This window comes from Oculina patagonica, chromosome 9 (assembly GCF_052425735.1).
Source record: "Oculina patagonica isolate OP01 chromosome 9, crgOcupat, whole genome shotgun sequence".
Classification (NCBI taxonomy): domain Eukaryota; kingdom Metazoa; phylum Cnidaria; class Anthozoa; order Scleractinia; family Oculinidae; genus Oculina; species Oculina patagonica.
The window spans coordinates 12,596,156-12,661,854 of NC_135766.1; the positions used below are offsets into that span (position 1 = coordinate 12,596,156).

At 39.3% G+C, this 65,699-nt stretch overlaps 4 protein-coding genes and 1 pseudogene across 6 annotated transcripts; 2 read left to right on the forward strand and 3 right to left on the reverse strand.

The window, feature by feature from the left end:
• Positions 1-9,769: 9,769 nt before the first annotated feature.
• LOC144666237 (protein PHTF2-like) lies at positions 9,770-34,286 on the reverse strand. Of its 2 annotated transcripts, none has more exons than XM_078527640.1 (21): positions 33,971-34,286; positions 31,460-31,519; positions 31,135-31,204; positions 30,325-30,421; positions 29,144-29,252; positions 28,118-28,153; positions 26,923-27,017; positions 25,780-25,904; positions 24,348-24,538; positions 23,420-23,477; positions 21,483-21,568; positions 20,362-20,460; positions 19,421-19,491; positions 18,110-18,206; positions 17,248-17,379; positions 16,122-16,208; positions 15,616-15,680; positions 14,560-14,656; positions 13,417-13,512; positions 12,766-12,891; positions 9,770-11,815 (listed from the first exon to the last, which is right to left on the reverse strand). In XM_078527640.1, exons 1-21 carry the CDS (start codon positions 34,007-34,009, stop codon positions 11,795-11,797), a joined length of 1,857 nt encoding a protein of 618 aa, XP_078383766.1. In that variant the 5' UTR covers positions 34,010-34,286; the 3' UTR covers positions 9,770-11,794. The 2 variants fall into 2 exon arrangements, with proteins under 2 accessions (XP_078383766.1, XP_078383765.1); XM_078527639.1 differs by having other exon boundaries at positions 25,780-25,910.
• Positions 34,287-35,653: 1,367 nt separating this feature from the next.
• On the reverse strand, positions 35,654-42,611 carry LOC144666754 (extended synaptotagmin-3-like). The gene is made up of 3 exons (XM_078528133.1): positions 40,589-42,611; positions 37,515-37,775; positions 35,654-36,929 (listed from the first exon to the last, which is right to left on the reverse strand). Exons 1-3 carry the CDS (start codon positions 42,301-42,303, stop codon positions 36,551-36,553), a joined length of 2,355 nt encoding a protein of 784 aa, XP_078384259.1. The 5' UTR covers positions 42,304-42,611; the 3' UTR covers positions 35,654-36,550.
• Positions 42,612-45,494: 2,883 nt separating this feature from the next.
• On the forward strand, positions 45,495-50,058 carry LOC144665862 (extended synaptotagmin-3-like). Its single transcript, XM_078527141.1, has 2 exons — positions 45,495-45,650; positions 45,835-50,058. Exon 2 carries the CDS (start codon positions 45,859-45,861, stop codon positions 48,154-48,156), a length of 2,298 nt encoding a protein of 765 aa, XP_078383267.1. The 5' UTR covers positions 45,495-45,650; positions 45,835-45,858; the 3' UTR covers positions 48,157-50,058.
• A 1,359-nt stretch (positions 50,059-51,417) lies between these two features.
• LOC144666748 (pantetheinase-like) lies at positions 51,418-55,110 on the forward strand. Its single transcript, XM_078528129.1, has one exon. The coding sequence runs from the start codon at positions 51,719-51,721 to the stop codon at positions 53,222-53,224; it is 1,506 nt and encodes a 501-aa protein (XP_078384255.1). The 5' UTR covers positions 51,418-51,718; the 3' UTR covers positions 53,225-55,110.
• LOC144666749 (N-acetyltransferase 8B-like) lies at positions 55,104-58,777 on the reverse strand (annotated as a pseudogene). Its single transcript, XR_013573225.1, has 2 exons — positions 58,538-58,777; positions 55,104-56,840 (listed from the first exon to the last, which is right to left on the reverse strand). The product of XR_013573225.1 is annotated as an N-acetyltransferase 8B-like (transcript).
• Positions 58,778-65,699: the final 6,922 nt, after the last annotated feature.

A 65,699-nucleotide genomic window follows, 5' to 3' on the forward strand; every position in this document is an offset into this window, starting at 1 on the left:
AAAAACGAGACGGACGTTATTTTGGACGTGCAAGTTGTCTGAATTTGTCCGTCGATTTGTCCGTCTAGGAAGACGATTTTTCGAGGGCGACTTGGTAGTCTAGACTGACAAGTCGTTAATAAGCCGTCTTTAATTCACATTAGACGAACGAAGACGATTTGTCCGTCTCCTAGTTTGAAAACGGCCATTGCTTCGTTTGAAACAGAAACTCCAGGTATGTCCTTTTGGAACTTTAGGGACTGGAAAAATATTGCGTTTCATATTCGATTTTGTTGAAAGGGATACAATAAAAATAAAACCAGGAACAAGTAATTAAAAATAAGCTTGTATTAAGTTCTGGTACAAAGGGAATTTGTATTAATGTGATTTAGAGTGAAGTGGCGAGAAAAATGTCTTATGCAAAAGAAAAGTTGCCTTGCTGAATGTATATATGCATTGATAAACTATCGTGAAACTGTAAAGAAAAAAGGAATCATTGCATTGCTTTAAACAGAAAACCTGGAGGAATGTCCTTTTAGAAGTTTGGGAGCCAGGGAGAAGATGATTTCCAGTCCGTACTGCGCAGACTCAGAGTTTGTTTTCATTTTTGTTTTGAATTCGTTGAAACGTTACACTTCGGTGATAGCGTACATGATTTTTTTTAGTTCGCCATTACGGATCGTTTCGTTCAAGAATTCACGATGAGCTAAAACGTCCGTTTGAAATACCGTCGAGCTTCTTTTACTCGTTATTATTGTTTTGCAAGGATATCTGGCGTTAATAATGAAGAAAAAGGTAAGTTTTGTCCCGGAATTTTTATTTTTGCTAGTAAACATTTTTCTGTTTGTGAGACTCACAAACATTGCAGGCGGAGATTGCGCAGTACGGACTGGAAAACATCTTTAAAAGTACTAGATTAATTGTTTCGAGTCACTTAATATGTGAGTAAAGTTTGAAGCAAAACGTTTTAACGAATACCTGGTTGGGTGATATTTGGCACCTTTCTCATAAATGGACTGTATTTAGAAACAGAAGCCGTTATCGGAGTAAGCTGATGTCTTGACCCATTCAGAGCAGTATCCTGTATAGAATGAGAGCTTTGGTGCATTTTAACCGGCCATGATGACACTTGGGAAATGTTCTTGTGAGTTGATGAGTCTGTCTCGTGGTGAGTGCTTAACTTCGCTGCAGAAACTGAAAAAGAAAACATTGGTCAACGTAAAAGCGATAGGGCAGTTTGCACTGAATCAAGTGTCGAAAAACCAAAACCCTAACCAACGTTATTACTCTGGCCAATCGATCGTGAAGGGCACAGACAATCCAGTGAACCAATCAAAGCTCGAACTCCTCGAAGCAAATACAAGTAGCTGGCACAAAGCGCGGAAAAACGTGCGTGAGCGAATCACGATTGGTTTTGGTTTTACTTCTGATTGGTTGAGAAAGTGGCGCGAGCCAAAGCAAACGCGAATAACTTTCGACGCTCAAGTGAAAACCGCTTTTAGGAAAAACTAAGCGATGAACAGACAATAAGTTTGTTTACTTTTCTCCACCTAGCTTACTGAAAAAGAAATCTTGAAATGTTTGGTGTTCCGTCAGAGGAAACATCTAATGTTGCCTGTCTAAGTGAAACTGAATTACATGTTTAGCTCTATCGAAAGTGGAGAACAAAGGGAAACTATCAGTCGCACATTAAAAAATAGCGAAACAGTGTTCCGCAACTTTTAATTTTTCCTTTCTAACCTTGCGGCATGAAAAATATTAAAGGAACTGTGTTGCGGCTGAGTAAGTTTATTTTATTTTGTTCTGTCAAATACTTGCCATAAATTTTAATGTTTGCAAAGAAATTACTTAGATGGATCTAAATGACAGAACCATACGGCTTCATTATAACCGGGGGGGGGAAGGGGGGGGGGGGGAGAAAGTCGGCACTTTTTTTTGAAGACAGAGCAGTGCCTGGAAACGGTGCGAGTCTATATCAATCAAGCCGTTGCTAAGAAAGACGTCACCCGAAGTTTCGTTTTCTCAGAAAGATTTAAATATCAATAACTGCATGCGTGTAAAATGCGAATAGTGGCGGTGTTTGCGTTTGATGTTTCACGCCATTGATTTCTCACGTGATGTTACACGTCACTGAGAATGTTTTGGCGGCGTGGAATACCAAAGAAAAATTGGTCACGGTTGACATTTATAACAACCAAAAAATGGTAAATCATTTCAGAATCATTGGAGTTATTTTTAATTGGTATAATTCGCAAGCGCTACTTTTGCCAGACTGGACACCGTTATCACTGTTTGTTGTTGTGATGTCCGGCAAACTTCAAAAGACCAAACAAAATGCAAATAGCTATTGTGTTTTGTGCACGGTCAAGACCAAGACATGCGAACTAAACAATGACTTTGTCAAGCTATTCGCTATTCTCTTAGCAACCATTCGATAGCTACTGCGCACATTTGGTTGCCCGGCACCGCTATGACCACTTTTTCAGTCGTGTAACAAAGGGAGTTTCTTCCCTCCTCCTACCCCCCCCCCCCCCCCGCCCTGATTATAACCAAATATGTCTCCCGGGCGTTACAATTTAAGGTTACTAGTCAACGGGATCAATTTGAAAACTGTTTAGCCCAACAATATCGCAATCCATTTCAATCTTCGTCACTTTTGGCCATCCGTACCTTCTTTTGTATTTGGTGTGTCATTGAAACTTTTCTCCCCTGTTTTAAGAGGTTATTTTTATATTTCAACGATTTTGATAAACATTTCCTATGCGAAAATTTAGCCCAAATTCGTGACACAAGCCCTTTAATTTAAGCTTATCTAAAATAAAATTTCATGAGTGCAGCTATCAGCCAAGCTTACCTATTCCAACAAGGACACCAACAACGACAACCGTGATTCGCATCGCTCTGTAACAAAGTTCATTTGGTAAGCGATTAGACTGATTTCAGTAACGTAGTAAATGGTTTGAAGCCAGGAGTATCAGTAGGTAGTATAGTGTGATCGTCCGGGTGAGAGTAGTTCTGAGAAGAATTGTTGTTGGTGTGGTCACACACAGTCTCCCTAATCTCAATTCTGCGAATTTTCCTCAATCTTTCCTTCCAACTTAAACCTTTTGAATGGCTACTTTGATACAATTTGTACCTTGAGTTCAGCAGCGACAAAAGATTTCGGACGACCTAACAGACTGTATACAAAGCAAGGCTAAGGCGGGAAATAGCCCACCAAGTCAATAAAAGTAGGCATGACGAAAAAAAAAAGCTAGCCATTGTTATACTCTAAGTAAATTACATGTACTTACACAATACATGACAAGCCCGTGGGTCACAATAACTTACAATTGGACCTTTTCAAAATGTAGTACCTATTTACAGTAAGTTAATATACCTTTTGCCGTTTTAGAAGCGATAAAAGAATCTTCATTAACAGACTGTATACAAAACAAAGGAAGGGGAAAAAGAAATCAACCAAACCAACAAAAGTAGCGGTGCAACAATTACACCCTCAGTTCAAAGCTCCCGGGGGGAGGGCACTCAAGAAAGTTTTATACGGGGAGGCTCCGCCCCGAGGTCGAACCCTTACCCTTTTATATGCCATTTTGACAGAAAAAGCATCCCTTTCCTATACCTTTTATAGAAAAAAAGGAACCCCTTTCTATAACTACATGACACGACATATACTTAATTAAATCAGGACGTTTTCTTGATATATTTATGTAGCGCTTAATAAATTAAGACGAACAGCCATAAGTTACGTCTGTTCGAAAATTTTAATTTAAAAGCTTTTTTAAATATCTTAATAACAGAATATTCCTTCCCTTTCATATACCTAAACTTGTGACCCTTTTATACTAAAGCCTGAAAAAGGTACCCCTTTTGGGTGGAGCCTCCCCGGGTAAAAGCTACACTGGAAAGCGAGATTTTTTGAACGGAACAATTCAAGAAAGTCCTCACCTTCTCAGAAGGGACTTAAAGTTGTTGCTCTAGTCACAACTGATCATATGATGAGACAATGCACGCCACTAACAATATATATTTTACAACCAGTTCTTTTGAGAAATGATATGAAAAGACACACTTGCTCCGCCATTGAAAGGTTAGTTGGTGGTACCATACATTACCGTCAAAGAATATAAATCAAGGTAACATGTGGTTTTGTCTAATTTGTGAGCTTAGCTTCAGGAGACCCGAGCAGAATCGTAGTGTGAGCAAGAAAGGTCACTATTTTTAGCGGCCACTAATTTTAGCGATTTCTTCCGAGCAAGATTTGGAAACTATTTTATTTAATGATTTTTCCGAAAATGATAAAATAAACTAGTTTTTAATAAAATGTTCAGTAAAAGAAGAAACTTACTTGAAATTAAACGAACATTTGCATCGCCAGAAAGAACGAAGTTCGCGGTATCCCTTATTTAAAGACTTTTTCAAGTCGACTATATTTAATTTTGTTTTTCTTTGGGGTGCAAATGGGGCGGGGTATTTAAATTTAGCCACTAGTCCTATTCCTATACTTATTTCTATCTCTTATTTCGTGATACGGTAAACATATGCTGCGTTTTATTTTCGTTGCAGTGGAAATGTGTAAATGTCGTTTTTTGGGTACAGGCAAATGCCCGCTACGATTTTCGGAATGGTAACTAGACCTAACTACCTTATTGCTATTTATTTTCGCGGGAACTTAATTTCGCGAAAATGGAACGGGAATATTTCGCAAGACTTAATTTTCGCGATTTGGCCAAAAATACGTTATTAGCATAAAAAATACAATAGAAATCGTTTAAAATTAATTTTCGCGGGTCTTTAATTTCACGATTTTTTGAAAATCAGGAAAATCGCGAAAATTAAGTCCCGCGAAAATAAGTAGCAATAAGGTAACAGCTCACAAATTCGGAAAATAGACAGAAAAGCCCTAACAATTCGAGCAAGCTTAAGTTATCCTAGAATGACCGAACAGATAACGATTTTATAGGACAGCTAAATATTAATCTCCAGAGTTTTAAAACTTCCAATAGCCTTACAGCGGGAGATAACCGTCGTTGGGTACCCCTAAAAAGACGGACATTACTTTAAATGCTTGTGTTGTCAACAACGGAGATAAATTTTTAATAATGAAAACGCTTTGAGTGAGTGTCATTAAAAATGGGGATATAAAATTGATATGAACCAAGCTTTGAAAACGCTATACAGTAGAATCCCACTTTCAAAAAAAACTTAATTTCTCGAAACTTCCAATTTCTCGAACGAATTTTCGTTTTCCTTGGATAGTACTCCTTTGTAGTTTTACCCCCGGTTTCTCGAAGCAATTTTCGTTTCCCCTAGCTGGAGATTCGAAAAATCAGGATTCTACTGTTAATAATTATATGTTTATACGCGGTTAGATTTTCCCAGCCTTAACACTTAAATATATGGCACAAGGGATCAAGTCACAAGGGATTAAGTCAAAAAAGTAGCGAGGAAAAAGTTGTAAAACATGTTCAAAACTTTTTTAACGCAATAATCAGAGTAAGTTTTTACCTTTTCAGAGGAGATAGAACGTTCCTGTAGGCTCGACTGATCAGAAATGAGACAAAGCCCGCTCCTAATAATACATTCAAATTAAAAGCTAAAACGTATTCCTTTGAGAAATGTTATGAATGTCTACACCTGTTTTCTTGGTGCGATAAACGGTGGTGGGAAGAATTATAACCGTTGAAAAAGATTAATATGCAACCAGCGAGCTTTTTGTCAAACAATTGTTTGCTCTTTCGCTGCGAAATTCCTCAGCTTCATTTTGCTTCAAAAACACCCCCCCCCCCCCCACCCTCCCCCAAACCCCCGGAGCGGCATTCCCATTATAGGATGGGTTTGTGCCCCAAAGGTTTTTGAATACTGGCCAGGATATAAAATCGAAAATTAATAGCCTTTTTAATGCCATAGACAAGAAACACAAGAGGTTAAAAACACTTGAAAATAGTGTAATTGTAGTCAGGGGATGACATAGTTTGTTGAAGGTTTGTCGCTGACTGTGTTTTTGATGTTATTTTCCAAGACGTTTCGGCTATTGCTTAAGCCTTTATCAGTTAAAAAATCAAAGCTTTCACACGCGATTTAAAATAGCAGCACGTTAGCGCACGCTTTAAAACTAACGTGTAAAAGTTTGAAATCCGCACTCTGAGATCCGCACTCTGGGAACGACCATGCTGTCATCCCAGAGGTTTACAAGTCCTTGTCACGCGCATGAGTTTCGCGTCACGTTTTCTTTTGTTTCAAACTTTTACACGTTATGTTTTAAAGCGCGCGCTAACGTGCTGCTATTTTAAATCGCGTGTGAAAGCTTTGTTTTTTTAACTGATGAAGGCTTAAGCAATAGCCGAAACGTCTTGGAAAATAACATCAAAAACACAGTCAGCGACAAACCTTCAACAAACTAGGTTAAAAACACTCCTCGCGTTTTATTAATACTTCGACCGGGCAATAAGTTTTAATGAACAATGATGTTTTCCATTTAACTGGACGCTTTACGCACTCAATTTTTAGCTAAATTACAATTTAAAGGAACCCTTTTTGAGAATCACCTTGGGAAGAAAACGCCAAAAGGGGCAGAAAGGATACTGAAAACCTCAATAACCATACCCTATCTCGCAGAGTATACTTATATAGCTCATCTATGGGAGTAAACGCTCCCCACTGTTCGGGATTTCACAACTTTACGAGGCAATACATGCGGGAAATGTTATGTCTTACAACTCAGAGCGCCATTGAGAAGTGTTATGAATAGCCCTACCTGTCCCCCCTCTCCCACCCACTTGGGAGGAGTAGCTGGTAGTGGTATACATTGCCGTTCCAAAAGATTAACAGGTAAAAAGGGTTTTGTCCAACTCTTGCGATACGTCAATTCTTTGGATTTAAATTCGTCAAAATATATAGGAAACGACAGCCAGTATCCAACAAGTTTCTATTTTTTCATGTTTCATGCTTTGATAAACGACACCGCGAGCAAAGTTCAAAGCATAATCCAAAACCTGGACTACCTTAGTTAAGTCAAAGTCACTTTTCTTGTTTATTGGAAATCTCGGTCTTTACCAACTGAAAATAAATAATTTACAAGTAAATTCTATGGTCACAGTGATTATAGCGTCTTCAATTTGGGTCTTTAAGAAAGGAATTCTAATGGCAATGGGTTACTATTAATTGTTGTTTTAAATGCCCTTCTTGGTGCTGACAAACATGTTCAATGTTCAACAGTATTCGCAACTAACATACAATCCAATACGACAGCTGGTTTGAAAGAAACTGACAGCTAAGGGAAATGGTCAAAACTATTGTACTCAGACAGGACCCACCAATCCTCAAAAACAGGTGGTCTCTTCATGTACTCCCGCCCCCTTTCCCCACCTTAAAAGCTGGTGTCTTGTTTTTATAGCCCCCACTCTATCAGGAGTAGAAACTAGGAAAAAGGTTCAAACCTCCTTGTGTCATTTCCTCAGCAATGCAAGCTTCGTGCACACCTAAAAAATTCAGCCTCAACTCAAATTTTGAGGCCAATAAATTTTGTCTATTTGGCTAATCAAACAGGTGGTATCTTGCATATCCTGCTACCCCTACACAAGATAAGTGTCCCCGTCGAGTACACTTGTTATGTCCACTTACCTAATTAAGATTACGGAAGATTTAATTCTAAGTAAAGCTTTTCAAAGCTTGATGTATATTAAAACTGAGAAGGATAAAATTTTGCATGACTATTGTTTTTTTTAAAACAAATATAGAAAATGCAGCGGTATTCATAATGAATATAAAGGGCAGATCAATCAGTAACCGATTTTACTAAAGAATCGGTCTGCAAGTAGGTATTATGACAGGAGATTTAAAAGAGGTAAACTTAACGTCTGAGGGAGGTGCCCTGTTACCTTTCAGGGCCAGTGTTTAGTCTGTTTATCAACTCAGTCGGACTTTTCTAACTTAAACAAAAGCCTGGAGCTCATTTCTTATTCAAAGGCTTTGCACTAAGAGCAGGTGTAAAACAACCAGCTTTACGATTTCAGAATACTGTGTGTTTCAGATATTTATTGAATCTTTAACCGAAAAATGTTCCGATGTACACGAGTTTTTGAAAGCCGTTATTTTAGTTAGCCTTTGCCTTTTGGGAAGAGTAAACACGTAACTGATCAATAGGGCGACGATTTTTGCGACAATTCAGGTAGATCTGAATAGTTTGCAACAGGGGGGGGGGGGGGGGGGAAGCAACTTCCCATACATTCTCTTATATGAAATCTGAGCGATGCTCTCACAACTTGCAAAGCAATCATCGGGGCGGTAGTCAGCGGATGTCTCTAAGGCGCATGAGCAGCTCCTTTCTTTGTGAACTTGCCAAAACAAAAACATGGGACCAGTGAGAGAGTTCGATTTTTTTATATATGTAGTAATAAAAAAGACTTTCTAAGTTTTGACTTTAAAGCAGCGAAAATTTCTCCGAAAAGGTTCTTGGTGTCAATATGTGGTGTTTGTTATGAAATAAAACCATCATGGGAATGGTAATGAAAACGTGGCGATCGAATATTCCCGCGCTGGTCGGAGCTATTGTTCTTGCTCTATTGTTTGAGGTTGTTTGTTGAGTTGGTCTTTCTTTGTTTTACTTCATTTACAATCCCCATGTGGGCCAGTTGAAAATCGTGGTACAAACATGTCAAACATTTGCATTTCAGCACTGAAAAGTAGCACGGCATCACAAAATTCTGCGTTCTTAAAACTACACGACGATGACGAAATTTTCGGATTTAAACACGCTGCTTTTAGATTTTTAGTTAAGAGAATTGAACCCCTTTATAATAAGTGATTCCACGACATAGCAGCTTCCATTTCGCGGGAAAAGATTGCCTGTTGCATCATCGTCCAAAAACCGCTGACTACATCGTGAATTGATCGCTTTGCAAGTTGTGAGAGCATCGCTACTCGGTCCCAGACCTCGTTTCTTCCCCCCCCCCCCCCTGGTTTGCAACCATCGAAAAATGTTTTGAATCTCCACACCTGTCACACCTATAGCTGGTGGTAGTGGTGGTGAAAGATAAATTTCCGGTTCACGATTTTTCTAGAAAAAGGCCGATATTTTCCCAAAAAATGAAATAGGGCTTAAAGAAAGAACCAAAACAAAGTAAGAACTTTAAAATAATGCTCTTTTAAAATAATACGCGTTTTAGCTATCAATTCGTAGCATCATTACAACTTAGATCTTTTAAATTTCTTGTGCGCTCCTTGCCATGGTATTCCAGAGTACGTACCAGGGAATGACGTCACACACTTCGCCACTCGTGAAATAAATGTACTTTATTCGATGGTTTGAAACATAATAAGCGCGGATATTTTGCGAGTTGCTTAGTATCTAACCTAGACCCGTAGCGGCGAGGAAAAATACGAGCAATAAGCAAAATATCCGCGCTTAATATATCTTCAAACATGGAGTAAGGAATTTATTATTCCACTATTATTTTAAGCCTAAACAAGTCAAAGTTTGATTAGCTAAGTTGCTCCGCTTTCCGTCCGTTTTTTGCCCTATTCTACAGTGTATTTCTGGCTCATTTGTTTTGCGTTCTCATGACATAATATGGGCGACTATTTCATTTTGGGAACCCAAGAGAGGGGGCTTAATGGGGACACACTTTGGTCAGGTCCCATTTGGAAGCCGGCGATTAAAGTACTTCAGCTTGAATCTGATTGGCCGACAAATAAATATGAATTGAACCTGGCCAGAGTCCGCGTTTCTGGTCCTGACCAAAATAAGAGCAGGGTCTGGGGACGAAATTGAATTTTAACAAAGACAAACAAAAACGGCAACAGTGTTTTTAATCATTTATCTCAAGTGAAAATCATAATTGCTCATAATCATCATAATTGCTTGCCTTTTTGGAAGTTTCTAATAGTTTACAGCTTGTGTTAAAGACAACAATCAGATAACAACGAAAGAGTGTAAAAGCGAGAACAGAAAACAGCTAAACTTACTATTAAATATTCAGGCGCGAAAGAGAGAGACACTACCTTCATTCTTCGCCGCCGCTCTGTTCAAAATCAACAACTTATTACTAACGCTTTTTTTGGTTTTGCTTTAAAGAACTTGTACAGTCACTGTTCTTTGCAGTAATTATCAGTTTGCTACCACCCTCGAAACAAAGAAAAAAATGAGAGAAAGCGTTGATCGAGGTTTTGTCTTTAGTAATTATCCAGATACGCTGTTACTAAGCAACAAGCCGTGGCAATATCTCCCTTGCGCTTTTGAAATCATATTTTTAATCAGAGGGAAATAGTTATGAAGCCCGGTCAACTTCAAATGACCAAAGATGTCAAGATTTATGTTTAGATGGTCTACCACCGTGCACAATTTTATGATCTGCACTCAAAGTTTGTACTCACAAACTTTGGTTAAATTGCGTAACCGAAACGTTTCTATTGGTTAGTCGGTCGTACGCTGAAAAATTGTATTATGTTTGTGCACGGTCAAAGGGAACAAAAACACAAAACAACACTTTTACCAGGCTTAATAACAATTACCTTCAAATAACTTAGTTGGAACTGAGACAGACAGCTGTATTAGAAGGTTATAGTTGAAATAACGAGCTTAGGAATTATAGCAAGTTATATTTTACTCAAACAGTCCCCACTGCCTAACCCCACCCCCATTTAATTAATGACACCATTGAGTTCACAGGCTCAACATCCCTCGTCAAAGAGGCTTTGTCACGGATTTTAACAGATTTTTGCCCATCCAAAATGTATATTTGTTTCAAAGGAAACGTAAAAAATAATGGTCCATTTTTATTACCAATTATTTTATTAAAGCACTGAACTGTTGAACAAGCCTATTTGGTTGAGGATGGCTAGGATGGAAATGGATTGCAACTTGAAAAATTAAGGCTTAACTTTTCAAGTTGTTCTCGAGCGTCTGGAACCACTAATTTTCAGAACAGTTCAGACCAAAAATCCTCAAAATCCCCGTGGCGTAGCTCCTTTAATGGGCAACACATTCAAATAAGAATACGTGTAAAAATACAATAATTTAGTGGCGAAGTATCCTGGCCTACTAAGTATAAAACGAAGAGAACTCTTTGCAAATACAGCTACTGCATGTGCGGCATTTTGTCCTTTTATATAGCGTGATCTATTATTTATACGTGTAACGCAATTCACGCTTAAATCGCGTCACGCAAAAGTATACTTGGTTCAAAATACTCACATTGAAAAATAAAATGTTTGTTGATTTTTTTTTAATTTATAACCAATCAAAACCATTCAAATGAAAGCTACTGGGCAGTACTATTGTGTGGTACTGTTTATTATGCTGGGGCCCTTTAAGAGAGTTATCCTGTCCTTCAATTTTGATATAATCATAATATCGATATGATTAAACAGCAGTAGGAGTTCATGTCTTACAATTTAGTGGTAACCATGCTTAATTAAACTGACCCTGCACTCAACAATAAACCGATTGTAGACATTACTTATCAATAGATCCTTGAATTTTAGCCACACTCGGTCCTATCATGCGCATTGCTTATAACAAAACACTTTCAAATACAGTTCAAATTACGCACCGTGCAAAGCCAGTGCAAAAACACCGTATTCTCCCCTGACCGTGAGGAGTGAAAAACAAGGTTCGAAGGCTAGCTGGTATAGATTTTTTTCCAACAGAAGTGGCATATCACCGTTCGGTATGACACAACTTTCGGCTGAACAAGCCGGCTCTATACAATCGCCACTTACAAGTGGTCCTTATATAAAATTTACAACTTCCTTTAAACGGAAAAATAAAACGTGTGATAATTTAAACATAAATAATTTGCCTTTGCATCAATTACTGCTACGTCTTGATCTTCCACACCTGAAAGTGAAAATTAATAGTAGCGCTTAGATCAGGCAAAGTTCATTTAAGTCTGTCCATCAGTCAGTGAGTCAGTGAGTCAGTGAGTCAGTGAGTCAGTGAGTCAGTGAGTCAGTCAGTCAGTCAGTCAATCCAGCGCATCGAATAAAAATAACTAAACTAAGATTAGGGGTACATTCCCTACGCATACAGACTGGAAAATATGAAAATGCAGGAGCATCCATACCAGTTGAAGAAAGAAAGTGCTTGGTATGTAAGGAAAACCACATAGAGGACGAACAGCATTTTTTAATGTATTGCAAAGGGTATAATGATATTAGAAAAGAGCTTCATTCAATCGTGTCACAAACTGATCCTCGCTTTGTAGATTTAACTGATCATGAAAAAATAAAGTACCTTCTTAACCTAGATAATTATGCTACCTCTAGAATCATAGCTAAATATATCTTCCTAATGTTTCAAAAAAGAAAAGAAGTTTTAAATTGAAAGTTATATCAATAAATAGTTGTATAAGTAATAGTCCAATAATTACCGTAAACGTTTGCATTGTAATTTCATTGTTTGTTATTAAGTAATTTGTTAGCATTGTTGCTATAACACCTTTATTGTAACTAGACCAATACCTCCCTTTGGAGTGTAAGGCACAATAAAGATTTACTGTTACTGTTACTGTCAGTCAGTCAGTCAGTCAGTCAGTCAGTCAGTCAGTCAGTCAGTCAGTCAGTCAGTCAGTCAGTCAGTCAGTCAGTCAGTCAGTCAGTCAGTCTTACGCGTCAGTAAAAAACAAAACTTAGCAATGTTCATCAGTTGTAATGAAAAAAGTTTCGCATTACATTTTTGGTTTCGGAGAGTCTAAAAATAAAATTGTGCGAGGAACCGCGCGAGACAGCCGCGCGAGGCAACACGAGGCACGCTAGGTCCATGGCTAATAAAGTATCAATAACACTGACCTTGAGTCTGAATCCCAGCAGATCAGACATGACTCCAGAGAACAGAGACAAAACAACCACACGAGTGATGTTATACAGCAGAGGGTTCATAGATAATCCTGACATCTTGAACGGACTCTCGATTTCCTGACAAGACAAACAACCGTTAATACTGCAGACACAGCCAGAAGACAGAACGCGGTTATCATCGGCTCTGCTCCGAGATCCAAATTCTTGCCCCTTTTACAGTGGAACCCCGTCTTACAGCCACCTCGTTATTACGGCCACTTTTCTTGTTCCGGTGAGACACCCATACATTTTCTTATAATAAAACACCGTTAAAACGACCAACAGTCACAAGTTTCCCCCATGTTATGCGATTGAACAAGGCACTTGACTCCACAGGTTGTCTCATAGCCTTTCAAAGGGGGTAACCTACCGGCGATGGACTAACATCCACCCAAGGGGGGAATAATACTTGAAGTCCGTTCGTGCTACAGAGATAGGAGTTGTTAGCCAAAAGGGTCACAAAGACTTCACCTTTACATTATCACAATTTCCTAGACTTATCACTAGACGTTCTTGGTGGCCTCCTCGTTCCATTGTCGTCATGTATGTCTTAGAAAACGTTTACAGCACTAGATGCAAAGAACAATAATTAGTGACTGTTACCTTTAGAAGTTTGGAGGCTAGCTTGAGCACGTGGTTAGCAATTGTCAAATCTTCTTTCTTGTGAGGAGCTTTTTCCATCTGAAGGTAAAGATTGATCTACAGGACAGAAAGAACAGAGTCCAGATACTTGAGTTTCTAAAGAATTAACCTAACGCAACAATTATTAGGCAAGTGAGACAAAACTGGTCTGATATCAAGATTTATCCCACACCATGAAGGATTAAGCCAATCGGAAGGCTGGAGGCTGTTAATTATTTGGCAATATCTCACGTGTTTGTTTTCCTACTTAAATGCACCGAGCTCATCAGTTTTTCCCCGAAAACTTTGATCAGATATACAATGGTTTCTCGTGAAATACCGCCAAATATCTCCAGAGTGACCTGATTTTTTTTGTATAAGTCCTCGAATCAATGCCTGTGAAGGATTTCTTCACGGTATATGATAATAATTTATTGAAGCACTAGTACATAATTTTGGGTGGTACACAGTGGGCAAGCTGGCTAATTCATAATCATATGTCAGACAGTAATGTGAAAACTTCATTTGATATAAAAACAATTATTGGATGAGGTTTTTTGTGATATGCGGAATAATCAAGGTCGAGGTAAGCGTTATCAGCCGAAGCCGAAGCCTGAGGCTGATAACACTTACCGAGACCTTGATTATTCCGGATATCACAAAAACCTCATCTAATAATCGTTTTTTTTTACAATGTACAGTGTTTTAAAGAAAATTACGGCAAACGATTTCAACACTTGCACAAATTTCTTTTTGTCGTTCGGCTCTTGAATGTTTTCCTTCTCAAGGTATTCATGGAATAGGTCCTTCAAAGCTTTTGTCGATCTTTTTGTGTTTATCGAGTCTTTATCGTCCAGCAATTTTTCAATTTCTTGCTCGGTTGAAGAAGCGAATCGAAGAGCCATGTTTTTTAATTTGCTGTGGGCAAGATGCCACTCACCACTCCTGAGCTTGCCATTGCTCTCGGAAATCATGCGCGCGTGACCTACAGGCTACTGCTAACAGATTAGTGAATAATATGGTAAAGCTGATTCCCAGAATTGACTGTAGGCTCTTAGCCAATGAAAAGACAGATAGTAACTACAATGTATGATAAATGCAATGATTGTTTTGTTTTTAACTGACCTGCTCTGTGAGCAGTCCTGAAGTATTTGTGAATTTACTGTTGATCTTCGATCCTAAGGTCATGAACCGTAGAACATAAACTGACAATACAAGGCACCTGCAACGAAAAAAAAAAAACAATAAACACGTAAACAACAACAGATTTGTACGCAACAACGTAAGGCTAATATCTTATAATAATAATAATAATAATAATAATAATAATAATAATAATAATAATAATAATAATAATAACTTTATTATTTCTATAGCGCAAAAATCCATGCATATATGATCTAATGCGCTTTACAACAAAAATGTACTTATAAAATTATTCATATCTATGTTAATCTATGTTAAAAACACTAAGAACACAAATTATATGCTAATTTTAAAAAAATGAGTTTTTAGCTGTGACTTAAAACTTTTTAAATTGTCCAAAGCTCTCAGATCATCTGGGAGGGCGTTCCACAAAGTTGGTGCAGCGGCAAGGAAGGCCCTGTCTCCTGTTGTCTTCTTCATTTTGCATGGCTGATCGAGCAGAAAGTGCTTTGTATTTGAACGAAGCATATAAGTTGACTTTGGCTTGAGATATCTTAATCAAGTTTGCATAGAGATTATGTTAGACAGACAGACAGACAGACAGACAGTTGATAATCAACTGAGACAGACAGATAGACTGACGGACTGACTGTTTTCCTTAGTATGGTATATCTTTATTGCGCCGTACTCTACAAAGGGAAGTATTGGTCTGTTTACAATAAAGAATCTAACAGTAACTAAATTTAAAATACAAATGAAATACCAGTAAGAGCAGGGTATACAAATTTCAAGTAAATCACGTTTCTATCAATTCTTTCCTCTTTTTAAACATTAAATGAGTATAATTTTACTATATTTTTACATGTTTTGTCGTTATCTGCAGCTAACAAGTATCTTCTTATGTTCATCAAGACTCGCAAACGAGAGAGTCAGTTCTTGGTCAAGACATTCACTGATTTACAGATTTATCGATAAAGTAACCCCTAAATTATCACACTTGCAACATTAATTCCCAAAGCACAACTTTTCACTCACCATATGGACACTTCCCAGTTAAATAATATTGACAAAAATCTCTCCTTTTCAGTTCCTTTTATAAGCTGCAAAGTAACAGGAACGCAAATAAGTCAACACCTCAAGGGGTTCAACAGCAATAAACAAATTTATGACAAAAGGAACTTAATGCATTCTGAAAGTGCGTACAACAGAATCTGGCCGAGCCAGTGATTTTGATTCCTGTTTGAGGGTAGGTTTGGGGAGGCAAGATGGCCTAATGGTTAGTGTGCTGGACTCCGGATCGAGAGGTCCGCGGTCAAACTCTGGCTGGGGTCATTGTGTTGTGTTCTTGGACAAGACACTTCACTCTCATAGTGCCTCTATGCACCCAGGTGTATAAATGAGTACCGGCGAATTTAATGCTGGGGGTAACCCCCTGCGATGGACTAAGTCGCTTAATGCTACCGAAACCCAAAAAAGCTCCGGCCAGATGAGGTTAGGTTTTGGTTACAGTGAAGATTTGACCTGCAGAGGGATTTACTAACCTGTACACACATCAGAATCACTAGAATCATGCCGAGTATGAAGGAAGATGATACAATCATATCCACTGATCTCTGAGGACCTCGCCTCTGAAATTCAAACAAAATTTAACGTAAACTGGATTGTTTTAAGGGACTATGTCACGGATTTACCAGATTTTTGAACAGCCAAAAGATATATTTATGTCGCAGGAAACCTAAAATAATAGTCCATAATTATAAAAAATTACTATATTAGAGCACTGGAACTGTTAACGAGCAACTTTGGCTGCGGACGGCTCGGATGGAAACGGATTGCAACTTGAAAAAGTCAGGCTAACGTTTTAAAGTTGTTTCGGCCCGTCATCATAAAAGTCGTTATTTATAGCCGTAGGTTGATTTCTATCCGCAAATTAAGGTTATATATTCCCTTAGATGTTCAAAGATGACGTTTTTTAAGGATTTAATTTCCTACCACTAATTTCAGAACAGTTTAGATAAAAAATATGCGAAATCCCCGTGACATAGTTCCTTTAAGGCTCTCAGATAATTACGGGAAGGGAAAGACGGAGTGGGCCTCTTAATTGGTTCCCCTTTTTAGCCACGACCGAGGGTGACATTCGAAAAGTACGATCCTGAGTTAGGGAGAGTTAATAAGAAGTTTATGATATGCCTCACTTTGCGACGATGTTGCCAACGTTTTCCAAGCCAGCCATGCATTAACATCACTCATAAAAGACGAAATAGGCTAACGTGTTTACATCTTTGTTGTCGCCCAATTCAGATCATGTGATAATTCCTTTGGGAGGTTACAATTGTTCTGTTCGTACATACTCCCATACACTCAGTTACGTGCGACAAATTGCACAATTGTAACCTCCCAAAGGAATCATCACATGATCTGAATTGGGTGGCAACAACGATGTAAACACGTTAGCTGACTCCGTATATACCCGTGGGCAGCACGGGAAAATCCGGTCCCAACTATTACCCAGTGCGCGTTATATCTTAACAAACTCTTGCTGGGATAAACATTACTCTGACTAATGTCTCGACGTTGGCAAAAGAAGCGTTTTTACTGTAAAGTATTATTTTTACAATTCATTATACTGAATCTAGGACTGTGATTGACTTTGATGTGAGAACCCACCTTCAACAGAGATCTCAGTGACAGCCAAGTCTTAATATTCCGTACTTTGTGAAGACGAAAATGAGGGAGTCCCGCTCTGCGAGATTTCCTTGACGACGTTAGCCACCCAAATAATTTAGCATACAGGCAACGCTGAAATGGCGTAAGATAGCGAAAGAGTGAGAAGAGAAAAGAAAAAGTACATTAACATAAGCAGCAACAAAACAATAACAACAACAACGACAGCAGTAGCAACAACACCTTAGAGCACATTTGAAAGAAATGAAGTGATCCCTCAGCAATGTTAGCAGTAATGGTTAAAACAAGTAATTGAATCCAACTATTTTCAAGCAAATGAAGAAATGATTTTATACGATCATAAATATGATTATGAAAAATTTGAAAAAAAAAAAAATGATTTGAAATAATTTAAACTAATTACATGTAATTTAAACGCATCAACGAAAATGCACTTGTGTGGACATAAAAACGCTCTGAAACAAAGGACGTTGAAATTTTAGCTTTGTGTTTGCTAAGATAACTATGCTAAGATTGGATAAAGAAAAATTCATGAAACGTGCGTCAACCAATCACAGCCAAGATGTTGTCTTTTCAACCAATCAGCTGAAAGACCAATCCCACCATCGTTTGTCTTGCAGAGACTTTCCCGCGCTCCTCGACAGTGATTAATCACTAAATTCTTTTAACCATTTCGTATCGAATTCAAAGACAACGAAATGAGAATAAACGACTTGATCATCTTAGGAAGAACGTCGTGACAAAATAAAACAAATTCTGCCAAGGAAACGCACTGAAAATGTATGTGAACAAATAAAAAGGATTTTTTTGCTGTCAATTTTACACTCAAGGCACATCTACTAACCTCTCTGTAAGATTTTTCTGCAACGCAAAGCAGAAAGAAAAACGAGAAACAAAGAAAGAACCTCTCCAGCATGCTAATGACTATAATAACACGTGACCTGCAAACAGAGAAGGTATCAGGTCAGTAGAGAAGAAAACTGGGGCGAGTCTTATCTCTTAGTCGCTTGTGGGATTAATACTGGTGACAAAATGGCTTTTCATCACTCGTTTTGTCTTCGGTAATGGTCCCACAAGCAACTGCGAGATGAGACTGAGTAACTATTAAATTAAAATAAAAAAATTAAATATAATTATGTTTATAGTGGTCATGCACTTAGCTTCATATCTTAAATAGCTAGTTTACAGGCATGCCACTGAAACAGAGGAAACAAATAATTTTAAATGAACATAACAAGGTTAAAAATCCCAACTGGCAGGAGGCAAATCAGTTGGCTATATACAAAGCGTGGTCGAGGATTTGAACTCGGGACAACCGAGAAACAAATCCAGCTAGTGGCAAGGGCAGGTCTTGAACCGGGGACCTCTGGATTACAACACAAGCGCCTTAAACCATTCGGCCACGCTTGCCTCCTTTTCTCTGTGTTCTTACAGACAACTCAAGCTCCATAATGCAGAAACTTCACTAAGACACTGAGACACCAGATTTCAAAAATTCCCTTCCTAAATAATATGGGCACATCCAAAAATTAGACCTGGTCCTTCGGTGTCTGCATTCAAGAGCTCATTGTATCCAGTAGAAGAATTTAAAGGAGGTAGTGGGAGAAGGTGTAGCGTGATACACTGTAGTCAGATACAATTTCTTCACATAGCCTCCGTAGAATTTGTCTTTAGAAGTTGTCTTCACTTTGAGTGCAAGAGTTCTAAGCGAAACTCTCACTCCTCTGGTTTTTCCAAATTGCTCCCCGAGTTTTCACATGTTATTGTGCGAGTGGGGGGGGGGGGGGGGAGGGGAAAGGCACTGAAGAGCTTGTCTATTCCATAAAACCGAACAAAATACCTTACTAGTTACAGCTAGCCATGCTTAAGTTAGCTTATCATATGGTGGGTCGTAATGGGCAAACTACAGTGTTATAAGCAATTGTAAGACCTCCAAGCACGTTGAAGGCCGTGCTAGAATATGACAGTTCATGAGATACTGTAGAACAGAAGTACTTGTCATCTTGGTGAGAATTAGCCTCCCACACAGTCGTTATTAGAGGCAATCGTGTTTCCTAAGAACGACTGCATGGGAAGCTAGGTGAGAATGACCTGCTATATAAATATTGTACAAGGCATAAGGTCAGACAAAAGCACACGAACAAATCATACGTACCACATTGAATATCCAAACATTTTACACAAGAGATCCTCTGTATTATTGGTCAAGAGGTTTCCAATATTTCCCTTAAAATATGAGAAGCAAATATAATAAATTTCAATTGCTTTCAATCAATTATAGATTACTAAAAAGCATTCATGTAGACTGAGACAAATTAAGATGTAATATATTTTTTTTTATTAGTAGAAACTAAGTCGTGCTGCCAATCTGGGAATCTGATTGGTTCCCCCTATTGTCCTCTATTTAACAATTAGACGGCAAGCTCGAGGTTTCTACCGGCTGATAGTTGGCGAGGGGCAAAGCCCCGAACCAACTATCAAAAGCCGGTAGAAACCGAGAGCGAGCCATCTAATTGTGTTAGCATAACCCACTGACCGATCTATTAAACTCAGAATGTCGCTAGAATTGATTTATTGAAGGTTTTGATTGATAAAATTCAGCGAAGACTACGCGCGCGCTCCGAGAGCCTTCTACGGATCAATAGTAGGCACCTGTGTAGCCAATCAGATTGCGCGATTACCAATAGTAGGTCAGTGTGGTTATGCTAATGGCTGATAGAACCGATCGCGTGTGGGCTGCTCTTTTAAGGGACAATTATTCTTGATATTTTTTTTTTTTTAAGTTTGGGACTGTAACCCTTTAGAGAACCTTTTAGAGCTTCTATTTAAAATGATTAGACTACTACTCTCGTTTTCTATGAGCGATAGTCATGTCGGCTGCACTTCGTTTATTGTTTTGCTCTCAATTAGTTTTACACTACTCGAACTAATAGTAATTGTTAAATAGTGATTGGTGAATTGACAGACAGACAGACAGACTGACTGACCGACAATGAACAGTTCACATCAATTTTTGATATACTGACTTGAAATTCCAGTCATAAAACTATGTACAGTATAAATAATGTACAGAATGGCAGAGATAGAGCTACTCACCGTTGTATTGTAGAGGCGAAAAAGTAATGGGATAAATGCCAGCAACACAGAGACCACTACAGAAAACTGCACATAACCTGTGTGGCTTTTATGAGTATCCTAAGGCAGAGAAAAGAAAGGCAAGTTTGCCTTCAGTTGGCCATCTAGTTATTTTTACCAAGACTACCAGGACCTTTTGAACAAAGGGCCTGCTACAAACGGGTTGAAAAGAGACGTCCTCATACATAAGGGGTTGTAGAGGGTTTGAAATGGTAAGCAGGGGTATGAGGGCTTGAAAAGATAAAGGCTTATCACAGGGGAGAGGAAGAGCTTTATGTTCACATAAATTTAAATTCACTTACCGTACATTATAAACCTAGAGCAATAGTATTCTAATGTGCAGTTCTTTCAATAAGAATCTTTATGGAGATTGTTAACCCTTTGAATGCCAACCCAGATACAGTTGTGACCGGCGGCCATATTGGATTTTTCACACAAATTAGTTTCTCGCAATTTAAGCACCTAGGTACTTTATTTCTCTTTTTAGTTTTCATTTTTGGACTAGAAAAGGCACTACAGCAAGTATATTATATGAATTGGCTAGGCAGTTACAACTGCTATGGCAGCCTGTTTGTATTCACAACAAAACACTGATGTTGTTCGATACCTTCGATTTCTTCTCCGCTTTCATGGTCGTCCTCTGAACCTGAACTAATTTCATTGCACTCTAAAACATCGTCACTCTATCCCTTTCTTTCGTTGCTAAAATCAGAGTCTCTATCTGCTTAAACTTTGGCTAAAACTTCCGTGGTTTTCATCCGACGTGACCTTGCTGCCGACGGGGCCGCCATGTTGGATTTACCATATGTTGTGCCAACAATGCAAAATTATTTGGTCAGCGGATTCTTAAATGCTTCCCAGATCCTTTGAAACGGCCACTACACGGAAAAAATCTTCGAACGACCAAGAAAACCAAAACAAGGCTTTACAGAGGACGTATATATACGTCCTGGGTATCTGAGGCTCATATTTCAGGACGTATATATACGTCCTTGGCATAAAATTCATACCACAGGATAAAACATACTTTTACCTGTTAATGGGAATTCTTCATTGTTTGTACATGTATGTAATTGACTTACCACTTTATTTGCAATAGCAGCACTGATCTCCATCAGAGTTAACTGAGCTTTTTTACATTGATTTCCTTCCCAAATGGAGACCATAACTAAAGAGAAGAATAACATTATAACGGTAAGAGAAAACTAAAAGACAATTTTCAAGCTTTTATGGAGTTATCCAATACAATCATGTAGGTAGAAAATAACTTCTAGGAACCTTAAAGAAAACTATTTAAGGGACCCTTTACAAAAGGCACCTTGAACTATTACATGTAGATTACTGTAGATCACATGGATTGTAAACTAGTACTGTACATGTATAACAGTTGAACTTTTCCACAACTGTCACTGCCCAGAAGGCATTGATTAAAGGTGGTCATAACAGCAGCTATGTAGTGAAGGCTTGATAAATTTAAGGTAAATGTCACACTGGTCAAGGAAAGAAACTTCATTTTGACTGCTGTTTGACATAGTTGGGCATAAACTACAGTAAAAACCCGCGTATAAGAACAAGTGGATTAAGAACACCCAGGCCTGATTTTAGGAAATAAAGAACCATTTATATAAGAACACATTCAGCCTGAAAAATAAAAGTTGTTCTTATATGAAAAAATATCAAAGATCAACACTACTTTTCATTGCACACATAATAGTTCCACCCCAATTACAGTACAGTATTGCCTTGATTTATCAATTTTATTAAAATTACATGTAAAATACAATTGTGTGCATATATAATTATTGATTTCATCTATTGGTACCTTATTCTCACTATTTCGCGAGTACTAATCGCGAAAAATCAGACCAACGATACTAATTCGCGATGAGGAGGTACAGTGAGTTATTAAATTTCGCGATTTTTATCTATTCTTCAATATGAAGCTTTGACCCGAAACTGTAACACAATAATTTATATGAAAGTCACGTAGAAACAGCAAACAAAATAATATACACATGACAAAACGTAAGGTATTTAACAGTCTAAATCCCTAATAGGTTCATCTACGACTGCAAAAGGAGATTGAGGCGGGGAGAGAACGAGTGCGAGATAGACTGAGAGATGACTAATGGACAAAATTAAACATAAAACTCTTAAACATGAAGCTCAGACATGTTAGAATAATATGATAAAACACATCGAGTTTCATTATTTTTTATATTATCAGTACGATATTAAATTTCGCGATTTTAAACTTCGCATGTCCTATATTCCGCGAGTATTAAATTTCGCGATTTTTTCAAAATCGCGAAAATCGCGAAATTTAGTACTCGCGAAATTAAGTGAGAATAAGGTAGCCTACTATGTTCCTTATTTTAAGAAACTTATTTTAAGAACACTTACAGGCTGATTTTGCAGATTATAACCCTTTATATAAGAACCAAATCAGCCTGAACCGCCAAAATAGGTGTTCTTATACGCGGGTTTTTACTGTAGTAAGTGGAAGTTGCTACAACAATGTACACAGATTCTTTTCTGCATTGTAAAAAGCAAACATTAAAAAGATGGAGTGAAAACTCCAAATGCTGCTATGACGGCTCAAAAAAAGCACTTGAATTCAAGCTCTACAAGACAAGCAGCTGTAAAACTTTGCTTGCCTGGGGCTGTTGCATGCTAGTCTTAGTTTAATTCTTAGTATGATTTACTTGGCAGATGACTCAGTACCTGGGCCCTTGCCCATCAGGAAAGAGAGCACGGTTTTCATTAAGAATTTTATTAGGAGGGGAAAAATATTAAAAAAAGGAAAATATTTTTAAAGTCCCATCTTAAAAAAAAAATTATAAGTTTTGGGGAAAAGAGGAGAAAAACCCACCCCAAAACAGAGAGCATGAATAGTTACTTACCCGGCAAGAAAATCTACTTATCCCAGACTTTTTTCAAGCCCTGCATTATACATTATTGAGCCATCCAAGAAGTTAAGTGTGGATATAGCAGCAAAAAATAATTAGGAGCTTGTTACCTTTCTCTGCAGTGGGTGGAGGAGTAGGACTGGTGTCCAGTCCTGGAGATCCATTGGTCTACAAAACATTTATTTCAATAAAATAAAATTATTTTCAGTTTTAAAATAACTGTAATTTCACTGAAAATTAATGTCACTAGCACATAGAGGTCAAATTTCTCTTGAATTTCCTTATGATTTTATTTTAAAAATAAAAAGCTACAGAGCATTATTTTCAAACTGAAGAGGGTGGTGTAACACAGTGTCTGGTATGGGAGGAGCGGTTTTCAATGTGAGTGTCGTAAAACCACAACCAAAGTAATCAGTCTGGCCGAATCACTTGTGTTGTGTTCTTGGAAAAGACACAGACAATCCAGTGAACCAATCAAAACTCGAAGCAAATACATGTAGTTGGCACCGAAGCACGAGAAAACGTGCGGGAGGGAGTCGCGACTTGGTTTTGGTTTTACTCCTGATTGGCCGAGAAAGTGGCGCGAAATTTTTAAACCAATCACTAAGTGTAGTGAACGCAAAACCGGGAAAGCAAACGCAAATTGGGCACTTTCGACACTCAAGTGAAAACCGCTCTAAGTACAATGTCTTGGTTTGGTAATTGTGTGGGACACATTATCAGAAAGGAATTTTCTTCCACAAAACTGGTAAATTTTATGTGTGTGTACCACATAACTGAAAATAGTCAAAAGAGAAGTTCAGACTCTTACATTTTTTGTTGAAAGAAAATAATTTCATGAACATGATCTCTTAGTAGTACATGTAGGTCTCCACACAATTTGTATCACCCATGTCAGTACAAAAAAATAGCAAAGTCTATGTTTTTATGTGAAATTTCAGCCGGATTTAAAGTTCTCTTTCAGCCGGTGAAATTAGCCGGCAGCCCGCCCTTAGCAACATCCCTGTATGTATTAAAAATTTCACATGAATGATTAACCTGTTTATCCCAGGCAAATGGATCTTCATTATTACTGTCCATTTCTACATCAGACACTTCGCTCTCTGTGGTGGATGAAGTGGTCTCTCCACTCTCACTCAGCTCCTCTTCTGTTTTATCATTGTCATTATCCTTTGCATTATATTGATCCATGTTTTCCACACCTTCTACAGTATCCTTATTATTGGAATCTGGGAAGAAACATGAAAAATTTCACTTTCATGATTAGGTTCAACAAACTAGAACACTCACTTTTCAGTAGACCTTTACTCTTACATGTACACAACCCTCCAAGTTTATTTTTTTCCTTAGTGGCCATTTGGCCACCAACTACTCAAGTTTTGGTCGCCAGTGAAAAATTTTAGTCACCAAATTAAGCTGATGCTTTCAATCCTTCCTCTCAATTTTAGTCGCCAGGCTGGCGACCTTGGTTCAAATTTAGTCACTAGCTCCAAAATTTAAGTCGCCATGGCGACTAAAATGGTCTTAACTTGGAGGGTTGGTACACTAGAAAAAAATTCATTTGGTCATTGTGCTGAGTTCAATGACACAATGTTAACCCTTTACTCTCATAGTTCAGGACTCTCTCCACCCAGGGCCCAGTTAATAAACTAAGATAAATTGCCATCCAGTGGATAAATGCCAACAAAACAAACTACTGTAAGCTATTCAGTAGATTAAGTGATTTATCTGCTCGCCCCACAGTGGATAGCGTTATCCAGGCTTTGGACAACTCAAAGGGCCCAGGTGTATAAATGGGTATTAGCAAATTAACTGCTGCATGGGGTCAACCCTGCTATGGACTACCATCCTATCCACGGAGGGAAGAATAGTTGCTTCATGCTACAGTTCAGGCACAGTCTTAACCTACATGTACCTACTTACTATCAAAACAGTAGAATGTTTCTTTTGACAGAGGAACTATGGGCTGACACTGTTGTCACATGGAAATTTGATGTTTTAGCCAAGAAGCAAAGCTTCGCAGACTAATAATTATGCAATGTAAGTTGTAGTTTTAAGAACATCAATTTTCCAAAGGACAACTATCTGACCGATATTTCTGAGGCAAAAAACACTCTAACTATCCTCTTGATTGTTCACCACTAAATTTTCTTCCATGCCCCCGTTTAAAAACTTAAGCATCTTGAATTATTTTTTACTTTAAAATAAGACTCAAAAGCCAAATTGTCACAGCGAAAAAGAACCTTGAACAAGAAACCCACTAAATGCAGTGACTTACATGTATTTATTAGACAGTAAAGTGTTTTTCTGTCTGTAGGCTCAAGCTTATATTTCTGTTAAAGTCATGGAAGAGAGCTTTCATAAAACAATGGTGAATAGGAAAGTAGTACACTGTAGTGGTCGCAGCCCTGGAAAGTCATTTAAATAAATAAATAGGGTACAGAATACAAACTGATAAAAAAATATGTACCAGGTCCTGAGTTGGTTTGTTGCTGTGGTTTTCTTTGTCTTATTCCATTTGTAAGTGTATCATGCTGTACTGTCCCTCCATTCTCTTGTCCACTGCTTTTCCTCTTTTGTCTCACAGCTCTTCTTCTGAGTTTAAACATGAATTGAATACAATTACCTTATTACATGAAATTTTCGAGGCACGTTAATTTTGCGATTTTCAGGTGCACATATTTGCGACACTTAAATTTCGCGAGCGAAAATATATTGTATTTTGAATCACTTATTTCGCGTTTTTGAGTGAGACACAAATTACATTTTCTTAGCAATATATTTTGACAGGCCTTTGAATTATATAAACTGACGACTTCATCGAAGGAACAATAACGTCAAAATTAACAAAAACGCAGGAGGGGACTTAAATCACAATAGAGCAGTTCCAGAATGTCTACAAGTAAGTCAATTGACGACAACATCCATTTACATTGATTACTGACATATGCGAGTCACTTAATATCGCGTCATGTTATGTTCGCGACACTTATTGTTCGCGCACTTTAATTTCGCGATTTTTTAGAATCGCGAAATTCGCGAAATTAAAGTGTCGCGAAAATTTCATGTAAGGTAATTAGCCTCTTTATAGGAATTGAAATGCCTGACCAGGTTCCACAGTCAAAGGATTCTCGAGTTTTAATGTTACACGGACATTTTTTCTAAAGAAAATGTATGATATAATGATAACGATAATGATAATCAATTTATATAGCGCATTTTCATATGTAATGTTCAAATGCGCTGTACACATACTGTAATTTACTACACAAAGGCCAGACCACAACACCAGGAACTTTGTGCCCTACTCTTTGCGAATAGTGTGTGGGTTCTTTAACGTCCCCTGTTATAAGACTGAAGATACAGGAGACGGGACCTACGGTTTATCGTCCTTCCGAGAAGACTAGAATGTCTAACCATTTGCAGATGTAATTACAAGGAAGCACATTCTCCTCAGTTATTTTAAGACCCTGAGTGTTGGTCCGGTCTGGTGTTCGAACCCACGACCTCCCGCACAGCAGTCCTGCGCTCTACCAACTGAGCTAGCCAGAAGAAGTTTACTAACTTATTTTATTTCTGTGCAGTATCAAATCAAACTTTCACATTTTAGTACCTTCTGTTGATAGTTTTGGCTTTTCTTCTTTGAGATGAACTAGAGTAATCTGTAGACACCATGTACATGTACAACACTCCCAGCAACAACATGATCTGCAAATTAAGGAAACACACCTCCATACCAAGCAGTTATAGCACAACTGTGTGTAAATAAAAAGTGTATCAATCTTGATTAACGCATTTCACATAAGCCTGAGTGTTTATAATGAGGCTAAATGCAATTAAGGCAAAGTTAATCTCGAGCCAATGCAGTCAGCAGTCTTCTCCCTTTTGTGTATGTGACCTTGGGGGGGGGGGAGGGTTACCTCAGGAGCTTGCTGCATGATCGACTCATGACCTGCTTACATGTACTTTCTGGGTCTTGTGGATTCTTGCTCCCACCCCTCCCAACCTCTTGGTCTGGGACACCAGTTCCCAAGCATATCTATTGGTGAATGAGTTTTTATTGAGAATTACAATTTGACAAAGCTCCGTTAAGTTGGAACTGGGCTTATATCTTTTCACAGCCATTTTCACAGAAGGGGAGGTGGGTGGGGTGGTGCTAAAATAGAGAATGTGGCTATCTGTTAGAGATTGTATGTGAATTGTGAAGTATACACAAAAAGATGCAGAAGACTGTTTACTGTAGTGTTAATAATTCTCCATGTCTGAAAATGTGCACTACAAAATCTTATAATGTTTGCCTTGACACTTCTGTAAATGAGAATTTGACATGCTTTCTTATTATTAATTTGTGTACATTTACGTTAGGTCCAAAATTAAATGCCAGGTCTAAAAGGTGGAGCCCCTTATGTAGAGATATTATGTACAGTGTATTTTATTACTAAAGATATGCCTGTGCACAACTGTGACTTTATTAGTATTTAAGGTGATTCCACTGAAATAGAAGGAGTATTAAAAAATTTCTGAAACTTGGTCCAGGTTACAATTATGTTACGAGCATTAGAAAAATGAAATAAAAAATGGGGGTCACCGCGCTAGTGTAAAATCTAGTAGTGTTCTGTGTGCGCGCATGCTCGTGTGCACGCTAAATGACGCGAAAACGTATGCGCAGCAAGGATGCGCAAAGCAATTCAGTGGAATCACCGGTATACAGTTGTTATAAGGACTTAACCGGTATGTTGTATTTGCAAGAAATAATGAGCTAATAACATTGTGGATATTTTAATTAGTTCAAGATAAACATTTCCTACCAGAGCAGGTCCACAAGCCTCTGACCACGTCACAACCTAAAAAAGATGTCAGTCAGTTTCACAAATGGACCACAAAATGGACCACATTTTTCCACAGTCTACATAGTCAATAACATAGACCAGAAATGACATCGTAAAATTGATGTCCAAACTGAAGTGGAACCATGTGTCAAGTTAAAGACGAGTACTTTCACTACAAAGTTTTGAAGGTCTCGTGGCATCTTTTCTATAATCGTGGTCTATAAGTTAGATAGCCCATAGAAAAATGTGGGTTGATTTATTCTTTACACAACATTGAAACTTACCAGTGAATTTCAGTAAAGATTAAGTGTGAAAAATATTTTTGCAAGCATGCAAGCATAACAACTGGAAAGATTTATCTTTTTTGGAAAGTTTTATCTGCTTGAAGACAGCATTATATATTTTTAGTCAGAATTTGTCATAAAATGTCCCAATTGACTTTTTACAACTTTCCAGTTTCTAGAAATCTGACATGCACTCAACTAAAGGGTATCATTTTTTAACAAATGCATGCGATGCAGGACTTCTTCGTTTCCCAGTGGTGTCTATTAATTTTAGAGAGAGTTGACATTTTGGGATGCAGACATGCTGTACTTGACAATACAATAAATTAATTTTACGGTCTTCAGGGCTGTCATTACGTTTTTAAGTAGCCGTAACATTTAAGTTATATAGCATTTTGCTCTGTATGCAAGTGTAACATAACACCAATCAACATTTTCACCCCTAACATTGAGTGAACTCAGCCGTTACAGATGTTACGGGTCATCAGGGCTGCAAATAATTTTTTTCACTTGAAAGGACATATGTTCTACTAAGACACCATCTTGGTCGGACAAACAAAATTGTGGTCGGACATCACCAAAAACAAAAGGTAGAATTTTATTCATTGTTGCCGTAAAATGATTTACGATAAAAAAAATGCCGGGTGACCGACTGTTATTTGCAGCCCTGGGTTATGGCCCTTAACAACAGTCCTGGTCTTCATGAAAAACCAGTTAGTACCTTCCAATGTTTCTCCCATTCTCTCAAATAAATAACAAGTACCAGGACTTCACATAAATATAGAAACAAAAACAGGAACCATAACTTGGGTGACAACTGCTGTGACCACCTGAAAGAATATTAAATAAATAAATATTACACATACACTGTAAATATGCTGAGCCTCCCGTGAGATGATACCCTAAAAGCGGAACAAGTGCCTGCATACAGGGTCTCCTATACCTCTTTGCAAAATGGCATCACATAAAAATAATTTATTTGGTTTCTCATGTGTCATGAATGATTCTAAAAATGTTTTCACGTTCATGTAAACATCATGGCGATCCCTGTTTAGACTGTTACGCTCAGAAGGTGTAAGACTGGATATTGTGTCTGTCAAGATCATGCACATGGCAAAAAAGCTTGAAAAAATAATAATAAAAACAACCTTATTTAAGTGTGTGGTCTTCTAGCTGGCCATAGGGCCTACTAATCCAGGACAAAAGTTTCATCTGTTTAAAACCCAACCACAGAGCTAAAACAAAGACGTACGTTTACTAGAAAATCAGAATAAAGTCATGAAAAAGAAGATGATTCATGATTCATGCCTAATTCAACTCTACGTTCACGGGTCTGTGCATAAGAGGGGCTGCTACTAATCATCATTAATTAGTAAACAAATGTTGTGTGGACTGGTGTACAGGTACCATGCACAATAATATTAATGGGGCACGATCCAAAGGCAGCATCCAATTGGTCAGCAGTAAACTTCAAAAAACATACAAACTCAATAAGTTCTACACCTGAGCCTCCAATATGGTCATGCAAAACTGGTAAGCTGATACCTTGTTCTGAGAGCTGTCAGGTTCTTTGGGGGATTGACCATAACATGGATGTCCAACATCAAGATTAACCTTTTTTTTGTATGCCTGGCAGTATTCCTATAACTGGTCAGTGTATGGCTGCCATGTTGCATGACGGTGTACGTACGTACAGTATGCGCCCATGAGCCATGCAGCTTGCTATGATAACCATGAAATATCAAATGCATGGTTTTCCTATTATTCTACATGCATAAAATTTTGTCCTTTTTCCATGGTCATGGGGCTCTACTCTGCAGCCCTTCAGGCCGCCGGGGAGCTGGGCTAATAAACATGTATTAATAAAATTAAATTAATTTTTAGTTGATGTGGATTTCTTACCATGATCGAAAGAAAGGAAATAGAAGAACTCTGATTAGTCCTTTCTGTGTAACAGCAAACCAGGTGTGCACTGGCTTTGTCTTGGGAAATGTTGAACCTACAACAACATGGCAGCAATTTATTAATTAAAAGTAAGTTACATTATAGACCCAAATTTATGCAAATATGGCAGCTAATTTTTGCTCCCAGAAGAACCATTTGTCAAAAATTAATTGCCCTAACTTAAAGATAAAGTAAAGTATATATGTATGAAGTTTTAGGCTATACTTTAATCTATGGGAATTACAGGACATTTATATGCAACCATGAAAATGAGGCTAGGCAGGCCAGTGTGACTTTTTCCATACAAATCTCTTAAATTGATACAATTTGCAGCCATTTAACCCAAAACACTGATTATGAAACTTTTCAGAATAGCATGATATTTCATATAATTATATTTAAATGCCACCATCATTGACCAAACAATCGAAATGAATGACATTTTTTGCATAAGGTCTATAAGGGTGGTAAAGGAGGTTGTGTGTGATGACTGTGATTTGAGCAAAAAAAATACACACAACAATGTGAAACAGCTCAAAACTGGCCATGATCTTTAAATTGTCAGTCCAGTATAACACATGACCTGCTTATTCTTAAGATTGTGATTCGTTATTCATGTTTTTCGAGTTTGTTTATACTGTCTGCAAAAACACATGATTGTAACTTCTTGCAACACAGTTTAAACTTCTTGGGAGACTTCTCTTGCGTGCAATATCAATATTTTTGGGGCTGTACTGTTATCTTTGACATTAGACAGGTTTAACATACCAATAACAAGATCAACATCTATGAGTTCTGGTTTAAGACCACCAGGTTTCTTTGGAACATGAATAAAACCCTGTAGGTTACAAAGAAGAAGTAAATCAATGTTAAATCAGAATATAATAAAGAGATCATGGAAATTTTCCGATACTTTTACAAAGTGGCAAGACTGGTAAAATTGCTTCTGGTAGTCACATGTCATTACTTTATTGACAGTTCACAATTCCTCCAAATTTTTCATTACATTTTTAATTACATGCACAGAGTAAAGATACATTCTGTACTTCAATTGAAATTAACTAATAGTTCATAACAAATAATTATTGTTCACCGTTTCCTGCTCTTGTTCTTCAAACGTTCTTTCCCAGGAAGCTTTATCATATTTTCCGAGCTATAAATAAGAAAACAAAAAATTCATTTGATGAAAAAAGGAATATTGTGCCTACAAGTAGTCTCCTGCAAATTCATCTGTCATATTTAGCTGACTCCTCCACAGGGTTCTCCAAGGCCGATTGAGCGCAGATTCTGATTAGAGAGTCCAGGGTAGCCAGAGGATTGGGAGCGAGCATGAAGCGTGAGTGGTGGGTGATGGGAAAGAAAAAAAGAGAAAGTGTCTCCCTACGCCCCCACTTTCATTAACAATTAACTAGCAATATCCCCAACGATTGCAAGCGACCGAGAAGAAGGCAGTGACATTAGATCTACTCTCCAAAGATGAACACCACTTTTGTACACTACTTAATTTTGTTTTCTTCTTATTCTGGTCTCGGAACTTTTTTCACAGGGTAGAGAACCCTATCCACCAGATAAATTCCTGCCCAGTGGATAGCGTGGTTTGTTTTGTGAACTCTTAACCAGTACGTAGTGATTTCTCTGGTGAATATAGGGTTATCTATCCTTAGAACAAGCAGGCTCTGAACCAGAGTGGGTCAATAGATAGAGGGTTTATACTCTGCAGCAGTTAGGTGGTGAATTGCTTAACAACTATTCACCAAAGTGGGAGGTGGCTAGTGCCCGGGGGGGGGGGGGGGGTTTTTTTTTTTTTTTTTTTTTGGTGGATATTTATTTGCTGCTAGCCACCAATCGACACTGAGGTGAATAGTTGTTTCACATGTACATTGTATATACTCAAACAGGTGAGATAATATAACCTGAAAGGATGATTTTTGACTAATTTATTCCTGCTTGCATAGGATTACAATTTTCTCAGCTCGGGTTGCTCATGTATACAATCATACTTATCATATTTACATTGTATCTGGGAGATTACTGTAAATAAATTATGGTGATTTTGGTCTTGGAGAACATGAAATGGTGTTTGCAGGTTGCAGTCTAGGAAGAACAAAATAATGGCAGATTGCAAAATGTTTGACTCAGACCCTCTACATGTAGGTGATGTCTGAAAGTGAAACCAATTACTTGATGTAAACATTTCAGCAATTATTGTTTTTTAATTACATGTAAGTAGTTCTGCCTGCAAAGCTACCAAAGAAGGATTAAGCAATAATTTAATTCAAATTGGCAAATTTCATTAAAAAGTTACAATTTGATATTTCATCTTGTTCGGCACTTGTGGTTTGGAAATATTTTGTTTCATTTTAATTGCGAACATGGTTTTCCAAACACGAAATTTAGAAGAGATGAAACAAATGATAAATTTTTGCAGAGCAGAACAGTTTTTTCAGCTAAAAATGTGTAGTATTGACACAATTAGGAAGCAAGTAGGAGGCTAATGAATAAATAAATAAAACTACGCCAAAGACGCCTTAAATAGCAATGTTGGTGTCAGTCTGCCAGTGACCAATATTTAATTATGCAGTTACTTTGAAAACCACAACCTTCTGTCTAATCTATCTGACTTATACATTTGATAAAGTGATATATCAGCAAAAATAATCGATGAAAAATTTTGCTTAATCTCATTCAGATAAGCAGATGTCATAATCATGTATTCATAATTCTGATAAAAAATGCCAAAAAACAATTACTTTTCATAGATGAGGCGAAATTTAATAAACTTGGCCTGAATTTTAGGAAGGAATTGAGGTTTAAGAATTCTCGAGTTTTACCCCACGCAGTTTCACCGGACGAAACAAAACCAAAACAATTTAGAAATTTAAGATAAAACATTTCACAGCCATATCCCCAGCTAATAAATACAAAAGGTGGGTTTATTTATCTTTTTGTTCGGCGATGATAGCTTCAACAAAGCAATGACTGCAATTGTTACAGCGAGGGGCAGCTTAAATAATTTGACGTTTAAACCGGCGTTAAGCTTAGCAAAATGTCAACAAATTGATTTAAGCCCCAAATTATTAGCGCATGCCCTCGACTCCTATCGCTACACAATTTTGGATAATGCGCTACACTTATCAGTCTTTTACATGAATATTTCTGTGTAGGGATGAAACTTCAAGACAAAGAAAATCTCTAAAATGAAAATATAAGCTTTATTGTGAATCAAACGAACTATATAGCAAACCATCATAATTTTTCAAGATGGAGTACTATGAAGCTTTGAAGTGGTTTACGAAAATCGGATGAAGTTGAACTTAGTTGTAGCTATTTTGTCAAACAAAAAGAAAGTCTGTTTCAAAATTTCGTAAAATAAGTATTTGGTTACGCACGGACAGTGAGATGTTTTAAGCAAGCAGAGATATCAATTTAAATAAGATCTATATTAGTCGAAGGCACCAACACTACAGAGAAATTTGGCTACGTCGTTCAGATTTTTGCGAAGAGTAAATAACGCGTAAAAAGAAAGTCATTCCAGCGGAACTAACTTGAAGACAGAAGACTAGCATGTTTCATTGCTTTTATCTAGTATATAAAATCGTCTTACCTTTTGTTGAAACCAAGAAATGCTTTGATCAAAAGCCATTCACCTCTCGAACGACCGAGAGTAGCAGTTGATACCGGCAGGCAGCTAAAATTGTCAAAACAACAAGATTTCTCACGTGTGTACGTCAAAAATGTTGGACGAAAGGGAGATATCACTCCAAGAATCGAGTCACTGAGGGAAACCGCATTTAAATCTTGAATTCAGCAACAGCTTTACGAAGAGTTAAAGCATTCCTGAGCGTACAGATACGGATAAATATCTCAACTTCACCGGCAGTTCGACGCTTTTATTTGAAGAGTTTTTCACTCTCCGCGAATCTTTGATTTGTCGCGGGCTCAATGTGATTTTGTGTTAGATCCCAGGGTTCGCTCCCTCGGTTCGCTCATACTTCATCAACGCACTTCCGCTCATTACCGGAAGTCAAGTATACAGTTCATTGTTGGCCATTAGAAAAGTGATGGGGGGGGGGGGGTGGGGGGAATTTTCAGCTTGCACGAATCTTTTTGCGCCCATACCCTGGGTACCAGAGGATTTTTCTCGGGGGTTTGGGGGCATGCTCCTCCAGAAAGTTTTCAAATTTAAATACTGTTTTCAGAATTCTTCCTAAGTATATTTCGTCGAAAAGATGATCTCATCAAGTGTAAAATCACAGATATTTAGTAAGAATTTTCTTTCTGCATAAATTGTTTTCTTTACCTTTCCCATTGCACTATTTTTTGGCATTTTCCCATGCATTCATGAATATTTTTTTCCACACCTTCTCCATCACTTTTCTAATGGTCCGTCCCTAAAACAAGAAAAAACGTGCAGTACGTATTTTTTTAATTGCCCCTTTGTGTTTAACACAACCAGAATTTCCGTAGCCAGTGGACGAATTAAAAACAAAAGAAAAATGATAACCAAAACATATTTAATACACATGTATTTAAAATCGATTGCAAAACTGAATCGAACCTGAGAACAAGGCCTCAAAAGAGGGAAAGAAGAATTACTTTTGCTAAAATTTTCCCTTATCGCTTATTTCCGTAAAATTTAATCATCTGTTGAATCGTTCCCAGAAACAGGGAATTAGGGACCGCGGGGTTTGCCAAATGCAACGGGCTCAAAACCCCGCGCACACCGCGTACCAACCAAAAAAAAGGCAGTCCTGCTGTTCGTAACTGCTGCCCCATGCTAAAGGTAGCACGGGGTGGAGGGGGGGGGGGGGCACCCTGTATTTTTTTGGGTGGGGTGTGCCGCTGGGACTCTGAAAACCTTACCCTACACCAGACCATCTTCAGCTGGTTTTGCAACCCTATACTAGAGTATGCTTCTTTTTAAAACTGCATCACTATAAGTGTTTTTAATGGAAAACCATTTGTCAAAAACGTTCTCACAATGATTTTATTCACGTGTAGGGAAGGCTCTTTCTCTTCTGAGTTTCTATTCCTATTCTGGACTTAATTCTTCATACCACTGATCAGTTTCTCGGCAACTGATACCCTATTCTAGACCAAAACGCTCTGATTTCTATACCCTATCCCAGACTACACTCTTTAAAAAAACCATACCCTTCACAGCGGCACATACCTATATAGCTCATATATGGAAGTGCCCCCCCGGGAGGCAGCACTCTGAGTTCGGTTTACCGGGAGTTTTGTCTCCACCAATCACATTTTAAAAACAAGCCGCAAGACTAACAGGTTCAAAATTTTATATCCTTTATTTTAGGTTGCAAACCTCGATACTTCTACGGTCTTCTACATATAAGCATATAGAAATTATGTGAATTCGACAATAGCACTTACTTTCCGGGAAAGTTAAAATACTTTAATCTTTAGTAAAATACTTAAATCTTTAATTTATATCATTTAAACCACTCACCATGGTTATGAAAACGACCAAATACATCTTACTATAATTTAAAACTTTCAACTTCGTTGCATATAATTAAAATATCTTCTTAGATACTGCTAGAAAGTACTTCTTTACTACCCTAATTGCGAGCTTAAGTAGTCTACAAGAGCCCCTTTTTGCGTAAAATCTGCTCGTAAACGCGCAGCCGAGCTGCGAATCAGAAGAGAAAACTGGAGAGAGAAATATCTAAACTCGTTTCCGAACACCTCGTTTAGTTTGGTCAGCACAAAAAAATGGAATGGTACTGTTTTGTCATGCGTGTGCGCAGTGAGGAACTGAGACTGTATTGTGGCTACGAGATTGTAGAAGATCTCGAACTCTCTCGAAATTGATTCCACATATTTTAAATGGTTTCATTTGTGATTAACTACATGTAAAAAGTCTGATGTAAAAAACTTTAGGTTAATTTGCACGACTCCCTTTCCGCTTTCCTCTTCTATTCACAAGCTCGGACACTCTTTTTAGACAACGATTCTACGGATTTTACATAAAAGGATTGTTTAAATGTGTTACAAGCAAAAATACAAAGTTTTACTCCTTTTTCAATGAAAATACAGAGCTGGTTTTCTTTTTGTATTTTTTTTTTCTACTCGCGAACCTAATATAATTATTATCTATTGTTCTGGTCTAATATTAAAAGCTACTAAGCCCCTGTCCCCCACTGTAACCCCATTTCCTGACCGTTCAAAACGTAAGGCTAAACTTTCTCAGCTCACAGCTAATATCACATCCTTGGGTAAGATCCTTTTCAGATAGATCAATTACAGTTGTTCCAATCAGACGATTCCGCGCACGCCCAATCGTGAACCCGCGATCACTCTTCACAGCGGCCTCTATCTGCATGTTGCGGAGTTGATCAAGGCCCAGCATGTATTCAAAGGTCTCGTTAAAAACTCCGTCCAAGGTCCCCTTGAGCACCTGGGTGACGCGCCGGGTGCGTTTGGTACGGTCTGGTAACAAGTACAGACGGACCAGAGGATTGGTCTTGCTGGGCGTCTCACGTGACACGAGGGATTGCACGCTTTTCACGGTGACGTAAAGACGGTTCTTCAGATGGCTGTACCTGGAAATTAAAAACATTCAGTTTGTTTGGATGGCACTTTCCATATTTCACGCATTTCGGGTGCAATTTTTTTTTTGTCAAGCAAAGGAAATTACAACTACGTAAAAGTATTTTTTTGTGGGTCATGAAACAGTGGCTTCTCAACTGCAGACCTTTGTGCGTACTGCGCCTTTCAATAACACGCGAAAAAACCTAACTAATGACTGCGTTTTCGCTGCTGTCAATCATAATTACGACAACGGTCAACGAATTTTAAAAGAATAATAAAAAACCCCGAAATAGATCGAAATCTACCAATCACAGCCGACAGACGTGACTTTTTGAACCCGTTTAAGTAAAGTTCTGTTTCCTGAGAGGACCGCAAAGGTGATTGACAGTAGCGAAAAAAGCAACCGTTGATTGAGCAAAGTTCGTAATATTGAAAAGCGCAGTCAATAGCAATTTACCTAAAACGTTTTGCCGGTTGCCCTCAGGCTAACATTTTAATTTGTCGGTATTCAATTATACTCCTGGATGGCGAGAGGCACCGTGAAATTAACCCCCTCTTATTTTCCCTCCTTAAAAAAATTTCTAGAGTATACTTACTTCAAGTGTAGATCAAGGTGCCCCTTGCTAGCCAGATCCTCACTGGAGTCCTCATGGTGACTCTCCGGACCATAAACACTTCCGTCATATACACTTCCGGCGTCTGAATCTTTATCGTGCTCCCCTTCTCCTCCCCCCTGGGGCTGTTCGTCAGGACTGACACCGTTGATGACAAGCTTTGGTATCGGAGTTGAATGGGCCACTGGGTGTATTTCCAGTTTCTTGACGCCAGAATCGACTTCGGTGAAGTCAGCTTTGTCCCTGCAACAATGAACAGACGAAAATTTTCTTATCTCGCAGTATACGTTTGTCTTCGCCAACTCAAGAGACGAACACTGATATAATTTTTATTCGTCATGAAAAATTCCATAGTGGTGACGTAGAATTTATTTTTACTACACATTTGATGATTTCGACATTGCTGATCCTAGCAGTATGCAGGACGCGTGTCACATATCAACCAAGTAAATGGCCCAGCTCACAGCGAGTCTCTCGTAGCTCAGATGGTTAGAGCGCCCAACCGGTATCTGGGAGGCCATGGGTGACCCCATGGGTTCGATTCCCGTCGGGGACTCAGATTTTTTTCTTTGTCCCACGCTCGTATCATGTTGAACAATTTCTTCACTAGATCCGTGTGATGTTTGTGATTGGTTATTTCTTGCGCGCGAAAATTCAAAACCCAGCAAACAGCCAATCAAATGCACTGCACGGATCTCTGAGCTACGTCATCAGTATGGAATTTTACAAGTCGAAACACGCAAGTCGCTTGGCGCGCGAAAAGCTATTTCTGTGCATTCTGGATAGAATGACAGCAACGTTACAAAAAGAGACCGATGAAACTCTTGTTTCTCCTCATAACATCAATACATTATAAAATGAAAAGGACAAGAGAATTTGGAAAGCAACTGCCAAAACTTGCGCCACTTTCTCAGCCAATCAGAATTAAAAACAAAACCAACCGTGACTTACTCACTTACATTTTCCCGCGCTTCGTGCCTGCAGCATGTACTTGCTTCGTGTTTTGATTTGTTTATTGGATTCTCTGTAATCTTTGTGATCAGCTTGCCAGAGTACTGTAATATTAATGATTACTCTGGTTTTGGTTTTACGACATTCAATTAAAAAAACGCTCTATTCGTGCGGCTGCACAACAGCCGAAGCACGCCCAGGACAACAAAATTAGGTAAATGGAACGATAGTACAGAAGTGTGAGAGTCAGCAAAGGAGTCATTTTCCCCTCGTTTCTGTTCTCAATCTCCATCAATTTGTCGCTCTCGTCTCCACTCACGTTTGAGGATGTTTTGGTATCTAGCTTGCCTCCTACGCAGCCGTTTGAGAGGCATCGTGTTGGAGTGAAACGCGATGCCAAAAATTGGTTTTTGAGGTCTTCTAGCAACCGCTCATTTGCTCTCTAAAGAAAAATTTTGGCCTTCAGTTTCACCAACAACTTTATTTTCTAATATGATGAATCTGTGATGTTTCGTGGCGTAACGCCCAAAACACACGACGTCATTAAAACTGTAACAAGTCACGCTTCTCTTACGCAACCGAAGATGTCAAATTGCGCGTAGTCACGCAATGAATGTTCATGACGCTATCGAGATGCAGCATTTGCACTACAAGAAAATTTGCACTCTTATCAGAATAACGCTTATGCATCAGCAATTTGATCAAAATAAATGCAAACTGCTTAAAAGTAAGGTTAGAGTGAAGGATAAGCTGGAAGACATGTCACGCATTACTTTTGTCAGCAGACACTGTTTGGAATCGTCACGCAATCTTTCCTGGGAAAGATTACGTGAAGTCTGCACAGGTATCTCGTATGACGTTCTGTTGATTGAATGCTCTTAGGCGAATGAAAGGGTAAAGGCGTTACATTTACTGAGCACTAGATACGACAATGCAGACGTTCTTTGTCATTGTCACGCAATCTTTCCTGGGAAAAATTACGTGACAGTCCGCATAGGAATCCCCTATGATGTTCTGTTGATTGAATGCTCTTAGGCAAGTTAAAGAGTAAGGCGTTATATTTACTGAGCTCAAGATAGGATAATGACGCCTCTGGGCGTATTAGAACGGAATAAAATTACACACCCAATAGAAACCAATGCCAAGAAAACAGACAAATGTCACAAACATATTTAATTTAATGAGCATTTCATTACAGAGCGATTACAATGTTGACCATCATGCAAAAATATTAGCGCTTTGAGCTTGATTACAACATTCAACCAAAGAACCAGAAATGTATCCACAGGGAACCCAAACACAAATAAAACTGAGAACTTGTATGAAATTAAAAACCTAGAATTTTCAGTTATCAATAAATCAGGATAACTGAGTCAATATGTCCATCATTTCTATTTGTTTATTCTAAAATCAGGCAATTCTGTAGAAAAAGCATTAGAGATAGGAAACAGCAGCAAGTAATGCCTCATAAAAATTTTATATTTGCCTTGGGTTTCCCGTGGGTATCCAAAAAGGAAGAAAATATGGAATAGGTGATTCAAAGTTTTGAGAGAATCATCTTTGATCGAATCTTAACTGAAGGTGTTTTCTTGTAGTGCAATGCTACATTAAAATTTCAAAAGTGCAACCTTAAACCCTTAAAGCCTTACAATATATCAAATTTAAATTCTCCCCACACAAACAATATGTTGCAAGTCAGAGAGGTAATGAGAATACAGAAAATTGCAAACCAGTTGACATTGTCTTAATGCAACAACAAATTCTCCACACTGCAAAGAAGTGTATGATTATCAAGGAAAGAGAATTGATATTTTGATCTCAGAGCCTGAGAGTTTGAACTCAAACACAACATGGCATGCCTTTGCTGTTTACGAAAATACACCAAAATTGTTTTGAGTCAGTCCACCACAATTTGTAATCACTACATTTTTATAAGTTTAAATACAGTAGCTGTAAATATGTGCTCGCATTTTTCCCCAATGTTTTCTTTTTTAACAAAAATACCTTAATTTTAGTTACAAAAATATCGTCATTTACTTTTACCAGTCCTTTTCTTGTTATACGAAAATTACAAAAAAGAGAAAAAAGTTCCAACATTGGTTTACCTCTTTTCAGGCTCACTCGGTTTAACATCCGGGACATTGAGGATCCTCAAAGTGAAGCGGCAAGTCAAGGTGCTCTTGTCACCAGACTTCTCCAGGGGGAACACCTCTTCCACGGCCAGACCATCCTTGTTCAGCAGGCTGCGGACGTTGAACGACATCTGACCAAGCGTCTTGGTACCTTTGGCTTCGATCACTTTGATTTCCGCTTCTTGGGCCTCAGGATCACTCACAAGGAAACGCAAGGTTTGCTTCCATTCCGTTTTCTCTCCGTAGCACTGGAACGTCTGAAGGGTGTTCTTGCCAACGGTGATCTCACAGTACACGCTTCTCAGGGATTCCTTCTGACCGCTGGTGATAGGCAAGGCGTGGGCCGAGATGGGCTTCACAAACAATGCAGCCACTGAAAGGCCCTTCTCTTGAGGAGGCTCGAGATCAGAGACAGAGGAACTTAACGAGAACCAACTGAGCTGGAAGTGGACTCTTCCTTGTTTGACACCCTCAAGAGGCAGCCAGAGATCTCTGTATCCAGTCTCTACCGTGGAAGCGATGTCAGTGTCGAGAGAACCAATCTTGGAGTCTTTAGAAGAGGTGTCCTCATCATAGATCACAGCTTCCAGCTCCTGTCCCTCGCAGTTGTCCACGAACGCCTCAAAGGTCTCGTTCCACTCCGGGTTTAGATTGTTATTAATGACTTTGGTACGGAAGCTTTGAGCGCCGATGCGAATAATAGCGTACGGATCTGATTTTCCTTTCTTCACAAGGCCAAAGTCCTTCGCAGTCAGGTTTTTAGCTTCCACGACTTTCACACGAAGAACACCTTCTGGGATGGGGTACTGAAGATCGCTGGCGTCGACGCCCGTGGCGAGGGGGACTGCAATGCGGTTCGGTAGCACCACGAACGAAGCAATCACATCGTCCGTGATTCGGCGCAGAGAGCTCTTGAGCCCGGGAATATCCAGAACATTCAACAAATTGGTTAAGTTGAATTTCAGTTTGGGCCTGTTCAGGAAAAACACGGTTACACCTCCGACGGGATTGTATTCGGCGACCAGGGGCTTGAAAATTACTCTGAGGATTCCGCGCAGTTCGATGTCAGACAGGCCTAGCTTGACTTTCTTGACCGCTAGCTTGATCGTAGCGTCGCCATTGTAACACAGATCCATGTCAAAGATAAATTCCGACTTCTTGTTTTCATCCTTGCTGGCGTAAGATGTCACGTTTGCGACGTATGGCGGCTTGTTCCCAAGGTCGATAGTCTCGAAATACAGCGTGTTCAATGCTTTGGGCATGTTCTTCTGCATTTCAGGCTCTACGCTCTCTTTGAGGATTTTGTACACCATTTCGCCCACGTACGGCCACATTTGATCGATAATTCGATTGATCCATTCCGCACGCTCTTTCTCAGGAAAATAAACCCAGGAGGGCAGGTCTTGAATCTTGTCGATGAACGAGGACTTCAGGGCTTTCTCCATGCGTTCCCTTCGCTTGTTCTTCTCATCCATTTGAAACTGCCAAGTAACAAACACCATAAGTATCATGATAATCCATGCGAAGCTGAAGTGAAAATGGCCGACCAGCCATAGAGAGAGCGTTAGGACCAAGTACAGGAGCAATTCTTTGCTTTCATCACGAGAAATATGCTTCAAATTGTGCAGAATTCGCTTGTACGCCGGTTTCCGTGGCTCTGGGGTGGTTGTTGGAGCGCTGTCCGCCATGCTTCAAACCAAATGCAACAGCTAAAGTGTGCTCGTGAACGAGGTGTGATCGAAAGTTCTCGTGCAAATGAAATCTCGGATATTTCAATTCCAAACACGACTCTCCAGCGGGCGTGTTATCTGCTGAGGTTCTCGAACTTTTTCCAACACAACTGACCACAAATTACGCTGAAGGAAGGGCTAGCGATAGGAATATGTGGGACGGAAAACTCCTTGCTGTGTTAGACAAGTTAAACAACTAACTGCAAATAAACAGCAGCTAGCCACGTACTACGCCCCTGAGTTGCCCAAACGAAAAATAACATGCACAGAAATTTATATTCCATTCAAGGGTCATCACGATTCAATCCCATTGTCTGCATGAAAATAAATAGCTAATCAGCCAATCAGCTTTCAAGTTAAGCCTAATTATTTAAAACAGTGACACGTACGTCCATCTGAATCGTTGTTGTTACGCATCCGTGCGTCACACTATTTTTTATATATATATATTTTGTTATTTTATTCTTCTAAGAAGAGGTTTTGAAAAATTCAAAACTTAATATAGACAAAATACAGTAAAATTCCAACTTCTTGAGCCAACACAAGAAACGAAAATTGGTACCAAAAATCGAGAGTAACTTTTTTTTATCGAAAAGCAAAATCCAAGGGAAACGGATTACAGATAATGGTTCCAGTTATCAGGAGATTCGGTTCGGGACTCCACTGTACAAATTGAATCTGATATTATTCTGGAAGAATATGTCTCCCAACAAAGCTTGTCTGAGTATTGTACAATTACTGAGACTGTTCAGAGTCTTCTATTTTTTCGATCGATGAGCGCGAGGAAAGAACGGCGAGAGAATTGGACGCCAGCGCAAAATAGTAGGTGCGAAGGGGTGGGGGCGGGGCGAGTATATCTCTTTCGTTTGCTCTCCTCCCCACCCCCCTGCCGCGCGCTTCGCGCTCGCCGATTCTCTCGCTTTTTTTGAATTGAAAAATAGAGAGGCTGTGGACAGTCTAAAAGCGAGGGCTCAAACATTAAATTTTTGTATCAAACCATAGTTACAAAATAAATAAAAAAATAGTTTTTTTTTCACAAAACAAAGAACGGAGAAAGATGAATTATTGTCAGACAATCCTCGCGCAACGAGAAATGGCGTGGAGGTCACGCGTGGACTACCTTATTCTCCTTTATTTTCGCAGGATTTCTCAGCACATTTCGCGAGTCTTTAATTTCTCGGTAATGAGAGAAAAATTGTGTTTGCAGGGAATATAATTTCGCGTTATTGACTATTCAATGACTTTATTTTTTTTTTATTTCCTTATTTTTTTCTTTTTATATTAAAGGGGCCGGAAACAACCTCGCTCGTACCCAGGGTATTCGTTCTCCTTGACCAGCCGTCGGAAAACGAGCAACCCTGGAAAGTTGAAAGTCCGAGCTGAACATCTCATCCGGTTGAATTGCGCATGCTTTGCTTTCAAAAGCATGACTCAACTTTGATTAAAGAACTTCTTGTTTTTTTTTTGTTGTATTCATAATCGATTCACCCAAAAATCACCAAAATACACCTGATAAATTCACGAAATGAGCGTAGAGCATGTTGAGTTTCTGGTTTGCTTGAAATGTGAACGAGATATTTCCATCGAACCTTTGTCAAGTGGAGGAAAGACTGCATTCACGTCCCGGGGGGGGGGGGGGGCACTCAAGAAAGTTTTATACGGGGAGGCTCCGCCCCAAGGTCCAACCCCTTACCCTTAGGTATACCATTTTGACAGAAAAAGCACCCCTTTTGTATACCTTTTATAGAAAAAAGGTACCCCTTTCATATACCTACACGACACAAAATATACTTCAAACAGGAAGTTTTCTTGACATTTTTTTATGTAGCGCCAGGAGCCCATCTCCTGGTAGCGCTTAATAAATTAAGACGATACAGCCAAAAGTTGCGTCTGTTCAAAATAGTTTATTTAAAGGACTTTTTAAATATCTTAATGACAGATTTCTCTACCGTTTCATATACCTAAACTTGTGAAATCCCCACCCTTTTATATACCTGAAGCATGTAAAAGGTACCCCTTTCGGGCGGAGCCTCCCCGTATAGGCCATTATATGGAGTACCCCCCCCCCCCCCGGGATTCACGTAGACCCCTGCCTCAAATTTTTTGCCTACTATTTGCCCAAACTGTGAAGCAACCTGTTTCCTCTGTAAATGGTAAACAACCATCAGACCATATGGACAATAATTTCCTAAAATTCTTCTTTAGGCACCGTAATGTTCCGGTCCGAAGCGCGGCTACAGTTAGCATAGCTGTAGCATAGCTGTATCTGTAAATTTGGTAGAACTCCGATCTAAGAAATTAGTAAAAGACGCGTCATTTCACAGCTAACAATTACAATTCTGACCAATTCTCATCAGTTAAACCCCATCCAGACCCTCTAACAATTGGATCAGAAATAGCTATATAGGCCACGAATTACTTAAACGCTACCCAAACTTCTTTCAAATCCTATAGTCCTCTTGGCTCTTGATCGAATTTTAACTTTCCGAAATTAAATTTGAGAGTTTTGACAAACGACGACCGGGGTTGCTAATCGAAAATAAACACAACTTGGGCGCAAGCTTATTTTAAAAAATAAGAACGACGGCGGGTAGAAAACCTTTTAAGAAGGAGATCGCACTGACTTGGAAAATATTTAGTACAAAGAAGCTAAGCTAAGTGATCATAGGCTTGAAACTTAATTAAACGCTATTTCCATCAGCGCTCGAGTCGCCTTTTAGAATTAATGAAAATTACTCAAAGAAATACCACCTGGGTTATAAAGAAAACATAAATAAAATCGTTTGCACTCAACACCACATTTAACACAAATTGTTTGCTAACATTATCCGGAAGCAAACACATGATCCGTTATTTATATTTCTCAAAAAATCCACGTACCAAGCTATTTTTGCGTTAGATTCAAACTATCTTTATCTTAAAAGCATGGTTTTGTATACAATCAAACTCAAACCAGCACTCAGAAAGACGCCGTTTAAATATTTATAAGTAAGAAAAAAGAAAGAAAAAATAATTTCCCATCTGCATAATTCTCAAATTAATGTCTGTGGGGAAAGATCAATAGATTAATAGCGTTCGGCCATTGGTCAATCGATCGACAAAAGCTGTTGTACACAAAAGGTGTCTCGTATTAGACATCTGGACTCGTGCACAAAATCATACAAACTAGAACAGATAAATACATGCAAATACATAAGGCTGATTGAAAAACCCATTTTCAAGTCACTTTAGCACCGCTAAATCGGTTGCCGCGACATCGACAGAATTTTTCTTTTGGAGTTCAAGAGACTGTTGGATAATTCTTGGTAAGTCAGGACAATTTTAAGAATTTTCGAACTTTATAGGAAGTAGTAGTTTTCGTTTCTTGCAACACTTTTTATACATATATATACACTGTGAATACTTTATTCCGGCCCTTAGCTGAGGGAGTCGATTAAATTATACTTTCATCGCCTTTGATAAATGAATTTCAATCCACTCATTTTACAGGTTGAAGGGATATCATTCGAGAAAATGGAAAATCAAGAAAACAAGAGTATTCCGTCGAAAATACTACAAGCTTTCGCAAGAAAGGATCGGCGACAATTTATCATTTATTTTCTCGTGGCGACCATGCTGTGGCTGTTTGGGTCATGGAATATCAGCTTCGCATGGATTATTTTGTTTGTAGCAATTTACGTACTCGGCGATTATCGCACGGAAGTCGGCAAACGGAAACGACGAAATTTCCGCGAAATTTCGAACGAAGCGAACTTCTCCAAGATCAAATCTTTTCCGATACCACCCGTTTATTTGTCCGAGATCGAAAACACGACGTGGCTGAATAATATTATTAACAAAATGTGGCCGTTTATTGAGGGAATGACAAGGAATATAATTAAAGAAAGCGTCGAGCCGGAAATCCAAAAGAAACTCCCTGCAGCCTTGAAGACCCTGTACTTTGACAAGATTGAACTGGGTCAAAAACCTCCGTTTATTGGGAATATAAAATCTTACGCGAGAGGCAGTGGGGTGGCTCGTGCTTCAGAAATTATTATGGACGTGGATTTGACGTATAATGGGGACGCGCAGGTGAAACTCACAGTGAAAAATGTCAAACTGGGAATTTCTGACTTTCAAATTCACGGACCGCTTCGAATTATTCTAAAACCTCTCCTGTCGGACCAGTCTATCGTAGGTGGCATAACGCTATTCTTTCTCAAGAGGCCTAAAATCGCTTTCAATTTGACAAACTTGTTGAATGTGTTAGACTTTCCCGGTTTGAAGAAAACATTGCGCGGCATTGTGGATGACGTCATCGCCAGCTTCGCGGTTTTACCCAATCGGATCGCAGTACCTTTGGCGGAGAGCGTGGACTCTAGCGATCTGCAGTACCCAATCCCCGAGGGTTTACTGCGCGTCCACATGTTAGAAGCGCGGGAACTGGTGAAGTCAGATTTTTCTCTGATTGGCGGAGGATGTCCCGACCCTTATGCTATCTTGGAAGTCGGCGCTCAGACATTTCGCACCGAAACGAAGAAAAACGATTCGAACCCCACTTGGGAAGAAACCTTCGAGTCATTTGTCGACAATTCGGAAGGGCAAGAACTGGAAGTTTTTCTCTACGACCGTGACATTGCTTCTAAAGATTCTAAAATTGGCAATGTAGACATCAAAATTCACTCCGTTGTCGAGGACGGTGTTCAAGACTTCTGGCTCCCGTTAGAAAAAGCCAAGCAAGGCAGGATCCATTTAAAGTTAGAGTGGTTCTCTCTCAGCAGTGACCCACTGCATTTTAGATATACCAGGGAAAACGAAACCGTGGCTGTACTGTTTGTCAAATTGATCAAAGCGCAAAATCTCCCAGACAGCAAGAGGCCTGTTTTAGCGAGGAAAATTTTCTGTAAAGTGTCTGTGGGAGATTCAACGTTCAACAGTATTTGTGCGCACGGGGAGGAGACGGAATGGGGGGAATCCCTACGATTCTTATTGACCGACCCCCATGAAGAAGTCCGTATCGAGGTGATGGATGGCAACGGAAACAAGAGCCTTGGATTTATGGTGTTCATTGTACGAAAGCTGATAGAGGAACCGGAAATGACTCTTCAGGACTCCTTCCGGCTGCAGAACGGGACCGGAAGTATCGACTGCAAATTCATCCTCCGCGCATTGAAGGCTGTGGACACAACTGACGCCCCAAGGCCTCTGATGATTGGTCAGAAGTTCAATGCGTGTTGCGACAATGCAAACTATCTGCAGCGGGCGGACACGCCTACTATGGTACCGGAAGTCGATGGTCAGGATGAACCGTCTACCTCCGACAGCTACAGCAGCGGAAGTACCGAGAAGACTTCCACTTCCGGTTCTTCGCCAAGCGGAAGCATAGCTGATGACACTTCTAACGGGCAAAGTCCCGAATCGTCGGTTCGGGATTACCTGTCCCGCGGAGAGGTCTCTTTGAAGCTTATCTACGATCATCGCAGAAACCGACTCGCGGTGACTGTCCTGAATGCGAAGAACCTTTCATCCTCAGAGCCTGTTTCCAAGACAAACCCTTACGTACAAATTAATATGCTTCCTTCTCGCTCCAAGAAATCCATTCGTAAGACGCTTTCATTTGCCGGGAGTCTTAATCCCGTCTTCAACGAGAGCTTCGAATATGTCATCGGGCTTGATCAGTTGGCTGATAAACAGCTGCAAGTAGCTGTCAAAAACGAGCGATTTGTGCAGTTACCAGGGAAACGGAGCGATCTCATCGGTTCTACCTTAATAAAACTATGTGAGCTGAGTTTATCTGCTGGCGTGACAATTAACTGCGAGATAACAAGGTGAAAAATCTGACTGGAGATCAGTCCTCTCTCGTCTTTATAGGGATAAGGCTGCTGAACAGAAACGTGAAAGAAAAGCCGAGGAGAGCGTGGCAGAGTCTCTAATGGATAATTTTTAATAATTTCCCCTACAAACGTGTAAAGGTATGGTAACATACTATGTGAAAAACATGGTTCACCGACAAGAAATCGAATCCCGGTATCATACTTACAAGGCAGATTGACCACTTCTCGTATCCACTCAGCTACATCACAGGCGAACATACAGAGACTGTGGGTGAAATAAACAGACTAATCTATTTACCCATAACATCACTTAGAACTCAAAGTCACTTGCATGGGAGTTTTGTCCGATCGACTTCGTTGCTGTCTCTGTCATTGCGACGGCTTCTCCTAAATGACAAGAGAAGACTGGGAACGAGTGGATTGGAGACAGGGTGCAATGGACGGCAGAGGTGCCTCGTTCTGACTTTGAAGTACATTCAAGTACTCCCGGCTTCCCTGTTCTTTTTCTTCAAACGCTAAAAAAGGTCTTGGACATCTTTTTCACAGTTTCTTCTCGCAGTTTCACACATTCTCGTCCCCATATCCCTTTCGTTTCTCTTAGCTTGGCACGAGAAAACGAGATTCTAGGACTTCCGGTCCTCATGTATGCAGTCATGACGTTTCAAAAGAATAGGATATGAGAGAGTAGTTACCTTTTTGACTTCTTTTTAGTTCTTTGTTCCAAACAGCCAGTCAAAAAAATTCGAATTAATTCAAAAATCCTATGTCCCCAGAGCCCTTCCTTTTTTTCGTGCCAAGCCGGCTAAGAGAAACGAAAGGGCTATGGGGACGAGAATGAGTTTCACTACACTCCTTGTGCCCAGGAATTCTAGACCAACCTCTGCGTGTTTAAAAGTTTCTCCAGTACAAATTCTCCTTACATATCTTCGTATAATTCTTCTACCAATGGTTTGGAGAGCTTGGAGACTGATTATCACTCGATATTTTGATTCTTTACAAAGGCAAATTATCCCTGGGCCTGTGTAAATCAATTTCTTTTGGACATTCAAATCTTGTTATTTGCTTTTCCTTTTATTGAAATGAATTTGGAACAAATATATTCGAAACCATTTTTTTTTTCAAAAACGTCCTGATGTCAAGAAATTCTTCGTAAATTTTAACGAAATGACCAGAAATCATTGGCCGATTTTAAAGTGTATATGACAGATTTTTTTTATTTGCCTGATCAAATCTACGTGGTATGCTTGGAAGTTTATCTGAAGTCTAGAGGGATATTAGTGTAATAATAGTTTTTTTAGAAAAGCCGACGGAAACAGCGTGTGAAAACAAAGCTATCATATATCATATCAGCAAATATACAGGTAAGTAAAATGAAAGGCGGTTTTTAATCTTGACGTATTAGGCTCAAAACGAATTTAGAAGTAGCGCACGTGTTGTTGTGATTTTAGCGATTTTTAATCTATGCCGTCGCAGCTTTAAAATTCCATGTTCGGTTTGTTTGGTTATTATATTGAGTGTATCACTGAGCGCATAGTGGGGAGCTGGGTCTAGATCGGCCATGACGTCAAAAGCAGAATAGACCCAGCTCCCCAATGTGCGCGGTTTTGGACCCAACCGGAAGTGAAATTTCACGATTTTAGAGCGCGAAAACGCGGTGAAAAAAAGAGATTTCGAATTTCTTTTTTCGATGTTCCCATCAGCATTCCACGTACATTCGATCAGGGAAATAAAAAAAAAACTGTGTCATATACACTTTAACAAAAGCTTTCCTCTTCTTCTTGTACCAGATAACATAAATTTTATCGTAAAATATTTTGTGTCAGTATATATATTGTAATAACTGAGCAGTAAAATCTGATGCAGATTAAAAGTTACATCCGTTACCAACAAGGGACTTTCAGAGTACAAGGGCTTTCTTCGGTGTGATATATTTCACGTTGGGGTGTTTGAATTCGGGTGATCACCACATGGCGGCTAAACGCCCTGTCGGCACGCATTTCCCACCAAATCGTCACTTATAAACCTTCCACTTTTTCGAAATTGTCTCTTACGACAGTGAGCCCCTCCCATGGGGGGGGGGGGGTCCATGTTTCTTTGTTCCGCTCCAAAAAATTCCATTGTGTTTCCTTGTCCCTAAACGGTGTCTGACATTTGAAAACTGTAGATTGCAGACTGCGAGATATATTGTAGATAAAATATCAGAAACACAGCTTTTATAAGTTTTGTTGCCCTTTCCCCAGCAAAAAAACAAACAATTGGGTGGGGGGGGGGGGGTGGAAGTATTGAAGCACTAGTAGTGTTTTTTATATATTGGCCAATAAAAAATAGCGCGAGCACAATTCAGAGCAGTCTAAATTTACGCGTAATAAAATAAACGCGAATTTAAGAAAAGTTCTGGTTAGATACTTATAGTAAACGTGTCAACGCGAATTTTTGAAATTCGCGTTAATAAGCTGTATCGTAAGGAGCCTATTGTATCGTTAATTTCCTATAATAAGGTAGTCTACAGACGAAAAGGGATTGGGCGAGATGATTCGCACTGGTCTCGATCGAATGACTATCGTATGCCACTGCGCGAGATTCCCGGGGGGGGGGGGGGGGGGCACCCGGGATTTCCAAGTGGCGTGGATGATCGAATGGAGACAGAAATCAAGACCCAAAACAATTCCCTAGGGCTTGCAAAATAACCCCAAAAAATCCCCAGATCAAAAATTGACTCCTCAAAAATCACCAGCAAAACACGTTTGTTTGTATTTTATTCGCAAAACTACGCAGCCAAGGCACTACACACGAATCTTTATATTGTTTTTAATACCCCAAAACATCCCTACTAAAATAAAATAAAATACTTGCCAAATTTTCCTAACCAGAAAAATCCCGGAATCGAAAATTTCAAGCCCAAAAAAATCCTTCTATCATCCCCGTCACTTGAAATCCCGAGTACCCCCCCCCCCCCCTGGGGCGAGATTACCCTGGCATCCTTGTCATTTTTATAAGAAGAGTTTTAACAAGGACTTGTTTTGAAACAGAAACAAATAAAAGGCAACTCGAAATGGCCTTTTCCCTACTTTATTTCCTAAGAAGTAAGAAAATGCTGTTGGCAAAACAGCACATCACACAACGCGTTGTGTGACAATCGAGGAAGACTGGACTACAGGGTGTGAACGCCTGGTTGATTTTATTGTTATTTTGCCATTTTGCTCGCGGATTCACAGGGCACAGAGGAGTCAAGTTTGTCCGCAATTCAAAATCCCTACCGTGCAAAACGACCTTCAAAAGCTTTTCAAAGCGATCATGTGAGCCGTACGTGATACAACGCCGTCATGCGATACTTGTTTGCAGATCGTCTGGTGATATCGTATTCTGACAATGGTCGCCTGCGATATCACCAGACCAGACGATCTGTAAACAAGTATCGCATGACGGCGTTGTATCACGTACGGCTCACATGATCGCTTTGAAAAGCTTTTGAAGGTCGTTTTGCACGGTAGAGATTTTGAATTGCGGACAAACTTGACGCAATTGCGCAGGTTGCACTTAAATCAATCTGCAGCGTCACGATGGAGTCTTTGCAGTTTATTGCCGTTTATTTTTCTCTTATTTCGATCGTACTTTCTGCCAAGCCCTGCTTGTCAAACTACACGGCTGCAGTTTACGAGCATGTTACGTTCTTTGGCATTGAAAACAAGACTGAAGTAACTCGCCCAGGCGCTTTGGAAATCATGAAGAAGAACCTCGCTGTTTTCCAAACCAAGGCGGTCCTGGCAAAATCCAAGGGTGCTCAGATCATAATCTTCCCGGAGGATGGGCTGTACGGATTTGACTACAAACGCGAACAAATCTTTCCTTTTCTTGAAATCATCCCGGATCCATCGCAGTTGGAAAAAAGCTGGAATCCCTGCTCAGATCCGGACCGTTTTAAGGACACTGAAGTGTTAAGGGAACTGAGCTGCATCGCTCATAACTCTTCCATTGCAGTGGTTGCTAACATGGGCGATGTGCAGTACTGTAACAAGTCGGATCCACACTGCCCCGAAGACGGTAGATACCAGTTTAACACTGATGTGGTCTTCGATACAGACGGCACATTACTAGCAAAGTACCATAAGCAACACTTATATCATGAAGATCAATTCAACACTCCTCAGGAAGCAGAAATTGTGATTTTTAAGACGTCGTTTGGAGTTACGTTTGGTGTGTTCACTTGTTTTGACATGCTCTTCTATGATCCTGCCATTGAACTTGTTCAGAAGTTTGGTGTTCGCAACATTGTGTTCCCAACTGCATGGATGGATGGCTTTCCTATCCTGGCTTCTGTAGAGTATCAGCAGGGATGGTCAAGATTGACATGTGTCAATCTTCTAGCAGCCAATCAGCATTTACCCCTGGTGGACATGGTTGGGAGTGGGATTTACTCTTGCGGAGAAGCATTATCGTATGTTTATGACATGAAAACTTATGAAGGCCATCTTCTTGTGGCAAGTTTGCCAAACTTGGAGATGCATACAGAACAACCTATTCAGCGTGAGACCTGCCAATCAAACAAAGTGCCATTCAATTTGTGGCAATATGCCATGAAACAGGAAGAATCACCGTTTCATTCCAAGTTACTGAATGACATATACACGTTCGTCAAAATCGATGGTACTCAGGGTAATGCTTCAGTTTGCGCTAATGAGCTTTGCTGTCATGCAAGTTATATCTTGCCGAGTCAGCAACCTTTGGAGAATGAACTTTTTGCATTAGGAGCTTTTAATGGCCACCATGACCCAGAAGGCTACATCATCCAGGCTTGTGTTTTAATAAAATGCAGCAGCATGGAGAAAGATTCCTGTGGATCACCGACACAGACTTCATCAACAATATTCAATTCTTTCCAGCTAATGGGGAACTTTTCATCAAAGGCTTATGTGTTTCCTGAGGTTTTGGCATCTGGTGTGGAGCTAATCCCAGCCAAGGCAATGGCAATCTCTGGGAATGTTATGAGTGTAAACTCATTTGAAAAACCTTTATTATCGGCTGTTCTGTTTGGCAGGATTTATGAGCTGGATAATGTTAAAAATTAATTGTGGAGCTGTTTTTTAACACATAATGTAGATAAAACAACAAGATGACCAGTGAAAGGTCTCGAGGAAGGACTCGCGTAGCCTAGAACCCTTTTTGCTGAAAATTGTTAGGCCCGATGGGGTCAAAAAAAAAATTCAAACCTGGTTTAACCCCCCCCCCCACCCCCCCACCCACCCTTCCTACCTTGTTATTGAAGCAGGAAGTGGTCCAAAATAATATTCTCGGGACTCTGTTTCTGAGGAAGAGGATCCAAATTCATCTTCACCTCTCCTTTTGAGGACTTACTGTATGTATCTGTCACTGGACATTCATGATAAGTTGTGAATACTGTTATTTGTCATGTACAATGTACATGTATTTCTTATTTTTGGTTACATCGGTATTCATTCATGTAATTTTCTGTGAGTTAAACTTTTAAGCTCCCTCTTCTCTAGGCCACTGTTTTTAGACTGCCAATTTTCCAAGCGGGGTCGGGGCGAGGGGGGTGGGGTGGATGGAGAAAATGCTGATTGCGGATATTATACATGACCGCATAGAGATATGAAATTTCTCTTCAAGTGTTGAAAAATAGTTCATAGAGAAATTTTGTATCTCCAAGTGGCCACGCAATGCTATATTTATTATATAAGCACAACTCAAACATCAAACCATTTCAAATAATTATTGTTGCCAAAGGCACAATTGATTATGTAAAGTGACAGCGGTGATCTTTTACATGTGAACATGTTATTCGACAGCAAGAACAATAGTTAAGATGTTCTCACACAAAAGATTACCTGGTGTTTCATTGTTGTTTATATAATAAGGTTTATTACTGAAATAAATCAAATACTGTATGTAAACTACTGCACAAAGAATATAAGACAATAAGATCCTTCCAGTTATGCATCAAATCATGTAGTTTTAAAAAAAGCCTGCTGGGTTTCATGCTGTTAAATAATGTACATATTAACTATTTTTAGTCGTTCTAACAAGACACCAAATTTAACTATTGATTTTGGTCTGAGATTAGGTTGAAAAGAATTTATTAACATTAATTTTTAGGTCTGAGAAGAGGCAGCAGTTTTTAGGTCCTAACGAAACCCGAACTAAAACATAGTGTTGTAGGTTTTGGTTGTCTTTTAAACACTTTGAATGCACTCAGTGAGAATAACTTACTGTTTAACTGGCGCAAGAACAAGACACAAGCACCCTGCTGCTGGTGCAATAAACAAGAGTTGACAGAGTGTGGAATTTCTAAACCCTGGCCAAACGGAGATGGAAGTTGAAAACTTGCCTCTACTTGGGTTTCCATTTGGCCACGACTTGTGTGCACTTGCGTTGTCTTGCGATGACCTGCGTTCACATTGGTCAAGATCGAATTTTCACGCAAGTCAATGCAAGTTTTTCAATGTTGGCCACCCAATGCAGGTCAACGCAAGTCTTAAATGTTTACTTCAAGTACTGAATTGTAGCGTGCGCAGTAGCATTGAAATAATAATAATAATAATAATAATAATAATAAATGGCTCTTTGACATTTTGCATGCACTTGCGAGTAAACTTATGAGTCTCTGTACGCAAGTTCAACTTGCAATAACTTGCATCCACTGGCGTTGCCGTTTGGCCAGGGCTTAAGAAGATGGAAGGGGGCAGAGAAGTGAATAAACAGTATTACCGGTATTTTATCTTTCACATTATTTTATGTGGTTAAAACGGAGAATGAAACACAATTTATAAAGCAAAATATATAACTATATAATATAGCAAATTAGATAAGTTATAATAATTATATGAATGTAGAGGCTAAAATAAATTAATTAACCTTTAGGTTTGATATAACTTTATAAGTTTCACTGGCATTTATCAAGAACAATAAAAAAATAAATGATTTTTTTAAGCTTCAATGGTGTGGAAGTATTGTTTTTCACAATTTTCAAACATAATAGCACATGAATACTGTCAAATTCTAAAATATAATCCCTGTGCTTATATTTTGTTCAAATTTCTCTTTCAGATGGGCTTGGTTAATGCACAGGAGGAAGGGGTGGGTTGGTGGGTGGGGCTTTCAGAAGCTTGCAGTATTTGAAATCTTCCAAAGAACTATCACGACTTTTTCAACATTTTCTGAGAAGGCTGTGAGCCTTTTTTCAGTGCCGCAACCCCTTGTAGCAAGTGCTTTTGCCTTCAGAAGTATGTTGTTTTAGTGGAATTTCCACTGACCGACTCTATGATGGGGGAATTTCTGGAAATGCAAAATTGGAAAATTAATGGGGAAGTACCATCATTTAAACATAATTCTCAGTTGCATCAATTATTGCTTTAAGTTTTTATTCAAGACAGCATGCAGTAATACCGTATTTATTCGATTAAGCGCCCACCTTGAATAAGCGCCACCCTGAAGGTAGGAAAAGTTAATAAGCGTCCAGCCTCGAATAAGCGCCCACCCCCCACCCCACAAAAAACTGAGGTGTACAAGAGGAGTACTGAATATTGAAATTGACTAAGTACTGGCTAAGACGACTTCCCTCATGGCCGAGTTTTCTTAGTACTTTACAGAAACTTTCAATGAACAATTAAAATTCTGCTTTGTCACATCTTCGCGTTTTGTTATTTTTTATTGTTTTGTTGCAAAAATAAACTTACTATTTGCTGAAAATAATGAAAATTTAATAAGCGCCCAGCCTCGAATAAGCGCCCACCTCGAATAAGCGAATAAGCGCCCATTCTCAAGGTTCAAAAATTTAATAAGCGCCCAGGGTGCTTTATCGAATAAATACGGTAACTCAAATTTTTCAATTTGGCACTAGGAAATTTTTTAACGTACAGGTGAGAGAGTTTACAGGTATAGAGTTTTTAGTCTGAGGAAATGAAAGACCTGAGCTGTATGACATTTGTCAGTTTCGAAAGTATTCTTTCACCGCCGTGCCTGTGAGTTGATTTGCCAGGTTCATTTTGTACTGGAACTGCCTGCTGTCACTGGTTCAAAACCATGCTTCATGTACAACTGTATAGCAGCTACCTGTGTAGTGGATGTTCTTAAAACAATCACCTTGATTCTATGTTTCTTTGCATGGGTAATCACCTCGATGAGCATTTTTTTACCAATTCCCATTCCTCTGTAATGCCGCACCACATACATTCGCTGCAGTTCAAATACTCCTGGTTCATGGCTTTTATCCTGAATGAGTCCCACCATCCTGACAACTTTACTGCAACACTCAACAACCCACATGTGACTGCCTTCACTTGACATGTAACACTTTTCAATATCTTTCATACCATATTCACTGCATAATTAATAATTATACTGTCGCTTGGCGATTTGCAGAATGACGTAAAAAAATACCAACAGGATGAAGATAATTAAAGCAAACACAATGAAAATCCATGTGGACCACAACACTGCTGCAAGTGACATGAAGACAGTTGCCATGCCAACATACCATAATGATCTAGACAAGACAGCAATAGCAATATTTTTTATGTACTCTTGGAATCCATCCATAAAAATCTGTAGACATTCTTTTTGGTCTGAACGCTGGAATGAGCGAATGGTTACGGTAACTGTGTCTTTGACAGAAGGATAAGTAGATGGAGCCAAGTGTTGCTTAGCAACTGAGAGACCCATGTTATTCTAGTAAAAGATATAAAGAGGACAATATTTAAGGTGCCATACAATGTTGGTTAAAGGTCTGGGCTTGTAAAATAAAAGTGTTAGCGATAGACTTTATATAGTAGGGGAATAGGGCTGCAACAATACATTTTCTCACAACATGATACGTACCTCAATACAAGCGCCACAATACAATACAACATTACATACAACTGATGAGTGCTATAATTTTACCAAATTCTCTTGGTACCTCAGTTTTTCCACTTTATTAGCGGCGAATACTTTTATTTGTATAGTGAAGTTCTTATGAGCCGCATGTTTTTGCTTGTGGGCACACAAGGCTGTGTCAGTTGACAACTTATTGTCGCATCTTCAAATAGATTATGTGATCGGAAGTCAAGCAGAAATTATGGAACTTTCTTGTCCATCAGTTTAATAAATCACTATTGAGGGAACAGTAATTTCTGAATGTTGATGAAGAATATTTTATTGTTTCACGATACTGCGATATTTTGTTCAAATATTAATATTAATATCTTGACAAAAAATTTGGGGATTCACCGGTGCACTGTTGTATCATGCTTGACTTCCGATCACATAATTTATTCCAAACAAAGTTTTCAGCTTAACTGAAAGATAGAAATGACCCATTTTGGCGGAATAGAAAAATTCCTGCACTTTTACAAAAGTGTCACGCACCTACGGGAATTTGACATCTTGAAGCTTTCTCAGGATAGGGATTTTGACATCTAAAATGGTCTGCTGGGTTAGAAATTTAAGAGGAGATATGTGAAATTTGAAATTCACTAGGTGCCCAGGGGTGGGGAATTCGACTCTGGCTTTCACAAAATGTCAAAATCCCCTGGGTCTTCACCCCACCCCCCTCCCCCCTTCCACCCTGGCGCTTGACATTGATAAGTGCATCATGTATCAACAATCTCAGCCAGGGTCAAATCCTCACCTTTGCCCAGCCTCCCCCATCTCTGGCTTAAAATTGTCAGGTGCATTAACAACCGGGGGGGGGAGGGGGGGGTACTCCCATAAATTTCGAATAGGGGTGTGCCGCCAAGGTTCTTAAACCCTGACCCTATTTAAGGATAAAGAAAGCGAAAATTGATGCTCTTTTTAAGGCCTAAAACCGAAAAATGACACCCTATTCAAGGGGAAGGGAGCGTTCCGTGACGACCCAAGTAAAGGCTAACCGCGCACGGCAAGACACAAATCTTTATAAATTCGCTTTTCTAATACCTGAACAGAAAATTCAGTTTTAAGATATCTTTTTTTTCGTTTAGCTGGGCGTTTATTTTAGCAAAAAGAATTTAGGTACCCTATCTAAGGATCACACCGGGAACACATTGCCAAAAGGAGCAAAAATGATACCCTATAAAGATGATGGGGGGGGAAAAAAAAAAAAAAAAATTTAAGGACCGAGAACCTCAAAAACCATACCCTATCGGGCGGCACATACCTATATAGGCCACATATGGGAGTACCCCCCCCCCCCCGGGCATTAACACAATTACATTAAATCAAAAATAATTCAGAAAAGATTCATGCCAATTTGCGACTCTCGCTCTGTTCGTGACACAGGGTATGCCCTGGTTCGGCTGGTTGTAAAGGAAATCTTTACACAATCCAGTTTTTAGACCTCTAACGCCGCGAAGTTATCATGTAAAAACACATAATCCACATGTTAAAAGTTAAAGTGTGAACTTTACCTCTAAACCTTCTTCATTCCACCGTTCGACATAAGAAAGTACTGAAAGTCACGGGGAAGTCACGCTTATGTCCGCCATCTTGAGCATCTGAGCATCGCGTGCGAGCAAAATCCCCAGGGAGGTGTCAAAAGTCGACAAAACTGAACTGTGTAGGGTCCACAAGGAAGTATTTTATGGCCTCCCCTTACCTCTTTGGAAAGGAATATTTATATTGTTCAACGAGCTAACGTTGTTTTCAATCCAGATTTAAAGAAGTAAATACAGTTTTTCTTTAGCAGTGAGGCGAATTTTACGTTGATGAAATCTACAGGTACGGAAAAGGGCCTGAGTAGAGAACCCAGGGGGGGGGGGGGGCGACGGGGATGATCGAATGGAGGCAAAACTCAGGACCCCAAAAAATCCCTAAGTCTTCCGACATTACCCAAAAAATCCCTGGACCAAAAATAACCCCCCCAAAAAATCCCTTGTCAAATTACCCCTAAATTGCCAGGAGGGACAATAATATAACACAAAGAAAACCATAAAAAATTGAACGCTCGTGTTTGTTAATTCATCATACCATAAATACGCCAAGGCCGCGCCAAGGCACTTAAGTTCGTTTTTAATACCCAAAAAAATCCCCTATCAAGTCACCCGAAAAAATACTTGCCAAATTTCCAAACCCAAAAAAATCCTTCGATCATCCCCGTCATTTACAAGCCGGAGTACCCCCCCCCCCCCCCTGGGGTAGAGAGTAAACAGCTCTTAAATTGCTATTTCTATTTTGACTACAACGTGACTAATGAGTAATGACTGACTCAAGTGGAAAGTTTATATGTGGTGATTTTAATTCTTCAATGAAATAAAAACTTGAAATAGTCAAACCAAAAGCCACCCAACTGTTATGATGCAGAAGCGATGCGCGACGAGTCAACGCACAAGTGGCATTAGTAGATGCAGTCTGTTGGAGGTACAGTGAATCTCAGTATTACGAAATGGCTGACGTTTTCTGACGTTTGATGAATGAATGAATTAGTCAGGAATGACTATTCTGATCTGACAGCACAATTGATAGGTTCGCGGGTTGTTATGGGATGTCTAGGGTTTTTGGCGGGAGATTTAGGTCATTCTAGGTCGTCAGTTCTCGTCTTCGCTTGCTTTTCTTTTTTCTTGTTATTTCGTCTTAAATTTATCATGTAGCTTCATGTCGGTTTCGAAGGAAATTCAGGAATTCTGTATCAATAATTCGCTTGATCAAAACAACAAGGCCTTCTTAGATCAGATTTCAATATAAGTAGCAGATTCTGCGGAAAACAGCGCTCTAGTGTAGAAGCTGTTGATGAGCAGCTAAGAAGAAAGCGTAAGAGAGAAATACGTCGACGCTCACCTGCCTCGTCCCCAGGCGCCGATTGGCCGAACGTTGAGGCGGTAGGCGGGAAAACAGGAAGCGCGGGGGTTGATGGTTAGGGAGCAAGCCCAGAACGCCAAGCGAACCGTGCACGTCAGTCCCACAACGCCAAGCGAACGGTGCATAACCAAGGATGAGGACGCCCACACAGCGGTCAAACGCAAAAATTGACGTCACATCCGGTCTTTGCCGCCTCGAACTTTTGACTCGAAAGTGGGCAAACTTTTGCAAGAAATTGTTAAAGAAATAGTACGGTGAAAGAACAGTTCAAGCTGGGACACTCAGTGGAGATGAATTATCAAATTTCCAATTCGTAAGCGGCGTATAAACCTTAACTTTCCAGGGACGGCGTTAACTTTTGGCTTTAAAGCAAAAGTTTTCGGAAAATTTAAGACTTTGTATGGAATATTTTGGCGGCAATTACACATGAACTGCGCACGCGCGCTTCGTTTGACCGCTGTGAGGAGGACGCCTGGGGACGAGGCAGGACGCTCACTGAAAGGCTAAAGCTTGTCCTTATCGTGTTAGTGTGGTCAGAATGTCCCATTTTTGGGTAGAGCGATGTGATTCCCCCTCCAGGCGGCTGAATGACTTAACACTGAGGTCCAAACGCTTACCCTTACATACAGCTAATACTAGAAAAGTTGTCGGAAAAAAGCACAAAAACGCCGAAAGGTGGTTTTGGGTATTCACTTGAATTTTGCATATTGGCCTACAGGAAATGTACAAGTTTGTATTTTTGCACGTAAAGATTTTGTTTTTCCTCAGGAAGCCTTTTATTGTACCTTATTGTACCTTTCGGTCGCATGTCCTTGAGTTTGAAAATTCTTCAAACCTTTTAGTGTGGCTAAAAGTACCTTGTTTCCACAGTCTAAAAAGAAAGAAACGTGCAAACTCGCGTTTGTCATGCCTCAATCTTATTACATGTAGTATTCAGGACGTGCAGTAGCTCTATACTTCTACTCATACTACCTTTCGGTCGTGTGTTCTTTTAAGGTTTTTTTAGACAACCTTTCTCGAATTAGCTTTATACTATTTTTGACAGAAAAGGTACCCATATGCCTTCGATACAAAATGGAACCCTTTTATATACTGTTACTTTGACATGAATGTTAGCCCTTTCATACCTATAATTGGAAAACTTACCTATAAATGACAGTTTTCTCTACCCAAATTCTGAAATCCCTACCCCTTTGTACCTCCGACCCGAAGAAGGTACTCCCATTTAAGCGGAGCTTCCCTGTATATAATCCATTAGTATATACTAAAACAGTGACTAGTGCTTTTGGCGCCCGCTGATTGGCTATTCAAACTCGGAATATCCTTTGTTATTATATGACTAGCTCCGTGAGCGGTCAAGATGAAACGAATCCCGTGCTCTGATTGGCTACCCGAGCGGTCAAGATGGAGCCATCTTGACCGCTCGGGATCGCCCGCTGTGTTCCCGCAAGCGAAAAAACTTTTCAGTTCCGTCGACGCTACTACAAAAAGCTTTTCCGTCGTAAACTTGAGCTATGAAACTATTTACCGAAACAAAACAAATATTTTCTGCCTGTTTCTAGCGAAAGAGAGTCCAATTACAAAGAGATAGGTCTTGAAGCGAACGAGAACAAACTAATTTAAAAACAGCAAATATTAACGAGTTTCGTGAATTTTATTTGCCACAACAACCAGCTATTATTATACATTGGTGTCACCAGCTTGATTTTGATTGGCTATAAGCACGCAGCTAATTCTTGCTTGCTGTTTCTCTTACGTCATACCTACAGACATTAGATTTTACATATGTAGAAGTGACGTCATACCTACAGACAATAGTTTTATGCATGCAGAAGTGACGAAAGGTTGTAAGCTTATAAAAGTATATTTTGTGCGCGCTCTTGTCTTTACAAGTGCAGCTCAGGAATGTGCATAATAAAACAATTATTGGATTCGGTTTTCGCATGATAGCGATAATTATCAAGGCCTCAGTTTCTGTTATCCGCCTCAGCCTTCGGCTTCGGCAGATAATAGAAACTTTGGCCTTGATAATTATCGCTATCATGCTCAACCTCATCCAATAATTGTTAATTATTAAAACGCAAAGCGACCTGAAGACATGATATCGGTTTTGTTCGGCGGAAAAGGGAGAGAAGTCAGTGACATACCTGAAGAATAAACAATTCGGCAAACTTGTCGTTTGTGTAAATCTTGATTGAAATCTTGATGGAGAAAGCGGTCGGCACGGCGAACCATTCAGGCACTGTAAGCTTTTAAAACATCTTCTCACCGAAGCCTCTAACGCTCACGTCGAATAAGGTCGTGTCGAACATTTAAATCAATGATGTAGGAAAGTTCAAGCTCTTCCCGTGAATTTATAAGTCCCAAACGCTTTCAACAATCACAATTTCAATATTCAGCTCGTGTCACCGTGTCGGCAGGTTTGCACCACTAAAGCGCCAGAAGCGAGCAAATACTCTGCAAAACGTCCAATAATCAAAAGCTGGCGGTTAGATAGAATGGACATTCTTGTTTTAAGGCTTCAAACTCAACGTCGATTTGCAATTTTAGTATCCTTTTGAGAGTTAAAAAGAGGTGAATTTCGCTGTTGTCGCGTCGTTTTACTTCGTCTCGATTCATTCAAGAATTTGACAGTCAGTCATTAAACTTTTAAACCAATGAAATGATTTTAGCGTGCGCCATTGAATGTGCATGCAACTGGCTTCCTTTTCAGTACTCGAAAAAAGTCATATAATAAATCCTTTATTGACCAAGCTTGTTCGGTCAAGATGGCAGGATATTGGCCTCGTTCTTTTTTTGCGTGTTTATGGACCTCGACTTCGTCTCGGTCCATAAACACGCAAAAAAAGAACTTGGCCAATATCCTGCCATCTTGACCTCACGCTTGGCCAATAACCCATATTTATTATACATTGGTGTCACCAGCTTGATTTTGATTGGCTATAAGCACGCAGCTAATTCTTGCTTGTTGTTTCTCTTACGTCATACCTACAGACATTAGATTTTACATATGTAGAAGTGACGTCATACCTACAGACAATAGTTTTATGCATTCAGATTTTGCAGATTTTGTGCAGATTTTGTGCGCGCTCTTGTCTTTACAAGTGCAGCTCAGGAATGTGCATAATAAAACTAGTCGTAATCAGAGATTAGTGGAGTGCGTTCGACCTGTATTTAAGAAATATTTGGACTGTATTCATTGGTGGTCAACACTCAGAGAAAGTGCAGTTGTGTGGTGTTTTCATGCGGTGTAATAAACCAGTTGCAAAGTTGTAACACAACAATAAGCTTTAATAACTTAACGTAATTCAACATGCGACATAACACCGTTGAATGAAGGTAACGCAAGTTAACGCAATGATGCAATAAATAAACTTCAAGCACCTTAATGTAATGGATAATGTCCTTGGGTACAGTGTGTACTTTGGAGAAAAACTTAACTAACTTGATAAGTTAGAGTGTCATACTCGTTGAGTTGGAGTGTCACAGGTAGATGGCAATGTGCAACGTCTTTGGCTAACTTGATAACTTAAGTGTCACAGTTGATAAGTTAGAACTTAACGAAAGGTAACGCAAACAACCAGCGAGCTCTGTCAGGTGCGGTGACGTCAACAGTGCGCTTCTGACAGGAGGTACAGCATAGATGCTTGGAAACTTCATGAACACCTTGAATTGTGCCATTTATTGTAGATGTTGTGCCAACTTCATCTTCATAGTCAACGATAGGTACATCATATGGCGCCACTTCTGTTGCTTTCATTTCTTCATTTCTTGGTGTATTGAGGTAGTGTTCATATTTTGTAACCTTCACTTTGACATTGTTGAGAGCATAAGTTTGGTTGAGGTTTAGAGTTCCCACGTAGTCTCCCCAAAGCACAATTTTGATGTAAGCTGTTGGGTCAGCTATAATGACATCCTGTTTTTTAAGCGGGCCATATCTGGTTGACAGAACTTTAACTCCTGACAGGCTGACAACTTTCGCTTTGACACATATCAATTGCTCAGCTGCTAGTTTATGGATCAATGATATGTTTAGTGGTTTCCCAGTTGCGGTGGCTGTCAGTTCTTCTGAGAAGGGAAAGTCGATCTCGTTCTTGTCTAATGGCGTGATTTTAGTGAATTTTGTTATGACAAAATCATCATCTCCATTACTAGGCTGCTTGTAGTTGTTGAGTTTAACAGGACTTTTTGTTGATGCAAGTGCATGTAGCTCTGCTCGTTTTTCGGGTGAGTAACAGACTGCTCTAACTGGTCGGTCTTTGCATTGAACTATTAAGTTGAAGTACTTTCGCTTGGACGTGCCAGCTGTTTTTAGTGGTGATATGTTGTGCAAATAGCAGCTGGTGTTTGCGGCGTCTGCAATAGAAAGAATAAAATATACCAAATTAATTTCAGTGACGAACAGGCCTATTAGGCAAATGTCCTGGGCATCAATAGTCAGCAGTGTACTACTACGATGTTCTGCCCAGACCAAGCACTGTTCTGTGCTAAGAGTATAATAGTTTACGAATTACACAGAAAAGATAAATAATTTAGTTGGAAAATAGTTAATTTGCAATAAATATGACTGAGCTGTCAGCTAGCTGAAATTGCTTCAGATGTTGACAAGGAATTTTCCAAAATTATTTGAGTAATATGTTAAACGGATTGTTTGGCAACATGTATGTTAAGCAATTGCTATTTTTGGTATTTGACAGGTAGAATTTGTGAGCTACATACCTTGAGGGTCCTGTTGCATAGCACAGCTACTATCCATGAAAAAGCTGATAGAAAGGAGGTTCTATAATTTGAAAGATAAACAGAAGAATTATGTTAAGTTAATTTGACGGTTGCAACAGGAGAAAACTGCTGAATTTGGAGGAACGTTTATTTGTTTTGAAAAAAAAATACTTAAGAGGTGTTGGGGAATAGTTGCTTAAAATATAAACATGGTACTTACCTAAGAGGAGACCAACTATATGAATTATTACTATTTGTACTAGTTCATATTAGTACTAGGTCAGGTTTGTCAATCAATTAAAGGTCATTGGTTCAATAACATGATGCAAGTGTTCTCAGTCTGGTTATAGTTACACAAGACATGCCACTAGTTCTGTCAGTGTTACCAATGGCTATCCAAAGTTTTGCTAGTGTTATTTTGGGTCTTTTGAATTCTGGATCTGTCACTGATAGGTCAAATAATTTGGGCTTGTGCGAGTTTATCAAGTCTGGTTTCCTCTTCAATGCGAAATTGGAGTCCTACTGACTTTTTAAGGCTGGTCAATCTTTCAAATGTCATTGGTTCAATAATGCAAGATGAAAGTGTCTTCACTCTACTTCACTCTACTAATTGCAACATATGAAATTCCTGGAGTTCTTTCAGTTTTACCTATGTCAATCCATGTGTTTGATAGGGTCAGTCCTTGACTTTTGTGTATTGTTATTGCCCAGGCAAGTTTTAAAGGAAGCTGTTGTCTTTCATGGACACTACCTAATGTGTCAGAGATTACTGTTATTGGGCATATGGGTATACAACGTGGTATCTCATTATTAATAGATGGGCCCGTATACTCATCAAACTTGACAATAAGAGCAATAGGCAAGTCAGGGGGTTGCTGATTAGTAGAATATATGAAATCCACAACAACACCAGTTGCACCATTGCAAAGACCAACGTCTGTCCACAAATTCATTGTAAGCATTACATGTGCACCTTTTGCAAGGAAAACAACAGGTTCTAATCCTGACATTTCATCAGGACTGCTGTTTTTAGCTGCTTGACTTGAGTGTCGAGCA

Coding starts and splice junctions, on each gene's coding strand:
- LOC144666748 (XM_078528129.1), top strand. CDS start 51,719: ATGGAGTCTTTGCAGTTTATTGCCGTTTATTTTTCTCTTATTTCGATC.
- LOC144666237 (XM_078527639.1), bottom strand. CDS start 34,009: ATGGCTTTTGATCAAAGCATTTCTTGGTTTCAACAAAAG. Junction 28,154..29,143: donor AATGGGAGAAACATTGGAAG/GTACTAACTGGT, acceptor CATCTTTTTTAG/GTTGTGACGTGGTCAGAGGC. Junction 14,657..15,615: donor AACTGGGAAGTGTCCATATG/GTGAGTGAAAAG, acceptor TTTTCGTTGCAG/GTGCCTTGTATTGTCAGTTT.
- LOC144665862 (XM_078527141.1), top strand. CDS start 45,859: ATGGAAAATCAAGAAAACAAGAGTATTCCGTCGAAAATACTACAAGCT.
- LOC144666754 (XM_078528133.1), bottom strand. CDS start 42,303: ATGGCGGACAGCGCTCCAACAACCACCCCAGAGCCACGGAAACCGGCG. Junction 37,776..40,588: donor CCGAGTGAGCCTGAAAAGAG/GTAAACCAATGT, acceptor TCATTGTTGCAG/GGACAAAGCTGACTTCACCG. Junction 36,930..37,514: donor CACCTTGATCTACACTTGAA/GTAAGTATACTC, acceptor TTTAATTTCCAG/GTACAGCCATCTGAAGAACC.